Source organism: Haliotis rubra, unplaced genomic scaffold (genome assembly GCF_003918875.1).
Source record: "Haliotis rubra isolate DU_JTF1 unplaced genomic scaffold, ASM391887v1 Scf1815, whole genome shotgun sequence".
NCBI classification, from domain to species: domain Eukaryota; kingdom Metazoa; phylum Mollusca; class Gastropoda; order Lepetellida; family Haliotidae; genus Haliotis; species Haliotis rubra.
The window spans coordinates 35,673-107,761 of NW_025765798.1; the positions used below are offsets into that span (position 1 = coordinate 35,673).

The window sequence follows — 72,089 nt, forward strand, 5'->3', positions numbered from 1 at the left end:
GAAATATACTGTCAGTGAGTGAAACTATAATCAAAGACTCCTGGAGCGGAAAATTCTATATTCAATATTTTATACATGTCATCTTATTGGTGTTAATGTCAAGACACGAACTGGACGTTAATGGTATTGAAATCGTGTGGTTACTGGTCTTAATACACGACTTCGTCAGTTGATAATTTTGTGAGGCCTCCTCCTTGTTGAGAAGTAGAGACCTCACTTTAAGATGGGGAATTGTGTTGTTGGGGAACCTTGAAGAGAGAAGGAAACCGTGAGCACAGAATTGTGACGTGATCCGTTTATTTCTGGAGTGCAAGTGATCGTTACAGAACAATCAATAAGATTGTATAATAACATAATATTTATAAGAATTCATATACCGTGCAATATATAAAATAAATGAAACGGAAGTTCGATAATTCGAAGATATTCATAAACAGTAAGTAATATTAAACATTCCATATTTAGAATCATTGCGGTAATGGCTTAACAACCTTTTTACAGTAAGTATGGTGTCACATGTTTTCTTATTCACAATAAACTCATACAATGAAACACATGTGACATCAAGACAATTATACATGAGTACAAGTTAATGATACACAATGTAGACAAAAGGGGCTCCTGGTGGATAGAGATTACGAGTGTGGCCGGAGGCTACTAAAGCAATGATCCACGAAATATCTCAATTAACTCCAGGTTCACAAATGTAAAAGGTAGTTTGCGTGATACGCTGCACCTAGCCTATAGTTTAACATTGTCCATTAATGACTTGATAATTAAATCAAACAACACATTACACAATATACATTACAATATGAACTCTACAAATCTGACACATTACATTTATCGTGAAGGGTGGTAATCATTTAGATGCGTCGCTTGTAATGAAGGGAGACAACGTCATGTCTTAACATACAAGTCGCAAAGGGCGATACAATGATTGCTTTTATGAAATACTATTTGTCATAGAAATTCTATATTGCAGTTTACAATATAGTTTAACGTAATTGACCTAAACATTGCATACAAGTCTGGGAATACACCTTGTACACATTGTTTAAAGTAACGCTTATATTACATTATAATAAAATCACTAATTACAATAATACACCAGTATTGCATATAACAAAACAACATGTATACATCACTAAGAATTACTGAGCTGCTTACCTTGAAGAGAGAAGGAAACCGTGAGCACAGAATTGTGACGTGATCCGTTTATTTCTGGAGTGCAAGTGATGGTTAGGACCTACACCTGCCTTCCATACATACCCCTTAACCCGGAACACAGTGATTTGTCATCTCGTGCCACGCACACAGTTTCCATTCAAGATGACCAGCTCGCATGTCAAACATAAACCATCTTTGTTTTAACTGCCTGTGTCCATCGTACAGACAGCTATGACCGGAGGGAAGAGTTACCTGTGCACAATAGCCCCATTGACTTTTTACATTATATTGCACCGCAATGCAGGCATAGATTTTCTGTGCAGTGACATGTTTGCCTAAAGCGATCACTGCGTATAATAAACCAAATGTATTGAGGGAGCATATGTTTGTACCCAAAAGAATTTAATATTATATCTATACGATCGCAAACCAAATATTTACAATAAAGCTAAATTAATCAATTATATTTTATATATATTTGCTTAATGTTTAGCACGATAACAGTATGACCGTAAAATTGATGACGTCATTTGGCTGTGTGCCTGTTTGGTATTCCAGATGCAGCACTTGGCATTTGCAAAACAACACTAGCTGTTATGGTGAAAATGCTGCCCGTCGCCTTGAAGCAGGAAGTAGGTCCGTAGTAGGGTGTGATGAAGTGAATCCTATTTCTCATGTTCTGCTGGTTATCATGTCGCGAGGCCATACATCTGAAACATCATCTACGCCAACATGTGACGTAATCTGACACCAAGATGGCGCTGTATCGGACCGGCTATTCCATGTGGTATAATATCACATTTGATCATAATCACAACTGTCACCAGAAAGTGAGTGAGTGAGTGAATTTAGTTTTACGCCACACTCAGCAATATTCCTGCTATATGACGGCGGTCTGTAAATAGTCGAGCCTGGATTAGATAATCCAGTGATAAACAGCATGAGCATCTACACAATTGGGATACGATGGCATGTGTCAACCAAGTCAGTGAGCCTGACCAGTCAATCCCGTTAGTCGCTTCTTACGACATGCGTGGGTCACTGAAGACCAATTCCAACTCGGATCTTCATGGGTCTAAAGCGCAAGTAAACATAAACTAATGAGTGGGAGGAAATCACTACTTGATGATCTTCTTAGAAGTTTATACCATTGATTTAAACCCAAGCTACTGAGAAACCGGACATTCTCAAGGATTCGAACCCACGATAAATGGCTTTTGACACCTCACTTCGCGAATAATGATGAATGAGACCCCAGCCCCTCACCAATCTAAAATAGTATCAAATATATGATTTATTGTTGAGAACAAGTGAATTTCATGTGTATGTTTAGGGAAAACCCAAACCGACACAAACGGTTAAATTCACCTATTGGGGAACCCCACAAGAAACGATTTGGAGCGAACAAATCAATGGGTTCTTATCGGGATTTAGAATTAGAGACATGAGATAAGATTTTTGTAAGTTGAATAATCCGTGATTTTTTTTGTAAATATATACATGTGTTTGTACTTCCTAATCAATCTTGACCAACAAGCACTAACGAAAGTAGATATATACACTACTACTTCACGTTGTATAACTCTGGGTTGCATACTAACCAATCAAAGTAGCTGTCACAAATGGGCTTGACTCCCTGTATATACAGTGTGGTTTTCACTTCCTTGTGTACATGCTGTTTGTTGACGGACAATACAGCCGTGAGGTTCATTGCTGTCGCTGGGTAAGTAATGAAGATTACGTTGCTCTTTGTTTCCTCGATGTTTCAATATGCATCTGTGATGGTTGTCGACAACGTGTAACTTGGGGTTGGATGAAACAAACACACCAATATCAGATACACAGCAGTGTCTGTCGACATTGAACAAGTAAAATCATGGAAAAAATATCTTTGAACACGAACTAGCTAAACGACTTGTTCTTAAGATTTAACTACAGTGGACTCCCTCTAAACCGACATCCCTGTAAACCGGCATATTTATTTGTCCCGAATTTGTCCCTATATAATATAATATTAAAAACTCCCTCTAATCTGTCATCCCTCTATTCCGAATTCCGACACTCAAATCTGGTCCGAAAATATGTTTTAGTGCAAATTGACGCTCTCTAACCCGACATTGTAATTTCACATGATGTGTAATGAGCAGTCAACATGCTTAGGCGAGAGGTGGCAGTTAAATAAATATTACGGAAGTATTGGTAGGTTCGGTGATAAAAGTATCGTTTAATTACGCGACAGTTTTCCACTGGCACATGCTCGTGATATAGACGGAATCAAACATCTCACTCATATTTTAGCGGAGAATTCTTAAGAATATGTGAAGGTTTTTGTCGATATATTCGCTTGTATTCATGTTGTAGGTGGTAATACGGTATTAACGGTCATGTTTTTATATTTTATTAACTTCAGTGTACAAATTTTCATCTCATGTGTGACTCATTGACGTCCCAGTTAAAGATGCCTTTCTGTGGCTGTTGAAGCCATATTTCAGAGGCCTCTCATCTACTGTGTTTTGAGGTTTGATGTTGTCGAACTGTAGATGATGTAGGTTTTTAAGTTATGTTTGTTAGGTCTTTAACATTGTATTGAACATGATAATATGCCTAAATAAGAGGTATTTAATCTACTGCTCTCTTATATCACGTACAAGGGGCTATCAAAATGTTTTGAGCCTAAAATACTTCTGACATGTGCATGATAAAAATAAATGTATAATATTGAAGAATGGTTAATATCATTCACATAAACGTAATACTGACATGCACATATCGCTAGTTTCCGGTCTATTCTAGCTAGTTTCAAAATCTGGTAAATCCCCAGGTATTGATGGAACACCACCCGAATTCTTCAAACATGCTCGATGCATACTTCCCTGCCTAGAAATATTGTTTAATGCTATACTGGACAGCGGCATTTTTTCTGATATCTGGAATGTTGGCTTGATCATTCCACTCTATAAAAAAGGAAGCACTCATGAACCAAATAACTATCGTGGAATCTCTTTGTTGAATGTAATGGGGAAAATATTCACTTCAGAATCCGTATCTGGTTAGATTTAAACGATATATTACATGAATGCCAAGCAGGGTTTAGGCCCGATTACTCATCAGCTGATTATATTTTCGTTCTGCAAGCTCTATGCCAAAAGTATTTAAGAAAACGTAAACATCGGTTTTACGCAGCTTTCATTGACTTTCGGAAGGCCTTTGATTATATAGACAGAAACAAGCTTTTATATGCTCTTATCTCCAAAGGTATACATGGGAAAATAATACGAATCCTCAAAAACGTGTATGATAAGGTATCTGCTTGTGTGAAAATATCTACTGTACGAACAGAAGTATTCTCGACAACATCTGGACTACGACAAGGATGTATTCTCAGTCCTGTTCTGTTCATTTTCTTTATCAACGAATTAGTAGATGAAATGAATGCATGTGGCCTACGTGGAATATTTGTGAAAAATGGTATGAATGATATACTTTTATTGTTATTCGCAGATGACGTCACTCTCATTGATGACACAGTAATAGGTTTACAAAAACCTGGATACATTAAAATCATTTTGTATCAAATGGGGTCTAGAAGTTAACTTAGATAAATCCTGCATTATTATTTTCAGGAATGGTGGCTATCTTTGAAATAACGAAAAATGGCTTTATGATGGTACAAACATGAAGGTTTTATCTCATTATAAATATCTTGGCATTGTTTTCACATCAAAATTGTACTGGTCTAAAGCATGTGAAACATTAGTCTTACAAGACAGGAAGGCTTAATTTCCGATATTTTCTCTTTTCAGAACTTATCAAAATATCTCTTTGAATGTGGCATCTACTATATTTGATAGCAAAATTGCACCGATTCTGCTTTATGGTGCAGAAATATGGGGTTTTACCTATTGTGCAAACATTGAAAAAATACAAAGTTATTATTTCAAAAGATATCTTCGTGTTAGCAAAACTGTATCTTCAAATATTGTACTCGGTGAAACAGGTAGAAGCCATCTTTGTGTACAGTATTTCACCCGTTGTATAAAGTACTGGTGTAGACTCCTGAATATGGAAAGTTATCGTATTCCAAAGGCATGCTATGAAATGTTAAAAACATACGACGACAATGGTGGTCACAATTGGGTATCCCATGTACGTTCGCAAGATTGTGGCGATGTAACAAGTTTTATAAGCGTTTTTAAACAGAGATGTAAAGATATAGATATACAGAATTGGTATGCAAAAATCACTTCTTCGTCATTCTTCAATCATTACTCGTCATATAAATCTGTACTTGAACCGGAAAAATATATATCAGAGTTTTGCTATGATAAAGATCTCTTACGAGTTTTATTTAAATTCAGATGCATGAGACATAAACTTAAAATTCAACACAACCGTTTTAATAAGGTAAATGCTGATTCCATTAAATGTGATAAATGTAATTGTAATTTGATACAAGATGAGTATCATTTCTTACTCGTATGTCCATTTTATTCACAACAACGCTCTTTGTAGATTCCTGATTTTTATATTATATTTCCAACCAGATAAAGTTTACTCAGCTGCTTGCAACAAAGAATGTAAAACACCTAAAAATATTGCAATTTTTTATCTTAAACTATATTTATCTGTATAAATTGTAAATTGTTCGCCTGACCATGTACTATATTTTGCTTATTGAATTGTACTTTTGGTCATGTGGCCATAAATACTGAATAAAGCTCTTCTTCTTCTTCTTCTTCTTCTTAATCACATGTACCCCTATTGAAACGGCAGAAATAGATAAGCTTGAGTACAGAGCAGTTATAAAATGTTGGGTCCTCCAGTGCCACCCGGCGAGGCACATTGAAGAACGATTGACAGCAGTAAGAGTACCCCATGGGACTCGGTACTCGTACGACTGACAGCGCAGTTATAATGATAAGCAATTCATCAATGCAGTGGATATTCCTGAAAGGTTCTGGTAAACATTGAAAGCCTCACTGGTGTTATTTAATCGTTGACGAATATAAACTAATACTTTCACCTACCTTTAACCAAGACAAATCTAATCCTCAATCCCCACAGAGTACGAATCCTTGTAACGACTACAGGATTTGCACGGGTGTTTTGAAAAAGTGATTTTTGAACAAATACGTGATTTGTGTGTTTAGAAATTGCACATGCACAAACGGTATAAAAACTGTCCAGTTCACATGTTAGAGATGCAGTCTTATGAAAGACCACAGACGAAATGCCCAGGTTTACACAAGAACAGCGTGAGAGGGCCATATGAATGCTGCAAATAGGGGCACCACAAACCCATGTTGCAAGAACATTGAACTGCTCCCGTAATACAGTAGACAACTTGGTACAGTGATTCGGAATAACAGGTCGGGCAACAGACAGGCCAAGGACAGGCAGACCAAGGGTCACCGCACCCCTGAAGATCGCTACCTACGCAACTTGCATCTGCGTGACAGATTCTTGCCTTATAGAACAAACTTTATGGATAACAACTTCTTTTTATTCGTGAGTGCGACGTTTCGTTACAGATTCTTGTACCGTTGTCAAGCATAATGGAACATCAAACGCACATCCACATCAAACGGCAAAAGCCCACCATCAACCGAGACCAAGGATACTTCATTCCATCCGCTTATGATGCACTCATCCACCAAGCCCAATCTACTGTATAAACCCTGCTGTATAAACATCTCATTATTATTTGTACATGATTGGCTTCCACGCCTGTCCTTTGTCTACTCTCTGGCTTCATCAGCTTTTTGCCTAGCCAATTATGTTAATTATGTTGTTTTCTTTGTTACATTGTTACATCCAGTATATATACACTTCCCCCTTCTTCATGTTTCCTTATGCTTGACAAAGGTACAAGAATCTGTATCGAAACGTCGCACTCACGAATAAAAAGAAGTTGTTATCATAAAGTTTGTTCTATATTGTACTTCCCAACTTCTAAAATGCCACTCAAAGCAGTTAGATTCTTGCCTGTGACGTCATCGAATGCGTTGGGCCGTATGGTCAGCAGACAGAGTGTAGCAAGACGACTAAGGGCAGCCGGTATCAGAGCCTACAGACCCTTCCGAGGCCCGCTGTTGACCAATGAATATCGTCGTCGGAGACTGAGATGTGCTCGAGAACAGTGCTCGGTGTTGTCAACGCCATGATTGGCAGCGCGTCCTAGCACAGACGAGAGCAAGTTCTGCATTTTTACGTTCTGAAGAGGAGAACGTACTCCACGTTGTTGCCTACAAGAGGTCGTACCCTTTGGGGGTAGGAGCGCAATGGTGTGGGGTAGGCATTTGTGATGACGAGAGGACACCATTGGTCATTGATGGTAACTTGAATGCCGTACGCTTCAGAGATGAGGTCCTACGCCCTGTTGTGATTCCATTCCTTCATCAACAGGGTACCATGTGCCCGTAAATTTGACGGCGACAACAACCTCGAAACACAGGGGATGAACTCATTTCGGCCCTCCATGAAGAATGGCGACGCATCACACGTGACGTCATCAGGCAACTCGCGAATTCGGCGCGTAGCAGATTGTTTGCCTGCATTCAAGTCAATGGAGGTCACACACGCTACTAGGGTGACACATAATACCACCTATGGTCATGTTGTGCCGAGCTGACCATTTGGACACGTATTAAAAACCGTTTTGTACCACACATGGACATTAACAGCCATATCTAATTTATTGTCCATTGTATTGCTCTTGTTTGACAAGATTTAAGAGCATATCACGATACCGTTTATGTTGAACATTTATGTTTTGTTGTTTTTTCGCTATCGAGATTCAAATCGGCTGCCAAGTTTCTTTTGGACGTTCGTTTATCTACTGAAACTTGGCTTAGATATTCTAGATACCTGTTTGATAAAGCCTATTTGATCACATTATCGATCCAGCCTTTGGTGATATCGCGTCTAAGCAGTGTGACTTGTCAACGTTTGGAGATATATTTGCTGACCCAATAAGCAGGGGTACAGTACATGCTAGTATTAACAAGTTTAAGGCTAATAAGACCTGGGAATCATAGGGGCAGTTCCTTTTACCTTTTCTGGAAACTCAGTTCTCTGTATAGGAAAGGAAAGGAAAGTCCCCTATGTCTTGGGCAAAAGCTGTGATTATCCCGTTTTAAAAAATGGAGAAAACTTGAAATATCCAGGCAATATCTATCTTTCGTGTGTTTGTGGCATGTTACTTATATCTTAAACATGGGACAAAACCACAGAAGAAATAACATGCTTCAAAACATGCTATTCTACGATTGATAATAGTTTCAACTTGCAGGCACTTATATGGGCATTTTATCTCTGTATTGTTGATTTTTCCAAAGCCTTCGAACAGACAAAATCTTTTTATTTGTTCAGAAAGAATGGTCTTTCGTGAAACAATTGAGTAAATGTGTACAAAAATACAGACGTGTTTGAACGTCGACTAGGTTGTGTTCTTAGCCCTTTCCTGTGAATTGTTAACCGAAATCACATCAGCTGGTACAAATGATGTTCAGTTATCCCAAGAATAACACAAGAAGCTGTTCCTGTCTTCTTTTATATGCTGGTGGTGTTTGTTTTCCTTAATTATACTATAACTAATGCCAAGAGCCTTGTAAAACTATACTCACTTACCCAAAAGCAAATTAGGAGATAAACATACTGTGTTTGGAAATTAGATGAATGTTAGACCGAATTGATAGTCTCTAAATTTCATTCGAAGCCGAACGCGTAGCGTGAGGTTTCAAATGATTAATTTAGAGACTAAATTCACGCACGTGCCTCCACCCCGGCATGCGAGGAAGAGTGACAGTGCTGCTTTGTGTACATGCGACTAACTTGGGATTCCTTGGAACATTGTTCTCATCATTTGGGACTGGATTGTGGCCAAGCTTTTCAAAGTGTACGAACATAGCAGTGACAGCCTTCGGGGAAGGTGGCAGAGAACTGAATTCTCATGGTTCAGTTTTTGACATTTTGAACATGCAACGGGACATGATGGAGTATGAGTGGCAAATTTTGTGTTTCGCCTGACCGTTATCTTGCGAATTTCCCATTCTAAACGGAAACAAATATACCATTTACCAGGTAGGTAAATGTTTACGAACGTTTTGCCGCACAAATAGGGATATTTTTATAATAGAAAGTAATAATTATGATAGTGATGTCCCCTTAATTGTGGAGAAGAAATCGTATAATTGTATTTTTCGATTTTTAATAAATGTTTCATCAGCATTTCCATCACGTCTGTTGTGTTGATATTAGTCATGCTGGTGGCCAAGCTGAAGTAGTGCGGCAGTGTTGTATACGTGCGCCGTGAAGCGCCATGAAATCAGACGCATTTTCAATCCAAATTGATACCGTCTGATTTTATGGCTTGACCAATCAAATTCGAGCATTTCACGTAGCCATGGTAGAATCGATATTTGAGAGAATTGTGTCTTCAAGTACAAGGAGAATTTTTATACAAACAAAATGGAGTAACACTTTCTAAAACAGAAAGGTGGATTTACAAATTTGCAAAGTTTCATCTTTGTACAGTTATCTTGGTGTGCTGTTATCACGTGCAAACCATCCATAAACAACCTGACTCTGGCGCCAATGCGACATTAATGCATAAGATGTTTGTCGTCCACTTCTTTGTTTGTTCTAATGCTAGTAATTATAGAGTTCCTTCTTCAAGAGCATATATAGTTGCTGTGAGATAAGATATACACCAATGAATGGGTATTTGACAAATTCAGTTTAAAACCCCCAAAACGTTTGTATTTTGTTGCAGTTGCTTTTCATTAAGTAGTCAATGAACTAATCTGAGAGCTTGAGTGATATGTCTTGTGACATATTGCTGAGTGCGGCGTAAAACAAAACTCACTCAGTCACTACCCTCTCCAAAAGGTGTGCGATGATGAACCTACTGTGATGTAGTCTAACTGACGCCTACTTCTAGCAATGCCTTAAACATATATTGTAGTTTAAAAATGTAAAGCATACATCTTCTTAATTTGTGTTTTATCCAGAAAACTATATTTGAAATGCTGTATCTTCTCATTGATAACATTTGCATAAAGTTCGGGGATAAATCATTTAGACAAGAAGTAGGAATGCCCATTGGAACCATCTGTGCTACTCTCCTTGCGGATTTGCTTCTGTATGTGTATGAATCAGAATTTCTGCTCAGGTTGGCAAAAACAAAATTAGGCAATTTGACCAAAACGTTCAACTTAAGCTTCAGGTATTTCGACGATCTGATAACATTTAATAATGATAATAATAACATGGTCAGTTCCCTTCCACTGATTTATCAGGGGCGGTGGGGTAGCCTAGTGGTTAAAGTGTTAGCTCGTCACGCCGAAAACCCGGGTTCGATATGGGTACAATGTGTGAAGCCCATTTTTGGTGTCAACCGTCGTGATATTGCTGGAATATTGCTAAAAGCAATTACTCACTCACTCCACTGATTTATCACGTGATCTTGATATGCGGAAGACCACTGGGACCGTCATGTATTTCAAGGATTTGTGAGACAAAAGGGATCATTTCAACTTTCTAATTATCAACTGTTTCTTTATGTCGAGCAATATTCTAACGGCCCCAAGCTATTGGTGTTTACATGTCTCTACTTTTGATGTACAATTGAAGATGCGCTTTTTACCAAGACTCCAAAGAGCTCCATAATACTCTTGCTCAGAATTTGTTTGATCAAAGTTACAACATTCAACATTTCAGTAAAAATGCCGCATAAGTGACAAATTGTGTATATTGACTGGTGACCGTGTTTGTCTGGTGACATGTAACTAACCTTTCCACGTGTCTTTATGACAGGTGCCACACTCACTTGTCGCGAACACCTGGTGTCATCACTATTCAATCGTGTGAGTGAGTGAGTTTAGTTTATTGCAGTATTCAAGCAATATCACAGAAGGGGACACAAGAATGGACAGATGGTAAACATGTGGGGGAATCGAACCCGGGTCATCGGCATGACGAGCGAACGCGTTAACCACAAGGCTACTCCACCGTACCATATTCAATCGTATTCTTAAATATGATACTGTCGAAATATCACAATCCACTCTGCTTTTGGGAAAGACTTCTTGTGGATGTGCAAAAGCATTTGTCGCTGATATTTACAACTGTGCCACCCACAATCCCTCGCAATCTACAGGCCTTTGACATGTATGAGTATAATTATCAACTGTGTCACTGAAAGGTCCATTACAGTTTTCATGGCTACCCAGGACAATTTGTAAACATAATTTAGTCAGCTGACCAAGTAGATGAAAAAACATCCCATATTTCATACATATTTATAAGGCTTGCGGTAAGCTTAAAACTGAACTATGTCACATTCCCCTCTTCTTCTAAAAACACTACTAGTACCTTTTTCTATTTTTTTTATAGAACTACTGTTATGTTAACGCTGAATATATACGTGTTTGTGCACGTCTATGGTAAGTAAGCTGCACACAGAAAACATGGACTCGTTTGGAATCGCTCTTAAAGCTATTCTATGTATTGCTGTTGGTAAACTGTAAATAAACATTGGTTAGATAAAAGAGATTAACATTATTTGTTCTCGTGGGTACAGATCACCTGAGTCAAAAGTTGATGGACAATAGATACGTTGAATAAAACAACTATGTGAAGAGCTTATGACGTGAAGACTAGAAGTCCATAAATTCACCATATTTGCATTCGGAATATGAAGTGAACCCGTTGTAATGATAAGGATTTACTGGCCTAATTTTCAAACCTTTAATACGTGGTAAGCGATTTGTCCATTTATGTATTCTGTATGCTTACTCAGCATGAAAATCAAGTTGTGTAGTCTTTTCGTTTTCCCTTCATAATTAAGACACTTATTTCCGTTTGAGTGGCACAACGTTTGACATGCATAACGTTTGACATGCGATAAATTCTAATAGGTTCAGTTTCAACGTTGTAGCAAGTGTAGAATGGCGATGGTTCTGTTTATATAGTAATAAATCTTTATTAGCTGTTATTACTACTACTACTACTACTACTACTGCTGCTGCTGCTGTTGCTGCTGCTGCTGCTGCTACTACTGCTGCTGCTGCTACTACTGCTGCTGCTGCTTCCACTACTACAATTCCAAGGAAATAGATTAGTTTGATGTGATCTGTTGAATTAGGTATGTTACCAAGTATTTCGTCAAGATTTACTCCATTTATGTCTTTAATTTTGTATCAAATAGTAATTGCTAACATGTTGAATAATATCCTTATAATAATAAAAATAATTATTTATATCAATGAATTTTCTGTCCCTTTTGACAGCAACGTGATTGGCAAGATTCAGGAAAAGCATGCTTAATCTGCGGACTTCGCCTTTGAAATGTCTCGCTTGCATCTTAAGTACACTGTCGTCAGACTCCCCATTGTTCTCGGTGCCCTTGGTTTGGTACCTCCTGAACTCTTGGCGCAGATCAGGAGAGTGCCCTGGTTCTCCAGCGGGAGCACAGCCCTTCTGACTCTCTGGGTAATGCAGAAGGCTGCAGTGTTGGGGAGTCTACATATTCTCCCGAAAGTTCTTGGTGGGTTCGACTAGGCAGCGTTTCCTGGGAGATGCCCCATTCGCTGTCTGGGCTGCATGTAGAGGGGAACAACATGAAGTTAGAAACGGATTGGGGATTGGGGATTGGGGATTCGAATCCCGAATCTGAATATTTTTTTCCATATTCGGGATTATAATCCCGAATCTGAATCTAATATTTTCAGATTCGATATTTTTGCACAGTCGACACTCGGCATTCGGTATTTGAACTCTTATATTTCACCCCCTTCTAATGTACTAGGCGCTCGTTGTATACCTGGGTAACTACAGTTTCCGATATTTGAACCTCGAATCTGTGTTTTCTCAACATTCGGGTTTCGGGATTTGAATCCCGAATCTGAATATATTTTTCAGATTTGGGATTCGAATCAGATCAGATTCAGATCCCGAATCTGAATATTTTTCCATCTTCGGGATTCGAATCCCGAATCCTAATTCTTTTTACAGATTCGGTATTTTTGCACATTCGATACTCGGCATTCGGTATTTGAAATCTTATATTTCATCCCCCTTCTAATGTACTAGGTGCTCGTTGTGTACCTGGGTAACTATAAAAAACGTAAACAACCAAACTACAGTTTCCGATATTTTAACAGTTTTCTCAACATTCGGGTTTCCGAACTTGAATCCCGAATCTGAATTTTTTTTCATATTCGGGATTCGAATCACGAATTTACTGCTGCTGTCATTGAGGAGGTGTAACAGATGTGGCCTAGCACCAAGATCATACATGGTAAACCACGTCACCCCCAATCATAAGGTTCCATTGAGCCTGCCAACTGTGATGTGAAGGACATGTTTACAGCCTGGATGTCTGACCACAATGGCACCGCTTGGACCATGGGACCCAGGTTTGATCAGTTCCAGCTACCACAGCGGAATCAAGCAAACACGATTTGCTGGCAGTACTGGATCAGATGCACCAACTCGAATAATTCCTTTAAGCTCCCAGATGAGGTGATTGCAACACTGGAGACGGAAGACGATCTCATCAATGCCATAATCGCCATGGTACCTCCTTCAGACCAGCCAGCACCAGATGCGCCACCAGTTACTGTAGATGTTCCAGATCCCTCAGCAGAAGCAGCCATGCCACATCCAGATCCACCTGTTGTAGCAGATATGCCAGTACCAGATCTACCTGCTGAAGCAGTCGTTATAGATCCAACAGCTGCACCCGCCGTTCCAGATCCGCCATCATCAGCAGAACTCCCTGTTGCAAAGAGACGTCAGCAGATCAGTATCTTGAGGAAGAGGGCAGTAGACTCTCAGCTGCAAAAAGCCGAGAGAATGGTGGAAAGAAGTAAAGTTGTTCTGTCAGAAGTTCACGTTGGTGACAACGTAAAGTTCCAATCCCATCTGTGGACAGAGGTAGAGCGCAATAGTGCAGTGGTAAGGCGTCAGTCTATCATGCTGAAGGCCCCGGGTTCGATTCCCGGTGGAGGCACCTATGTTCGGGTCCCGAGGTGTGCACATTTGCGTAGTATCCTTGGACACGATATTTAGATCCACATCGCTCAGTTCACCCAGCTGTAAAATTGGTACCCGTGAGGGTGTGCTGGCAGTGTGAATGTTTAGTTCATTGCACCTAACAGACAGCATGGCTTTATGATCCAAAGGGAGTTGAAAGAGTATCGGAACGTACGATAGTGTCCTATTACCGGGGATAGTAATGTACGTAGCGCCGTGAGCAGGCAATGTGCCTGGATATGAGCGCCATATAAGCGGACTATTACTATTACTATTACTATTAGAGCTGATCCCATTAATGACAGTTGGATATACACAACTGCTGTCAAAGCTGGTGTTTTTTATCTGGAAAATACTCTCGCAATTTCAATTTGATGTGTGTGCCACAGCTCCGTACACCTTAGAGGATATGTCTACTGAAAAGCTCGCCTCCTTACGCTTAGCAGTCTAGTTTGGGTCAGCCTGTGGTGGACAAGGCTTTGTTAAGTGCAATTCTGCTGGAGTCAAGAGGTGCCAGACAAATAGATGCAAATGCTACAAGGCTGGTGTAAAATGTAATTCAAGGTGTCACTCATCACTGTCTTGTCAAAATCAAAACTAAATTGATGTTCTCCAAACATGTTCATCATGCTTTTCCTTATGCACATCATGTACATCTATTATGTTGAATAGAGATATCATTGTAGCAAAGAAACGTCTCTATCCTGCTTAATACAAAAGTCTAATTTCACATCTTTTTGGAAGAAATATACCTCAAACTATACAAGATGTGATTTCAGGGAATATGTCTAAACTTCTAGTATACATTTCAGTGATTATGTATACTCCCTGTAAAGTTCAGTGATTATGTATACAAAGCAGCAAAAGAAACGTCAGTTTGGAATTTTCCTTCATAGAAACGGATAACTGTGAACTAGGGAGGCGTAGTAGGGCCACGGTGAAATTTATTTTGTCTTACTATCTCCTACGTAGTACTTAGTATCTCCTACGTAGGACTTAATATCTCCTACGTAGGACTTAGTATCTCCTACGTAGGACTTAGTATCTCCTGTAGGACTTTATATCTCCTACTTAGGACTTAGTATCTCCTACTTAGGACTTAATATCTCCTACGTAGGACTTAGTATCTCCTACGTAGGACTTAGTATCTCCTACGTAGGAAATAGTATCTCCTACGTAGTACTTAATATTTCCTGTAGGAGATGATCGATATACGTTTATATAGATGAATCTGAAACGGTCGACTTAAATCCCCAGACACGCACACAATCTCATGTTTCACTGTCTCAGTCACTGTGAGAGTCTACAGTCATTCGTTTCATTCAATATTAGAGTCTACAGTTATGTGTTTCATTTACTGTTAGAGTCTACTATCATGTGTTTCAATTTACTATGAGAGTCTACTGTTTCCTTGACTGTTAGAGTCATGTGTTCAACTAATTGTTGCACATTACTGTGTTGGACCGACTGTTATACTTTACTGCCTTGCGTTCAGTTTACTATTACGCGTTGCAGTTAGTTCACTGTTATATGTTGCACTTTGTTACACTTTACTATTACGCGTTGGATATTTCAGAGGTCGTTGCACATGAATCTTAATCTGCGTGTACAGACGTGTCTTAGACTATCGGTGGCAATCTATGTGTACGTATCCCCTTATATTTTTACTAATAAATAAAATGACAATTCTTTGCCTTTTTGAATTTCGTATTGTTTAACGCCGTGTGTGTGTGTGTGTGTGTGTGTGTGTGTTTGTTTGTGTGTGTGAATATATGTAGATTTCAAATATATGAAGTATGTATGATAGATTAAACATAGCCATACCCAAACCTCCGTAACTGCAATTAGAACAGGGTCCACGTCACCCTAACGTAATACACACACAATAACACTGTATAGTAACACGGCGTTAGTGTCATGAATATTCACTGACTCACATTTCAACTATCTAACGTCCTGCAAAGCCAAACATTTCTCAACTTAATAACCTTCCTTAAAAAGGATATATTAAGTACTACGTAGGAGATAGTATGCCCTACGTAGGAGATACTAAGTCCTACGTAGGAGATAGTATGTCCTACGCAGGAGATACTTAGTCCTACGTAGGAGATACTAAGTCCTACGTAGGAGATATTAAGTACTACGTAGGAGATAGTATGTCATACGTAGGAGATAATATGTCTTACGTAGGTGATACTAAGTCCTACGTAGGAGTTACTTAGTCTTACGTAGGAGATATTAAGTCCTACGTAGGAGATAGTGACCCCAAAAGATTTTTCACTGTGGCCCTACTACGCTTCCGTAGTGAACTCATTTAAACATCTCCAACTTTACCTGAGCAAAGACATTCCTTCCCAAACTCAGAATGGAACCCAGGAAATCGTCTCAAAAACGAAACCTGATCTCGGAGATGGTACGGTGTTCTCCATGTTTTTCATGCAACTGCAATTGAAACATTCACGTTGCAACGTCAGCAGGATGCCGCGACTGACGACAGCTCAGAGGAACCAGGCGCTAGGAAGACTTGAAGCTGGCCACACTGAACAAGCCGTTTCCAATCACTTCCAGATCAACGTTCGGACCATCTACAGGCTGCAGCAACGTTTCCGGGCCACCAACACCACAAATGATCGCCTACGTACTGGCAGACCAAGGGTGACCACAAGACGACAAGACCGCCATGTTGTGCGACAGCATGTACAGAATCCCTTCATGCAGGCATCCGAAACAGCACGCCAGACAGGGGGAACACACGGAAGACCAATCAGTACTGATACAGTACACTGACGTCTTAACAGCTCAAACATCCATTGCCGTAGAACAGTTTGCCCAACAACACCAAAACTGGCGATACGGGCAGTGGAGAACTGTTCTGTTCACAGATGAGAGTCGGTACTGCGTATCAACTGCAGAAGGCAGAACAAGAATATGGCGACGACGTGGCCAGCGTTACTCAGACCAATGTGTTATGGAAAGAGACTCATGGGGAGGTGCAAGCATCATGGTATGGGGTGGAATAGGCCTGAACCAGAGAGTGGGTCCTGTGGTGTTCCAGAACCTTGGTCCAGGGAGAGGTGGCGGCATCACAGCGGTGGGCTACATCGACCAAGCTCTCAGACCCCACGTCATACCACATTTCGCACGTCACCGGAACAACATTTACCAGCATGATAACGCCCGGGCCTATAGGATACTGCCAGAGCTACACGGGACATCTTACAGCAGATCGGTGTCAACATTATGCAGTGGCCAGCCCTTAGTCCTGATTTAAACCCAATGCAACATCTTTGGGATGAAATTCAGAGGAGACTGAACAATGTCATACCAAGGCCGGACACAGCCGATTTATTGCGCCAGGCCTTTCTCAGAGTGTGGTTCAAGGTGCCAATGGCCTTCATCAATCGATTGGTGCATAGACGCTGTGCTGCAGTTATTGCCGCTCGTGGCGGTCACACTAGATACTGAAGTCAAGGGTCTGAATGGACTGCAAACGTTCACGTAATGTCTTGGCATTGTGCTGAGTGATTCATTGATGTGTCAAGATATTGTACACCAAAAGTGTTTTTGATCCGCTTATTATGTCCATTTCTGTAATGATCTGATTACAGTGCCTATCTAATTTTGAGACCGCCTCCGTGGTGTAGTGGTTAGAGCGTCCGCCCGGAGAGCGGAAGGTCGCGATTCGATCCCCGACCGCGTCATACCAAAAGACGTTAAAATATGGTACTTGTTGGTCCCTGCCGGGCACTCGGCATTAATGGGTACAGCAAAGACTGGTCGACTCGGAGTCAGTATAATGTGTCTGAGTAGGGTATTCATGCTTCACTGCGGCATGGTATCTCAGTGGGCTAGTACTATAAAACCAGCTTAAGTCTGGGCTAGTACAAACAGCCGCACACACACACACACGCATGCACGTCGTCATATGAGCGAAATATTCTTAAGCACGACGTTAAACCCACTTTCACCTCACCTCTAATTTTGAATTCGTACTGACGTCTTTTTTGCTGCTGAGTATATAATCACTGAGTGAGTCAGACATTATACAAAATCACTGAAAATGTCAGGTATTATACATAATCCCTGGTATTACACATTCACTGTAATATATAATTATTGTAATTATACATAATTCCTGAAATTTAAGATACAAAATTATACAAATTTTGCTGAAATCACTTGAATTACTGAAGCGTTGATATTACTACTAAAGTGAGTCATATGTTCATAGATATGTCTTCATTTTTAGGTACAGCACGTTGATTATCAAGAATTTGTATGTCATTGTGTTCATTAATTTTTATTTGAACTTTCTTAATTACTCGAAAGCTCACAGTTAGTTGGGACTGATGTTTGGAAACTGAATATTTGGTTGTGGCAAAATTACTAGCATTAAGAATAATCATACACTTTGCGGAGACGTTGACCATATTTACGCCCTTTATAACATGGCTGACTTTTCCCAAATCGGTTGTTTTCATTGATGTATTTGCACATGTCAGTGATATGTGATTGTTCACAGTGTGTGTGATTGTTCACAGTGATATATGATTGTTCACAGCTTGACATTCATATAATTAGAATAAAACATCCCTTAAAAATGAAATTTCTATAAATCTTAAGGTGTACACGTCATAAGCTGAGGGACATGTTTTACATAATAATTGCAATATAAGGTATTCATAGGTAGGTTGAGACAACAGATGCATTGTTCCTCGGACTGAATAGTGCCTCAGTATCAATTTTCGTTGTAGCTAACCATTCTTTGGATAGTGTACATTAAATTGGTTCGCAAGTACCAATCGTAGTTTGCAGGTTTAATTGCATCACACAACCTCACTTATGGTGCAGTCGCTTCACATGACTCCACCTCACTTTAGTGATAAAATGCAAGGTTTTTCAAGCAACATTAATATCCATTAAACCACAAACCCGCATTTAGAAAAATTATGGTTAGTCGGGAAATTCTCAAACTTCATCCCTTCGTGAATTCAATAATGCATTCATTCATTGGTTCCTGTCGCTGGTTCTATAATATAGGATGGGTGACTGGGGAAATGCTAGAAAAATGCTTTTTTGCCCATATATCTTTATAAAGGTGATAAATGTACTATGTTGTCAATATATCAACTCGGCTATAGTGCACCTAATTTTTATTTCAATTTAACATTCCCATGCATTTAAAGGGCAGTTTACAGGAGAGAATTTGGTACTAAAACAACAACTTAAGATTTTTTCAGAGTTCAACAACAGAAATCTGAAATTTTCTTTATAAATTTATGCTAATAATACAGGTGGTGTAAAAATATGAATTAACGTAATTCTGAAGCAAATAAATGTTGAATGTTTGCGTTACTTTACTTTATTATCGTTTCTTTATTGGAGAAATATTAATATAAATATTAAGTCTTGATAAATAAGTTTCCCGTCATGCATGCACATCTTTATCACAGCGTCCACTATGGCCAACTCACTGAGTCAAAAAAGAAACTTCACAAAATGTAATTTGAAAAAAAATGAATAATTTTTCTCTGATGATACATCTATGTATTCGAAATTGGATCCCTATATGTCGACTCTAGAAAACCGTTAGCAAAACCCACTCAAACCCATCCATTCGTCGTGCAAATGACGTTAGTGCCAAATCAGGTTTTGCACGTGCAGTCGATCACCTGATCTTCGCATCGAAGTTTTCTTCATATGCACGTGTTTGCATTGGCCTCAAGAATTGAAAAAAACACTTTTAAACCACAGTTCTAACGGTACTTGAAATGCCACGATTGTCAAATGTGCAACGTGAACGTGCCGTTGGCATGTTGCAAGCGGGAAGATCAGTTATTGACGTTGCAAGAGCAATGGGATGCATCCACTTTTGATCGCCCAAGGTCGGGTCGTCCACGTGTGACGTCACGAGCAGAAGACCGTCAAATCGTCCTACGTCACCTACGTGACAGATTTCTGCCGGCTACACGAACCAGGGCTGAGATGTTTAGAGGTCGACTGTCCTCACAGACCATTCGAAATCGGTTGCGGGCTGCCAATCTCCATTCTCGACGTCCATATCGTGGGCCAATATTGACGCCGTTTCATCAACGTCAACGTCTGCTGTGGGCCCAACGTCACTTTCGATGGACCCAGAGAGACAGGAATCGAGTCGTCTTTAGCGATGAATCCAGGTTTACCCTCAGATTCGCGGACGGCAGGCATAGAGTCTGGAGACGACGTCGTGAACGGTATGCCCAATGTTGTGTACAGGAAGTCGACAGATTCGGGGGCGGAAGTTGCAAGGTGTGGGGTGCTTTCTGTGGGAACAACGGTTCCCGACTTCGGGTCATCCGTGGAAACCTCACAGTTGCTGCTTACCGCGACCAGGTGCTCACCCCTGAACTCGTTCCTTTCATTGCGGCTCATGGCCCAGGTCTACAGTTCCAGCATGATAATGCTCGTCCGCATACCGCGATGTTAACACGAAATTTCCTTCCAAACGCTGGAATCAACGTCATGGACTGGCCATAAAGGACCCCTGACCTTAATCCAATAGAGCACGTTTGGGATGCACTTGGGAGAAGGCTTCGTGGTCTTAGGAACCAACCTCAGTATTTGCAGGAACTTGGCGCTGCCTTGCAAGAGCAATGACGCAGAATCCCCAACCACGTGTTGACAAGCATCAGGCAGTCGATGATGAGACGGTGTTTGGCAGTGGTGAATGCGCGGGGTGGCCATACACGATATTGAACTGAGAAATTTCGCATTTTTATTCTTGTGACTTGACATTCTGTATACCCATGTTTTGGAACGGCGGTGTAGCCTAATGGAACTGATTATGGCACTGTCAGTGTATCGAGTACATCACACAGATCTCAGCAATGAAATAATAACAATTTAACCATCCTACCATCTCTTGTTCTTTTATAGTGCCCTGAAGAAAGAATGTGAAGTTTCTTTTTTGACTCAGTATATTTGCAGTCGATTGTTGCAAAGGTTAATAAGTTTTTTTTGCGCTTGTATAAGACAGAGGTAAACCTTTCATTAGTTTAGAAAGGGTTTATTACAGAACTTGTAGAGCTGTTGGTATGTCTTACCAACAAGTTTACAATATTGTAAACAAATCAGAAAAGACAGGGACCGTCTCAAAAGCAAAACTGGGACGTACAACCATCCTTGACAACTTTGACAAGGGAGTACTTAGACGGGCGGTTTACAACCTTTAGAATAATAATAATATATATATTCAAAAGAAGCTACACTAGTGACTTCGTTAAATCTTTGGCCAATGTTCACAACTAGATTAAACTGACCGAATTACAACCATATTTTTGCAATGAAATATACTGTTGACATGCAAAACATTTAAAAAACGTTGAACATTTCTACAATCAATCGATAAGATAACACAAGTGATAGGATTCTTTCCAATGTACAGTAATTCGTATGTTTATTTCAAAACAAACACACATACAGAAATGATCCCTTACATAACCAATACGTATACTATTTCTGGTGTCCCCCGCCGTGATATTGCTGGAATATTGCTAAAAGGGCCGTAAAACTAAACTCAGTCAGTCAGTCAGTCAGACATATTCAACATTTTGAAGAAAACATCTATTGAGATGACCCCTGGCCCGAGCGTGTGCTCAGGTGTCAATTTCAACTGTCGATACCGTGCATGGTGATGACGTAACACAGGCAGTTAATGTTTGTATCAAATAACGTCCCACTACCCCTTATTTTTCTAATTTTTTTGGTATTTTCATCAGTAAAAACACATTTTAGGGCATGTCTCAAAATTTATTCCCTCTGTCTACATTAGGTAGATGTTTCTTAAAGTGATATTTGTTATTTGAGTAACTGTAATACCTCTGAAGTTTAAATATAAGTCAAAAAGCATTTTTCTAGCTTTTCCGACAGTACTTTAGTAAGGTTGAATACGGGGTTTTATCAGTCCCGAGTAAGGTTGAATACAACCTTACGATGGACTTATAAAACCCCGTATTTCTCGAGACACGATGTGATAAGGCATTTATCTAGCCGAATGTTTTTACTAAATCAAAGGAAAACAATACGCATCGAATCGACTTGCTGTCATGTTGAAATCAGCTGATCGATTGACCTCAATGCAGCGCACGTTACTAAAGGCTTGGCGATGCTCGCTTTTCTCACTTCGCGTGGTCACCGAGGCGTTGCGGGATAACATGACTTTTGTACTCCCTGCTCGCGGATCGTGACGGGTGTACTTGGTATTTTATCAGTCACGTGAACCAATTAAAACTCGACATTCTTACATGAGGCTGGATAATATTTTTTACGTCAGCTATCGTTTATAATGAAGCTACGTCTAATTTCAAATTGAGCATTAAAAAAGAGTCTTTTGTAATACAATATCGTCGCACACTAATTTGCATAAAACCATGGTCTGTTCCAAGTAAGTCGTTTTGGACTTACAAAAAAGACCTGCAATGCTCATTTCTGCACTAATCTCTCCTCAGTAAAGTCTTTTTTCTACGTTTCCTATCTCCCTACCACTGAGACTGTAGTTAGACCAAGCTTAGTTTAACAGATATTTCTCACTTTCACATATCAACTACATAAATTGCAGAGATAAATGAGAAAATACAGTTTTTTTTCCTATTTCCGACAGTTCTTTCTTTAGTGCTGTCGCCACGAATCTGTTCCGGAGATGAATCTGCCGGATGTAGCGATCTTCGGGCGGTGTCGTGACTCTTGGTCTTCCCGATCTTGTGCGGTCTCGAGTCTCGCCAATCATGCCACAATCATACACGCGCATTTGGACCAATGTTACACAATTACGTTTTTCACGTTTTGAAAAAAAAACACTTCGAAATTTGTTTTCGGACAGCAACGTTATTGTGACAAAGTTTCGTTTTGGTGAATGTTTGATGAAACTTGTACCAGTGTTTTTGTTTTTCATACAAGAACTTTAGAAGTGATAACTTTCTTTTTCCCGGTAGTTTAGTCGTCTTGATCGCATTTGGCTTAAGGAATTTATATTTTTCATTTTTAAGCGTTATCATTTGGATGAAAATAATTTTATGTTACAGTCAATATGCTACGTCCATATGTAGCGTCGGGTATGGACTGATGGGCCCATCTCGCTTATGTGAGAATAAAATACTGAACAATGATTCCATATGGGAATGAAGAAATGACGTTTGTTAAAACAAAAGAAGACACACTTCCGTCATGTGCTTGGAATGATATTATTATTCCCCAACCAACAGAAGAAACCATATACTATAAGTAATAACCTACGTTCAATGCTGATAATCCGTCTAAAATAAATAAATATTCATAAAGCTAATTTATATATTTCATAAATGAGTGAGTGAGTTTAGTTTTACGCCGCTTTTAGCAATACATTTAATAAATGCCCCTAATAAAGAACAAAGAGGTATAACGCCAATGGAATTTTTTCCCCCGCATTTTCTTGTCTCAACAGGGATTCATGTCACTAGTTCATTATTGAAATCCACCAAAAAATACTGGAAAATACATAACACATTATGTAATCGCATTTTAGTAATGGCAATCTTCCATAGAGGACCAGTAGTCTGTCAGTTTTTTCACTCAGGTAAAATGGTCGACACATGAGGTGGCAGAAAGCGGGATGCACTTGCTCCGTGTGATACATCTAAAAAGACTACTTATACTACCCCAAAAAAAAAGAAACGCATAGGCGCTTTGTATTTTTAAAAATCTATTAATTACCTATTGTGTTCAAACAATCGTCAAAATATGTAACAAAAGTGTTGATAACATGATTTTACACAATTGGACAAGTAAAAAATCGACTATACCTGAAAATGTTGATTTTGATGAGATTTCTTACAAGGATTCAAAACGCATCGCCACAACACAGCAAAAATCACCTTCCAGTTGAAATTGTGCAGCAGAAAGAGCATGTACTGTCTGGCTATAAAAATCCAGACTACTTTCGAAAATCGGCATTCGTTTTGAAGCAGCTTCAAGGTCAAATCACTACGCCACGTCTTGACGCTGCGACACGGAACAACACCATTGAAAGAATACACGCTGGCAATTACCTAGCTAAGATACATAGCGTTCACTGACATGAACGCTATGCACCTCCATAGGCCGCAATGGTGGAAATCCTTTGTCGCACTTTCGCGCACTCGTTACGACTTTTGCACACGAAAAACATATATGAATTACTTCTTTGTACTTATATCTGGGCGGTGGGGTAGCCTAATGGTTAAAGCGTTGGCTCGTCACGCCGAAGACCCGGGTTCGAATCCCCACATGGGTACAATGTGTGAAGCCCATTTCTGGTGTTCCCCGCCGTGATGTTGCTGGAATATTGCTAAAAGCGGCGTAAAACCAAACTCAGTCAGTCAGTCAGTACTTATACCTACACGTGCGCCCTATTTTCGTTATCAAAATATTCAAAAATATATATTTACAAGCCATCAAACATCTCAGTCGATAGCTCACATATGAGCGGGGCCATTTTGAATCACGTGACCTGTGACGCGAAGGGGATATCCCTCCCAAAAATAGTAACACACGTGTTCCATACCTCGTTGCTTGTTTACAACATATTTTCATACATTTTAGGCAATTAAAACGATTGTATGGAGATTTTCGTTTCCAATCTAGACTGACTGACCACCCCTGCTTTTTTCAACAGCTGTTTTCAAAGGAATTGCTGGTGAGTTTTCAGTGCTTCATATAATATAAGATTATTGCTGTCACCTTCACAGTTCCATGGGTGTCTCTGTACTACTCCTGAATATTTGCCTACAAAACACAGTTTACTAATTGAATTTAGGACTTAAATATTTAATGAGTTCACGAATTAATTATCTATAAATTTCATGTATACCCAAAAACCTTAAATATTTCTCAGTTCACAACTCTCCTACCTTGAATAATATTTTAAATATTTCCATGTTGTATTAGGTCTCAAGCACCAGCTACAAACCTTGACAAAATCATCTTTTCATGTCCATATTAGCAACCAAATGGCCAAAAAAGTATTATTTATCATCATGAATTATAAACAAATACTAAAATAAGGGGATACATCAATAAATCAATTGTTGAATGAGGGGATCATTCAAATTACAGCACACTGCCAAATATCATACTTAAACTCTTGTGCATACATCATTGGACAGAAGGCTTTGATTTGTTAGGTCGACTGAAGAAAATTCATTTGCAAACATTACAGTACCTCTTATCTTTTGACAGCAAAAATAGCAGGCTTTCCAAATTATCAATGAAGTGTTAGTTTAGAAAGTCTGCATTTCAAGGTGCAATAATTAGATGTTTATTGAGAACATTAACAATGATAAAGATATGAAATTGTGCATGAAGTTTAATCTTTTTGAAGGTATAAGTTTAAACTCATGTTAAATTAAAGTGATAATTAATAATTAACATTGATATGCACTTTATTTACTGGTATTCAAGGTTGAAAGTTGAGAGAAGAAACCATGGATGACACTGTCTGTGCCCATTGCAAGGGCAATGTCAAGAGAAAAACAAAGGGATGGAAGAGATATAGTTACAGCTTAGTGTTTGACGACATGTCTATTTTTTGGTGAAACTCACTGTTATAACTTATCAAAACAAGAGTCATCAAAAGATGACAAATCCCCCCCGGCTCCAGAAATTTGAAAGAACATCTGACGGTTACTGATAGTCCAACTTGATCTTTTTTACTTAGTCCAAATTGTTTCCATGGAAATCATGAAAATATAAATACTAAAACTTTGCAAATAACAAAAGGCACCACTTCAAGATTTGTCTCATATATCTGCTACGTTTTGTTGAAAGATAATGAAAGGTTTTCGATGGTTGCTCCGGAAAAGAAGTCCAAATCGTTTCCATGGAACCGAGAAATATGAAAATGTCAAAAATCTGCAAATAGCCAAGGCACCACTTAAGGTTCTGATTGATATTTATACCAATTTGTGGTGAAAAATATTGAACGGTTTTACAGTTCTGCTCCGGAAAAGAACACTACCACCAATTTCGGTCAAAGTCGAAATTGTTGCCATGGAAACACACACAAAAATATTTTATACAGAAATCCCAAACTACCAAAAGGCACCAGTACACCACCAGATCTATCTCTGTGCCAAGTTTGGTGAAGAAATAGAAAACGGTTTTGAAGTTCTGCTCCGGAAAAGACGAACGTGCACGGACGGACGGGCGGAGCGCATTTTAAGAATTTGACATTTGGCTTTGTGCTGTAATTTGAATGATCCTTCCCCTTTTAACAATTGCTTTCTAGATGTATCCCCTTGTTTTAGTATTTGTTCATAATTCATGATGAAAAACACATTCCCTTGATGTAATCAACATCTAATTTCCTATCCAAGGAGGAAATAAATATGATGATGAAGGTAGGAGAAATGTGAAATGAGAAATATTTAAGGTTATATGGGACAAATGAAATTTATAGATAATTGATTCGTGAACTCGTTAATTATTTAATTCCTAAATTCTAATAGGTCTTATTAGTAAACTGTGTTTTGTAGGCAAATATTCAGGAGTAGTACAGAGACACCCATGGAACTGTGAAGGTGACAACAATAATCTAATATTTTATGAAGCATTGAAAACTCATCAGCATTTCCTTTGAAAACAGCTGTTGAAAAAAGCAGGGGTGGTCAGTCAGTCTAGATTGGAAACGAAAATCTCCATACAATCGTTTTAATTGCCTAAAATGTATGAAAATATGTTGTTAACAAGCAACGAGGTATGGAACACGTGTGTTACTATTTTTGGGAGGGATATCCCCTTCGCGTCACAGGTCACGTGATTCAAAATGGCCCCGCTCATATGTGAGCGATCGACTGAGATGTTTGATGGCTTGTAAATATATATTTTTGAATATTTTGATAACGAAAATAGGGCGCACGTGTAGGTATAAGTACAAAGAAGTAATTCATATATGTTTTTTCGAGCGCAAACATCGTAACGAGTGCGCGAAAGTGCGACAAGGGATTTCCACCATTGCGGCCTATGGAGGTGCTGCATAGCGTTCATGTCAGTGAACGCTATGTATCTTAGCTATGTCAGTGAACGCTATGTATCTTAGCTAGAGATTACCAATCTTCTGTTGCCAGGCGTCTGAATGTTAGTCTGAGTACGATATCACGGCTTGCAGCTCGTTACAACCAAACAGGAATAACAAATGACCGTCCCCGTACAGGCAGACCTCGAGTCACCACTGCAGCCAAAGATCGGTACATCCGGGTACTTCGTTTGAGTGATCGTACTGCCACGGGTGACAGCACAGCAACCAGGGTGCCTGGACTTCGGAGGATATCCGGAGGAGAGCCAGGAGATGCGACGTCGGGACCGTGCTACGTCGTCACCCTCGCGATCAACATCTCAGTTATCTTAAGTTATCCACTTGGTTGTATAGACATTTCCTTCTTCTAAACTGATGTAAACAGTCATGCACTAAAGTCTATTTGTGGACGAGTTATACATGTTTGAAAATACAACATTTTCGCAACAGATTTCTGGGTTATGCGTTTCTTTTTGGGGATAGTATATTATCAATGTGACTCTAGAGACAAAATTCAATAATAAAATCTCTATTGTTTGCAGACTATTTTTGGAAAATATACAGATTTTGTCTCTGCCAAGCTTTTCGTGTCACATTGTCAATGCAAAATAACCAAATGTGGAAAGTAATGTCAAACAGGATTTGAGGATGGAATTTGAGGTTCTCTCATATCTAATAATATGTAATGTACTGATGGCTTATTGATCACTGCATATTTCATCTCATACATACATTTATCTTGTTGACCCATACAAAATCATGTTCACGTTTACTTGTAGTCTTTGGAATGGCGCCCCACTGGAGTACGATTTGGCTGGTGTGTTTTGGACTGACGACTGTCATAATAGAGGCAAGACGCACACGGCAACATGTACAAGGTCAGTTACTTTGTTGTTGTTCTGGTTAGAATCTTTCCTGCTCTTCACTTGCACCAAATGACACAGTATAAGGAAGGATAACAATATATGGATGAACAGCTTCTTTATGGCTTGTATAACTTGTTTAAGCTCCTTTATACTTTTGCTGTTCATCACTTGCTTGATAACAGTGTTAGAACATACACGGAAACGTCGCTCTCCCAGCAATAATAAAGTTGTTCATCCATATATTGTTACTCTTCCTTACTGCCCCAACTCCTACATGCCTCTGAAAGAAGTTGCCACAGTATATAAAGAATGTCCTACTTAGCATCATGTGCCTACTTTTGTCTCAATACAGGCCGTGATTTCGACTGTCACTGTCAGGACAAACCCTGTCACTCCCCGATGGACTGTACAGGAAATTGTGACCCAGGCTGGTATGGAAGCTACTGTCAAAAACGTAAGTGAGAAGGAATATGTGTGTGTGTGTGTGTGTGTGTGTGTGTGTGAGAGAGAGAGAGGAGGTGGGTTTTACGCCGCACTCAGCAATATTCCAGCTATATGGCGTTGGTCTGTTAAATAATCAAACCGGGACCAGACAAGCCAATGATCAACAGCATGAGCATCGATCTACCAACTGGGAACCGATGACATGTGTCAAACAAGTCAACAAGACTGCCAACCCGATCAAGGTAGTCTCCTCTTACGACAAGCTTAAGCCTCGGTTACTGAAGATCAATTTAACCCGGATCTTCACGGTTGAGAGAAAGAGAGGGTATACAATAGGGTCATACGTAACGTGGTACTGGCCATTCTCTAATAGACAGAGATGGTTTCCAGTGTTATTTTCGTGCTTAATATTGCATCTTTAGTTCTGACATGTATCAGCGATACATCAATGTTGGCGCATCACTACATGTTCTACATTAAGAACCACTGAGTACATCATTAGCTATGATCTCTGTTGTGGTATCTCAACATTAAGAACCACTGAGTACATCATTACCTATGATCTCTGTTGTGGTATCTCTACATTAAGAACCACTGAGTACATCATTAGCTATGATCTCTGTTGTGGTATCTCTACATTAAGAACCACTGAGTACATCATTAGTTCTGACATGTATCAGCGGTGATCTCTGTTGACATTTCTCTACACTAAGGACCATTTCTTTCTTTCATCTCAGAAAATGTGGCGCTAAATCGCACTGCGACACAAAAAGGTATTTACCAGACTTACCATGCTTATAAGGCTGTGGACGGCAACACCACTACAGACTTCAACTCCGGGACATGCTCACATGCTGCAGAAGGGGAACAAAACAGGAACTCTTGGTGGAATGTAGCACTGTCAACAGACCACCAGATAAAATATATCACAATCTACAATCGGAAAGACGGTAAGTGGCCTTTCATAGCAGGCAAAATGAATGAATTTGGAGAGTTATGTTACAATCCATAATCAGGTGAACACCAACATCTGTTTTGGCGTATTTACATACCTGCAATACGATGGCGCTTTATTAACGTATGGTATAAATATCATACCAAAGACACCTGAAGCTCGCTGTGCTCTTTGCTGTGGAGCATTCTGTAAGGTGTAAATTGTAAATCTATGTCTGAAGCACACACCGAGCCTTTTAGAAAGTGGTCTAATGTGACATCTGTTATATTTGGGATTACACTTTGACAGTAAAGTATATATTCTTGTACTTTTTGTGGTTGAGTCCCATGCGGGCAACTTGTTTACTATGAAATGTCAATGACCACTTGTAACATTTTACTGATATCACACTGTTATAGAGCGAACACGTTCGAGTATGATATGAGGATACAATTTGTTGAGAAGTACTGATGCTGTTTTACATCTATTTCATGAAGATGTCAACAAGGACAGAAGGAAGGGAATGGAAGTTCTGGTAGACGGGACGCTATGTTTCCAATGGCCTAAGGACAGTTTCCCTCGTACCATCTGGCATGTTACCTGTAACAAAACTCTGACAGGAAGAAATGTCACCATTACAATCCTTGCAGACTCCCTCAGCCTCTGTGAAGTGCAGGTGTTTGGTGGGTATAATCTAGCACCCATCTCGACTACTTACAGGAAGATCGATTTTAGAGCCTGATCAAAATGAAACAGAAAAGGATGTAAATATATGGCATTGTTATGCATGGAGGTGTTTAGGAACAATGGACCGTATGAGATGGTAGTTATTTTTTTAAGAAACAATGTAAATGTACTTTAATCGTTTTGAAACCCTGACATTGGGATCTCATGGATAAAATAGCGTCGAGGCAACAACAGGCGTCATAGAGTGGGACAAACGAGGGTTTGGTAGATAGTCTGACAAGACCAACAACAGGCGTCATAGCGTCAGAGAGTGGGACAGACGAGGCGTTTGGTGGGACAGAGACTCTAGAGACAAGACAAACAACAACAGGCGTCATAGAGTGGGACAGACGAGGGTTTGGTAGAGAGTCTGACAAGAGCAACAACAAGCGTCATAGAGTGGGACAGACGAGGGTTTGGTAGAGAGTCTGACAAGAGCAACAACAGGCGTCATAGAGTGGGACAGAAGAGGGTTTGGTAGAGAGTCTGACAAGAGCAACAACAGGCGTCATAGAGTGGGATAGAAGAGGGTTTGGTAGAGAGTCTGACAAGGGTGTCTTCGACTGGAACATTGTTCCCAGGTTTGGTTTGGTTGTTGTTTAACGCCGCACTCAGCAATATTCCAGCTATATGGCGGCGGTCCAAAATCCGTGATCAACAGCATGAGTATCTATCTACGCAATGGGGATACGATCCAGTTAGTCGCCTCTTACGATGGGTTACTGAAGACCAATTCTAACTCGGATCTCCACAGGTCATTCCAAGGTTTGGGGCCAATAGGGATATCCACATGGAACGCACTATGAAACCCACATTAGTCAAAACAAACAAAGTAAACTAGATTCTTTATGAACACTACTTGTGATACACATTGTGTGTTCACACAACTGCCCGGGTCTCGTTTCTGTCTCTGTTCATGTTAAAATACTGTGAAAAACAACAACCGAATATCAAAAGGAATAACACGGAATTGTTTTTTTCAGTCTGTAGTGACTTCTGGTTCGGAAAAGACTGCGAAAAGCAGTGCAACTGTTTAAACGAGTCTGAGATTTGTGACAAAGGGGTAGGTCAGTGTGGAAGTGGATGTCCAAAAGGATTTAATGGAACAGACTGTCTTCAAGGTGAGGAACAAAGCACGTCAATGTAACCTAATACTTTAGTAATATCAAGAAAGCAGATCGGAGTGTCCTGGTAAGAACATAGACTAATAAGGTCTTTTGCGACATGGAATATATCAGTGTACCACATGTACCGCATGTACCACATGTACCATGTTAAGATAGTGAGTCTCAGTAACGATCAAATATCAAAAGACACACATACATACAATATATGTCATTACAGAGTGTGTGAATGGAACCTATGGCCTCAACTGCTCTCACAAGTGTGGACATTGCCTGAACAACACCTTCTGTGACAGAACTAACGGCACATGTCTCCAAGGCTGTGACGATGGGTGGACCGAACCTGCTTGTGACAAGGGTAGGTTAGAAAGCCTGTATTTAATATACTGGGTTTTCGAATAATACGGAGTCTTAGATCAATGACTTAAAACGTGTTTTTTCACACAAACATACTCTGCCATCGTATCGCATGGTGACAATCACTGGATTGCCTGGTCCAGACTCGATGCGTTTGCAAACAACATCGTACAGCTGTAACACCACTAAAACAAATATATACTCATGATATAGTCACAACTGTACAATCGACTCTGCTTTTGGCAGAGATTTCTTATGGATGTGAAAAAAGGGTTCTTTCAATATGTCCAACAACACATCAGTGTCAGATTGACCAGTGATTCCAATATACTTCACAGCATCAGTAATGTAAAGCAGTTTCCGATGTGTTTCTCAAAGTCTTCCTTCACAGCTTGCGATGGCCAATATGGTAAGAACTGTGCATCGAAATGTGGACACTGTAACGGAACTAACTGCAACCACGTGGACGGCAGCTGCCCAATGGGCTGTCAACCAGGTTGGAATGGAACGACGTGTGAAATGCGGCTTCAAGGTTAGAACCATTATGCTGTAAATGTATTATACTCCATTGGAGAGAGAGAGAGAGAGAGAGAGAGAGAGAGAGAGAGAGAGAGAGAGAGAGAGAGAGAGAGAGAGAGAGAGAGAGAGAGAGAGAGAGAGAGAGAGAGAGAGAGAGAGAGAGAGAGAGAGAGTATAGGAGGTGAAGACACTTAAATAGAGTGGACCAACATATAGCCTACGATTTTCTTCTATTGAACAATACATTTTATCTTTCATGTTTTGTTTGCAGTAGACGGAAGCTCTCTGTTTGGGAGGACCAATCTAGCAGTTGGGTTGGTCTTGCCTTTAGTCATCATCTTCGTTGTTGTTGCTGTTGGTGTTGCTGTTGCTGTGATATGGCTGAAAAGGTATGTTACAAGGCGCGTGTATTGTAATCTACTAAACTCTAAGGTAAACACAGTGACATATGCCAGAACAACTTCCTAGCTCAATGCTATAAGTGTTAAACGTATATTGCGAATCCATGCAACATTATCCTTGTGTTACAGGAGATCTGACAAGTCACCAAAGGCATCGCACACACCCAAATATGTTCCCGGTCAGTTGTTCAGTAAGTGGTTCTACATAGTAGGCTGTGTGACAAATATTTATCTGAAAACGTTTATTGCACACTCAAAGGTTCTATATTCAAATTAACTGGCTGTAGTGCAACCTGTTATATCTGGGTGTTGAACTCCCCCGATATACATTCCAAGTATATGGATACAACAGTGTATAACATGTGATGTTAATACAACAGTAACACAACTATACCATGAGAGCCTCCGGTTTGAAAGTCACATGCACAGTTGTTAAAGGTATAAACGCGTGCGTCTTTCAGATGTTGAGGATGAGGACGAGGCGTTCTCTGTCGAGGTAGAATGTGACGTCCCTGAAGATGATGATGCAACCTACTGCAACTGGATCTCCCCCTATGTCGTGCTGGAGAAACTGGCCCAGTACATACAAAGGAAACAGGAAGACAAAACTGCCTTTGAGAATGAATACAAGGTACCACTGACCATTTCATATTCGCGGGTGCGGATGGGGCCTTGTATTGCGACAAGATATTCTTTCACATAATTTACGTTTTAAGAATACATACAAGGTAAAACACTGATCATCTGATGTTGGGGCTGCAGCTTGGACCTGGTGTGAAGACCATCTGCAGCAGCAAAACCAGATAAAAAACTCTTATCGTGCCAATTTTTCTATTTTCGACAAAATCTCTGTCCCCCTTCCTAGAAATATTAAATTCACAGTCCCCAAACTAGTATATTATTATGCGCTTGACTGATCGTTGTGGTGACCTGATATGTGTTGAGCTAGACCTTAAAAAACCCATTATGCTGAATTTATGAATTAAATAATTAAGTACCCGACTTTTTTATTGTGCACACTGGTGCTGTATACTTTGCAATGTAATGGTTTTTATTTTTATTTGATCACCTAGATGCTTCCATACGGGATCAGAGGGAAAGTTGAAGAAGGAAAAAGCCCGAAAACAAACCGAAAAATAGATTTGCTGCTTTATACCCATGTACGTCTACGGTTAAGTGTACCCAAAGTGTCATAATGTATCAATGAAAATTTGATTTATTAAAGTAGACAATTAACGTGACTGTCTCCACGACACACTGAAACGCATATGGAAGAATACAATAAATAATTTGGTCACAATTTCAAACTAATCACAAAGACTTCTAGGTATTGTACTTGTCTCATTATGTCAGATGATGACTCGAGAGTGATTCTTGAAAGAAGTGGAAATGCTACATCCGCGTATATCAACGCCAGCTATATACCGGTTCGTTTGTTTCCTATCGGAGCCTTGTGTTGTAAAACAAAACGATTCTATCCAACTTCTAAACCTGTTAAAAAAGAATCAGATCATTTTGCACCATCAATTGAAGACATAAAAAAGCATTCTGAATTTGCGGAATTTATTGGTCATGTTTCTAAATGCAGTAAAGGTAATCCCATGATGTATAGAGGGAATCAATCTAAGGTACAAATAATACTGAAGTACTGTATTGAAGTTTAGGATAATACTGTTTGCGTTTTCTCGTTTGTTGAAGGGTTTCCCTGATGGTTCTAAATACATCGCCACACAAGGTAATTCTCCTGTCTGTTTCAGTCTATGTAAGTCGTGTGTAATTCATGCAAATATCAAAGTTGCACATTTACTAAGTCGTTATGTCGTCAGTTGATGATTATGCTCTAATTGGATACTCCAACGCTCTCACACACACATACACACGTACACACGCACGCACACACCACGTCACCCTCTCACGCAATTCTTTACATGTTGTTAATCCCTGTTTCATTAACAATAACGTTAACTTAACATAATTATCACAGGTCCCACACCAGCAACAGTGGGCGACTTCTGGACAATGGTTTGGCAGCAGCGGGTTAGCAAAATAGTCATGGTGACACAGCTGAAGGAGATGCAGAAGGTAGGTAGATGCATTCTGTAGCAGTCCCGTAAAGATTCGGGTTAGAATTCATCTTCAGCCACCCATACTTGTCGTAGGCGGCGACTTACAGGATAGGAGGGTCAGGCTCGCTGACTGGGTTGTCGCAATTTCGTAGATCGATGCACATGTTGTTAATCAGTGGATTGTCTGGTCCAGACTCGATAGTTCGTTTAGCATCAAACGCATACTATCACTTTTCTACAACGGTGGTTTTGTTTAAAGTATAAAGTAAAACTATATCCAATGTCCTTGAGGTACGCATCACTTTCTTAGTTAAGCTTTCATAGTGGACATGATGTGTCACATCAGTGCAGCCCTCTTGCACGGCCATAGCTATCCTACTAAATACCGAAGGGTTGGATGGATGTTCAAAACAGTGACTCTCGTGTATGAGACTTATTTATTTCATCTGTGAGTCTCGATCCCTGAATGTTCGATGGAAGTAAAACTGGCTATGGGTTATGTCTGTTTGGGCAGGTGAAGTGCGAGCAGTACTGGCCTGAGAAGAACAAAAGCAAAAAATGCGGTGACCTTACTATCGGACTTGAAACCGAGGTGACAAGAACTGACTACACGATCAGGAAACTGACCGTAAACAATGCCAAGGTATTCACTTTTCCAAAGAGGTAAGGTACAGTACGGTACGGTACGGTGAGCATTAACGCAGGTCGGACATTCTAATGTAACGACTAATTTACCGTTCAGTAAAAGCGTTCGTAGTATTGCATCGTTCATAAGCCAATGATATTATATAGAGTTACGATAGGTCGCAAAGTTACGAACGCTTTGTGGATCGGGACCCTTACTTATTATTCGTGTCGTATGTTCTTCTGTGTTTAGATTGTGAATTCTGTGAACTAATGAAGTTGTAACTGTGTGACTTATGGATAAAAGTTCTTTACGTCTTTCAATACAACGTTTCGATTCTGGTATCAGAACGTTTCTCTACCAAGTGGTTTTCAGCATTACAGGCGTGATGAAATGACTATTGCAAAATAATATCAATTCTGTGTGTCTCCCCGTATTCATATTGAGATGTTCCTTATCTATGGACATCCATATAGATTTCTTTCAGTAGTCATTGATGTATTTTTCTAACGGCAATGTTCCTGTAAGCAGGGATCAGAGACGAGAAGGGTCTCCCACTTCCAGTTCCTCACCTGGCCAGACCATGGTGTCCCATCAGCTCCTGCTCTGGTCAGCTTTGGAAGAGAGTCAAACAACTGGACGGTGCAGAGGCGGATCCGTTGGTGATCCACTGCAGGTGAGAAGTGACCATCATGGATTTGGTGGAGCGTGTAAGCATGGTTAATGGTGCATTAAAGCATAATGTCTCCTGAAATGTAAAGTGTAAATGATGCTGATCATGAAGGAGAAGTGGTGAGGATATGGCGAGACAGGTTGATGTGGGGACAAATATCCAATATTGCTGACAATGGAAGATGGTCGTGTTTGATGGTGGATGAACACGTGCCTCCTGAAATGTAACCTGTCTAAATACAATCGGTAATGGTGGGATACGTACCTAGACGAGGTTGTCGAGTTAGTGGTACACAAAAATGGAAATGTCCACTCAAATGTAAGATGTTTGAATTCAGTCAGGACCGTGACAAGATACCTGACTTGTTTTTGTCAGCGCTGGAGTGGGGCGGACTGGGACGTTCATCGCTCTGGACTATCTGATGGTCCAGGCTGAGGCAGAGCACAGGGTCAACGTGTTCCAGTGTGTGTCTAGGATGAGGCAGGCCAGGATGAACATGGTCCAGACAGTGGTGAGTATGAACAGTGTCAACTACAAGCACAATCACACACACTATTCTTTGTAGCAGTGTAAATCATGGTTACCATGTTGCATTCCTAGGAAGACGTTTTACAGGTCGCGCGTTTTTGAATGTCATGCTTGTGTTTCCCTCTGTTTTTCAGGATCAATTCGAGTTCGTCCATATCGTGGTCCTTGAGGCCCTGGAGAGTAGAGGCACATTCTACACAATGACTGAATTCAACCGCATTTTCGGACGGGAGAGAAACTACAGCAAACAGCAAGACACTACCTTGAAGAAGGAATTTAAAGTAACGCTAAACATTACGATAGTCCTATAAAAAGAACCCCAGAATAAAACGATGGAAGAAAGTCCAATAATTAATTCAATTGAGTAAAATTACTTTAAAAGTGAATAGGTTTAGAAAATAGAAACAAAATATAACAATCCAATACTCTAAAAGTGCCAGTTTTAAGAAAAATGAATAAACATTCAGCTTTAAATTTGTTCCATTTTTGTGTTTTTCTTTTAAGTCAATTCAAGTACAAAGACCACGACAGACAGAAAAATCCATTTCCGACGCGATGCTTGAAGAGAATGTGTCCAAAAACAAGAACAAAGCCATACTTCCAGGTGCCTTTTTTACTTGATATTCTTTTAGGACCCTGTTCAGCTAACGTTTAATTTGCCACATAACGGTTAAGCTGTGACTGCATTTTATGTACCCCTAAGTTGACGCCCTTTCATCATATCTTCTATAATTAGATAAATATATGTAAATTGTTTCAGGTAACAAGTCACGGCCGTATCTATCCACCCCAGCTGAAGGCTACAACAATTACATCAATGCTGTTACTCTACCAGTATGTCCTTATTTAAATTAACGCCGGACTATTCCAGTTGTATGTGACGACGCTCTGTCAATGATCGAGTCTGCACCAGACAGCCCAGTGCCTGACAGCATGAGCATTGATTCGCAAGTAGCGATCAGATGACATACATCATTCAAGTCACTGTATCGATCACCCGACCCCAGAAGGGGCCTCCTACGACGAGAATGGGTTGTATCCTAACCCGGTTTTTCACGACGAACGTCTATATCAGCACATAAAGATATTGGTTAAGATAATACTCCTATGAAGAGTGAGTGAGTATAGTTTTCCGCCGCAGTCAGCAATATTCCAGCTATATGGCGGCGGTCTGTAAATAATCGAGTCTGGACCAGACAAGGGGTCTTACGACAAGAATCGGTTACTGAAGCTCAATTCTAACCCGATCTTCGCGGTTTACTCCTATGAAGAACTATATTACAGATCATTCCCGTATTCGGTTTGTCTTTAAGCTAATGCTATTTATTTCATTTGTCGGGATAAACTATAGCGGCTGGCCGGTGAGATGTAGACATTGATATATATTTCCTCTCCAGTCAGTGATGAGGTCCTGCATGGTGATCGCTACTCAGACGCCCATGGAGAACACCGTGGTAGACTTCTGGAGACTTGTACACGACCATGACTGCTTCACCATTGTGTGTCTGGACGATTCCCAGGTAATACAACCAGTGTCTGCTCCAACAGATTGGCTGGAAGAGTAGCTACTGCCTATCGTTAAATCCGCCAGGATGGTTACAGTAGGTAATCTGGTTAATCGTTGGTGTCGTACTCCGATGTCTTGCATTGTGGTTACTGATATCAGTCATTGGTTTGTACAAGGCCAAGGCCACGGTATTGTAGCTGGAAAGTTGCTGAACAACCAACCATCCAATGGACTAATACACCCATACACTATGACAGCATCGTTAACACAATAAACTTAACTTTTCAAATCCTTATTCTGGGAACGGCAAAGTTCTGAATTAACGATCAATGTTAAATATAATCAACGATAATATTTTCTCCAGGATGTTCAGCGTCTTTACCCTGGCACCAAGGGGAGCCTCCAGACTGGTCCGTTCAACATTCGGCAATCTCAAAAGAGAAATATGGGAAGTTTTACTGAGAAGACACTCGTGCTGACCCATAATAAACAGGTTTGGTAGTCTTAAAACCTTCCGGTTTCAGTTCCACCAACGAGTAACCTATACGAGGCCTATGTTTGGTGTCCTCTGTTAAGATATGGCTTGAATGTTGCTGAAGGGGCTTATTGATCAACATATGTGTTGGTGAGATTAGGACTTAGGGAAACAACTCTTAGTGTTGTACAAATAACCACTAAGTATAAGGCTGTAGGACATTAATTGAAACAAAGATATCCACCAGGAGTGTTAACAATGCTATTCCAGGCCAGCGATTGCCTCACACTTCCGTCACGGACGTTTCTACTTGCATTCAAACTGCCGACACTAATTCCGTACGGATAAGTGTTTGCATCACTGTGTGTGAAGTTTGAATGTGTATTGTAACATATTTCAGCAAGGAAGTCCTCAGACCGTCAGTTTCCTGAGCCCCAACTCTCTAGGGGGATCAATGTCACGTGACACTGCTGGGTTGCTGGAGTTGGTCAACAGAGTGGACACAACACTTCGCCAAGACCAGCACAAAGTTCTCGTCCACTGTGCGTGAGTGTCTGTTGTTGAATCTATTCCTGCAATTTGATAAAGAGAGACATACAAGTGATAATTACGGTCCCGTGCACCACTGCACTTGAGTTCTCGGTTACACGGTCTCACGAGGTCTAGATATATGTCAAGCTTTCAGTGTGAACTGTGTGTTTATGAATATACAAGTGCATCCTGTTAAATATGAGAGTATTCTATGCGTGAATTCTACTCTAACACGTGTTGATGGTATATGAGTAACTTGGTTGCAACATTCACCTAAAGCGCACATCCCAACTGTGGTTACCTCCCTTTACTCCGTTATACAGTACGTGTGGTCGGTTATCTTATTCTTCACCAGGAACGTCACGACAGACTTATGACCGTCATCTCGCATGCTTGAACATAGTCGTACTTCAATACAGACTTATGGAGGTCACAACTCGCATGCTTGAACATAGACGTACTTCAATACAAACTTATGGAGGTCACAACTCGCATGCTTGAACATAGTCGTACTTCAATACAGACTTATGGAGGTCACAACTCGCATGCTTGAACATAGTCGTACTTCAATACAGACTTATGGAGTTCACAACTCGCATGCTTGAACATAGACGTACTTCAATACAGACTTATGACTGTCATAACCCGCATGCTTGAACATAAATCAGTCGTTTAGGTCAATATATACTTTGCCACAACGTGATGTTCTCATAGGCAACAACTGTAGTGCCTCCCAGCAGTTCCTCAGCAGTTTGACATGTTCACTGGCTGAAGACTGTCATATACCTAGTAATTGCTGTCTTGTACATTTATGATTCCGATGACCAAAGGTAGATACGATATTGAACTTTTTGGGGTCATATTGTATTATCGGAATTGGTAATTTGATTTGCACATAGAAGTAGAGCTACATGCATGATCGAAACCGAAAACATCCCGATCGACGAATGTCTGAAATAATAAGAACGCTTTACAGAATACATAGTGCTACATCTCGTATGGTACTAATTATCGCTATTTAACCCTGGGAATTCGTTAGGAAAGATGTTTGAGGATGTTGTTGAGGATGACGAAGGTATTTGCTGTTCCAGTGACGGTGCCCGGATGTGTGGGGTGTTCTGCAGCGTCCTGAACACCATCAGTAGACTTAAGCTGGACTCAGTGGTGGACATCTATCTGACCATCAGAGAGCTGCAGTTTGCCAGGCCACAGTTTATACAGTCTTTCGTAAGTGTAACATGAATAGAGACCCATCGGTGTGTCCGTTACGGTCACCTGTTACAGTCATGTGAGGTCACCCCTCAAAACAAAGCTAGGACACTGACGAAATCAAACACCTTCAAAGTAGAAATAAACTTAAGCCATCATCGAAAGACAAAAGACATCATCGAAAGACATCACTACTAATAGGGCCGCCTCCGTGGTGTAGTGGTTAGTGCGTCCGCCCGGAGAGCGGAAGGTCGCGGGTTCGATCCCCGACCACGTCATACCAAAAGACGTTAAAATATGGTACTTGTTGGTCCCTGCTTGGCGCTCGGCATTAATGGGTACAACAAGGACTGGTCGGCTCGGAGTCAGTATAATGTGTCTGAGTGGGGTATTCATGCTTCACTGCGGCATGGTATCTCAGTGTTCTAGCACTATAAAACCAACTTAAGCCTGGGCTAGTACAAGCAGCCGCACTTACACACGCATGCACGTCGTCATATGAGCGAAATATTCTCAAGCAAGACGTTAAACCCAATTTCACCTCACCTCACCTTACTACTAATGGACGAAACATGATTTCTTAGGGCGTACACTGCAAAAGGTGAAAATGATAGGAATGGATCTCTGACGAATTCTGACACCCGGTGTTCGTAATTATTGCAAACATCTTCAAGCCTACTGGTAACAACGACACTCACACAAATTTCAAGAAATGTAATCGTTTTCCTGCTAATATCAAAGAAAATGGTGCACTATTAATTAAAACTGTGACTAACATGTGCACCTATACTTCAATAAAAACATGTAATAGTAATATATGGATGTAACGAATATATAGAGACATATACTTAATGTTCATTAATCATTATTCATATAGGAGTAGATGTAAGATATGCAAGTAATTGAAAAAGCTACATGTTATATAGTGTAAAATTCATTATGTGTGAGATCTACGAAACAGTGTAACCTCTGATTGAGGCTTTCAGAAATCAGTATGTATAAATGTATGCAGTATATACTTTGTGGCCTAAAATCAAAGAAAACGATAAAGGTAGAACGCATGAAATGCTAGTAGCAATGTGGCCATATTAATATTTGGAGCCGGTATCATCCCGTAAGCAAGTAAAGTACTACAGGGCCTAGATTTTCGAAGCTCTCTTAGCGCTAAGATAGTCATAAGTTAATGTTAATTTATGGCACTTACGACTATCTTAGCGCTAAGAGAGCTTCGAAAATCTAGGCCCAGGTAAATAGGAAAAACTATGGATCCGTAACAGGCCATATGCCAATTTACGTTACGTAATTTAAACCAAAGTTATCGTGTGGAGTTGGTCGAGGATTGAATTGTACAGAGGCACGACCATGAAACCAAAGGGTCCAACGTAAGCTGATGTCGGCGCATGTCGGCCTTGGGACTGGTATCCACAGGAAGTATGTTAATACAAGCAACGGCGTTACCTCAGCAGCGCAACCGAGCAACCAGAGCTTTTGTTGTCATAGAATAGGTAGAGCAAACTGTACGTGACTCTTCGTTTGTAATATAAATTGGTTCATGGACGATCAGAAGTTAACACGTATTAGTTTTTAATATCGGTCATTTGAAGACACTGGACTCGTGATGCCAGGAAGGATTCACATAGCTCTGTACTTGGATAGCTTAACGGAAAGATGCGGCTATGAGCTTACATTAATATACGCCCATACAGGAGATGTAATTTAATCTAGTAAACTGAAGAGCAGGATTACGTTGGGCACCTGTCACGATATTCTGGTTGTAAGAATCTGTCCCTTCGCGAATGATGGCGTAAATGTCTGTTTGAAGGGCTTCCTTGATAATACCATAATCCATATAGCAGCACTTTCTATGTTTCATAGGGCGGTGGGGTAGCCCAGTGGTTAAAGCGTTGGCTCGTCACGCCGAAGATCCGGGTTCGAATCCCCATAGGGGTACAATGTGTGAAGCCCATTTCTGGTGTCCCCCGCCATGATGTTGCTGGAATATTGCTAAAAGCGGGGTAAAACTAAACTCAGTCAGTCAGTCTATGTTTCATAGCCGCCATATAGCTGGAATATTGCTGAGTGCGGCGTAAAACTAAACTCACTCACTCACTCATTCTATGTTTCATAAATGATGAGTGTGCTGATATAAAACATTGCTTCTCTGTCACAAAACCTTCGTGTACATCCATCATATATATATACTTTATTATGTAGTGTAACATATTAAATTATGCGTAACTTGAACGAGATAGAAAAACAGGAATGACTGACGTATATAAATTGCGGTCATTCACGTAAGTATAAGCATCAGTACCTTACCGTCAAGTAACCGATTATATAGTACATTAAGAAGACCATCCATGTTTACCAGACTATGGTCATATATATCTCCATTTTTCATCTATGAGATCATAAACAGACTTAAGTAATCTTTGGTTGACAATAATATTATGTTGTACTATACGTTTCCATGCTTATCGGCAATACGTAAACAGTATCGTCAGGTTCTGTAGAGGCCCTTTCACAAACAATATACCTGCGAGAGCGTAAACGTTCAATTCGCCTATTTAGCTTTATTCATCCCTGTAAGAGCCGATGCTTAGTGTTACGTAGGCCCCAACACACTCTGCTTGTCTCAATAGGCGACACAAGGAGGATGTGGTTGTACCTGTCGTTGGCTGGCTGAATGTCATCGCGCCCCGGACAGCTTGAGTAGAGATCCAGAAAGCGTTCCTAGCGCTGCGACATTCATAAGCCTGTGATAAACTACATGGTCGTAACTTTACGAACGCTTTGTTGATCGGGACCTTGGACCGTCACTTGTGGTATAAACCACTGGTTTGTCTGGTCCAGATTCGAATATTATAGACCGCGTTCATCTGCCTGGAGAATAGAGCGGTTTTCAATACATAGAGTTAATAGGCTGAAACGTTCGTAAAATATTCACAAACGCATTCCAGAAAGCGCGGGTAATTTGCGAATACGAACTCCTGCCCGTCGAGCAGTACCTACACTGACTCAATAATGAAACACGCTCGGGTTCGGATAACGGTCTGGTAAAAATACAGCCTGGAATAAATGCATATTGTCTTTACACTCAATCTAATTCACGTGAAATGTCCCAAAGGGACATGGACGCAATCAATCTTACTGCGTGAAGCATTGAGAAGTGTAACATTGTGAATTGTCTAATATGTGAAATGGAGAAGTGCATCAAACTACTACAGTCATTGTCGAAGCATATGAAACTATGACAACGAGGCCATAGGTAATTGATAGGAGTTACAAACGGGTATAAAGCCAGTAGATGCGAAATGTCAACGCCAGAGATTACCCAGTCTCGACGAAATAGATTCCTTTGCGCATCAGCAGGAACGTGTGGTGAAGCTTACATGAAAGGAAATCAGTTATGACACCGGGTGTTCTCAGAAAGGTTCTACACTACCGATAGCACAATTTGTTACACAATTTGTATGAACATATATACTACAGATATACTACTATATGTCTTTTGAAAAAACAACAGATGTCAAGCTAAGGATCAGAAATCCAGTCACAAAAGACTACTTTACAGAATTTGATTAAAGATGATATGCACATTTTCACTTAGGTCTGTTGTGCGCACATGCACGTATTTATGACATCAAGTAGCACTTATAGAGTGTTTTCTATGTTTAATATGCAACAGTCATAGATCAGCCTTTTACACTGCAGGTTGAATACCAGTACTGCTACGACATGGCAAAGGAATACATCCGGTCTGAGAACGTTTAGTGCCAACTAGGAACAAGTGTTCAGCGCCTGTGACAATTAGGAATCTGTGTATGATGACTGAATAAAAAACACACACACACGCACGCACACACGCACGTATTTACAAACACTACTTTGTCACTATCTATTTCTTATGTGTTTCCTCTGTTGACCTTCGTTATTCGTTATTTTACAATGTTATTATGATATTCTCTCATTGACACATACAATTTATATTGATACATACAACTCTGTTGACCTTCGTTATTTGTTATTTTACAATGTTATTATGATATTTTCTCATTGACACATACAATTTATATTGACACATACAACTCTGTTGACCTTCGTTATTTGTTATTTTACAATGTTATTATGATATTCTCTCATTGACACAACAATTTATATGCTTCTGTTATATATATATATATATATATATATATATATATATATATATAAATTGTATGTGTGACTTGTGTGTCTTGTGACGATATATATATATATATATATATATATATATATATATATATATATATATATCGTCACAAGACGATTAAGAACAAATATTATTTTTACAATATTTTTATTGAATGTTTCTAATGTTAGCAGCATGGTTAATATAGCAATAATTATTTGTTACAATTTATCTTATACCTGTTTTGTCCTGTTTTTACTTTTATTTAAACAGATTATTCATGTGTTTGCTTGATTGTGTTTTCCAGTTTATTCTCATCTGAAGCAGATGTTCATTCTTTCTTTCGTAATCATAGACCAGTACTTAAACGATATTCAGATTCCTAAATTGGTGAGGACTTTTCAAAAAGAACATTACACTACATTGCAAAGCATATGTACCTACAAAACATATACACAAATGTTTCGTAGACGATATTAAACATTATGTGAAACAACGAACCTATTGTTGATATACATGTACAGGATACCGCGAAAGTGGAGGCATCTTATGTGTCTTCGGGTTTCATCGTGTATGTTCATGTCCCGAGTAATTAGTTTATGGACTTAAAATTGCATTGTTCCTTATCAACGTATAGATGTATGCTAGATGTGCTTCTCAACGAAGGGAAGAACTAGGTCAGAGGAGTTATGTCTCTTTTGTTCCACGACGTTGCATGAAGGAGATTGCTGGATGCTGTAGGTTGCTCTCGCAATCAGTTTTCTTTGTCAGGGTTCTAAGTCTGTGAGGGGCGGTGGGGTAAAGCGTGCGCTCGTCACGCCGAAGACCCGGGTTCGATTCCCCACAATGATACAATGTGTGAAGCCCATTTCTGGTGTACCCCGCCGTGATATTGATAGGAATATTGCCACAAGTGGCGTAAAATCATACTCACTCGCTCACTCACTCTAAGTATGCGAGTCCTGATGACAGCCCGGCAGTTTATATTGCAAACATTGCTTCTATTGTAAAAGTCAATGACGTGCAATGGCGCCCTGGGGCCACCAATTTACCATGTAGGTAGATACAGGTAGGTCTGTAGGTAGATTGTAATTCATGACATATATCCCTCTGACCACTGTAGCTATTGAAATGTACGAGAACACAGTCTATTGTTGATAACTGACATGCCTCAAGGAAGTACATACTTTACAGAAATATATAGATATAATATATGATAATAACAGGTGTCATCTTTCAGTTTATTATGCATTGTTACTTTACGTTTTGTTGTTTTCTAATTTCATTTTACTTAACTGATTTATCTTTGATATCGCCAATGCTGAGGCAATTTGTATTTCAAACTATTTTTATATAGATATTCATTTTACATTTTTTCTATTTGATGAAATATTTAATGACAATAAAACAGTACGCTTATCTTTATGTGTATAGTGATGATGTTTGTAATACTTTGGAGTGAATGTTTGTAATTATATGGCACAAAACCATTTCTGTAGTGAGGTGAGGTGAGGTGAAATTGGGTTTAACGTCTTGCTTGAGAATATTTCGCTCATATGACGACGTGCATGCGTGTGTATGTGTAGGTGGGGCGGCTTGTATTAGCCTAGACTGAAGCTGGTTTTATAGTGCTAGAACACTGAGATACCATGCCGCAGTGAAGCATGAATACCCCACTCAGACACATTATACTGACTCCGAGCCGACCAGTCCTTGTTGTACCCATTAATGCCGAGCACCAAGCAGGGACCAACAAGTACCATATTTTAACGTCTTTTGGTATGACGCGGTCGGGGATCGACCCGCGACCTTAAAAAAAGCAGTGACCATTGCCTGATTCTGACTAATAGTCATGAGAGTCAACGTGTTCACGAGAGGCGGTGGGTTAGCCTAGTGGTTAAAGCGCTCGCTTGTCATGAGGAAGACAAGGGTTTGATTCCCCACATGGGTACAATGTGCATGTCCCTCGCCGTGATACTGGTGCAGTATTGCTAAAAGCGACGTAAAACTAAACTCACTCAATCAAGGTTTTCACGAACCTGAGCGTATCCAGTTGACACCCATCAGAGGCACATGTAACGGCAAGTCGAATTATCATACAAAATATGAAAAATATGTAGTGTTTACATGTCTACCATAATAGGACTGTTGGGGTGTATACATATATATAGTGAGACATATTGTAGGTGTGATGTATGAATGTGTATCATGTGATGTGTCGTTAGTGTGATGTATGAATGTGTATCATGTGATGTGTCGTTGGTGTGATGTATGAATGTGTATCATGTGATGTGTCGTTGGTGTGATATACGAATGTGTATCATGTGATGTGTCGTTGGTGTGATATACGAATGTGTATCATGTGATGTGTCGATGGTGTGATGTATGAATGTCTATCATGTGATGTGTCGTTGGAGTGATGTATGAATGTGTATCATGTGATGTGTCGTTGGTGTGATGTATGAATGTGTATCATGTGGTGTGTCGTTGGTGTGATGTATAAATGTGTATCATGTGGTGTGTCGTTGGTGTGATATATGAATGTGTATCATGTGGTGTGTCGTTGGTGTGATGTATAAATGTGTATCATGTGATGTGCCGTTGGTGTGATGTATGAATGTGTATCATGTGATGTGTCGTTGGTGTGATGTATGAATGTGTATCATGTGATGTGTCGTTGGTGTGATATATGAATGTGTATCATGTGATGTGTCGTTGGTGTGATGTATGAATGTGTATCATGTGGTGTGTCGTTGGTGTGATATATGAATGTATCATGTGATGTGTCGTTGGAGTGATGTATGAATGTGTATCATCAGATGTGACCTTTGTATGATATATGAATGTATCATGTGGTGTGTCGTTGGTGTGATGTATGAATGTGTATCATGTGATGTGTCGTTGGTGTGATATATGAATGTGTATCATGTGATGTGTCGTTGGTGTGATGTATGAATGTATCATGTGGTGTGTCGTTGGTGTGATATATGAATGTGTATCATGTGATGTGTCGTTGGAGTGATGTATGAATCTGTATCATTAGATGTGACCTTTGTATGATATATGAATGTATCATGTGGTGTGTCGTTGGTGTGATGTATGAATGTGTATCATGTGATGTGTCGTTGATGTGATATATGAATGTGTATCATGTGATGTGTCGTTGGTGTGATGTATGAATGTATCATGTGATGTGTCGTTGGTGTGATATATGAATGTTTATCATGTGATGTGTCTTTGTTGTGATATATGAATGCTTATAATGTGATGTGTCGGTGTGATATATGAATGCTTATCATGTGATATGTCGGTGTGATATATGAATTCTTATCGTGTGATGTGTCGGTGTGATATATGAATGTTTATCATGTGATGTGTCTTTGTTGTGATATATGAATGCTTATCATGTGATGTGTCGGTGTGATATATGAGTTCTTATAATATGATGTGTCGTTGGTGTGATATATGAATGCTTATCATGTGATGTGTTGGTGTTGGTGTTGTGATGTATGAATATGTGTTGTTTATCATACAAAATTACAGCTAATTATTTGTAAATAATCAAGTCTGGACCAGACAACCGAGTGATTGACTGCATGAGCATCGATCTAAGCACTTGGGATACGATGACAGCGAGCCTGACCGCCCGATGCCGTTAATCGTCTCTTAGGAGTAACAGTAAAAGTTGCCCTGTATTGATAGAAGTCACAGCCCGGTTTTGAAAGATTCCGTTGTCTCTGTTCTGGCTTCTTAGCATGATCTTAATTAGTGAACAATAGACAAACTCAGCAAGGACACATAGGCTCGCGTTAGTCCAGAACATATTGGATTTGTCAACACAAAAATAAAGGAAATGAGAGTACGACATATCACAAGCTCAACAGCGGAGCAACGAGGTCAGCTGAGGAGAAGAAGATGCGGAAGATGTGTGGATGGGATAGGAAGAGGAGGAGGGCGTTGGGGGAGATTTGACTATGACACATGGTCATAATAAGTGAGAGATATCGGAAACACTGCTGGTCTCAGCAGCTGGAGGGAGAGAGAGAGACTGTCACTGGTGTCTAGCCATGGCGTGTTTGGATGGTGTCATCTTGATTTTTCTGTTCTGCGGATTTCTCCAAGCAGAGGGTGAGTGATATGCTAACATGGGTTTTCTCCAAACACAAGATCTGTACATATACCTACATGTTGTGTTTTCAAATCTCAGTGTTGCGCATCAAGCCGAGTAAAGTAAAATATAACAGAAAGTGAAGTACACTTTACAGCATCATACGAAATCTCTGCTAAAACACATCCGTTGCTTGGGTTTCGGGTTTAGGAAGCACTAACAATTATTGATGGTACCAGGTGTTTTCAAAAGGCCAATCAGTAACTGTCACAAACACACGCACAGGCTGGTTAATCACCTGAAAGAACACGGAGATGTCTGGCTCACGTCACACCAAGGACAAGTTCACTGATCAGTAACATCAGGACAGGGAAATAAACAAGTTCATTATTAAAATAGTTAAATAAGAAATAACTAAATTTGAATTGGAAGCGTGTGTATATATCCTTGTAGGTAAATTTCCGCCAGGTCCTGTATGAGACCCAAACTTTCATATAGACGGCCCCGATATCTGTGTGTAAAAGGTACGTTTTGAAGGACAGTGGGACTGCCAAAGTTCGAATCCCCATTTCTAAGGCTACATATATGATTGGTTGGAATATGCTCCAATGAACCGTATTCGGGCAGGTCTAATGCTGCAGCTGAATCACTCGTTGAGATTTTTCATTACTTTAGGTTGTGATTTGTCGCAAAGTAGCATACCATGAATGCATTAATTGTGATACATATTAGAATGTGATATCTCACTGTGATTTGGAACTTACTAACATGTCAGGTTTAGCTTACACGGAATTAATAATCAACTAAAGCTTACTACCTCAAATGTATGGCTATTAGTTAACTTTTGATTCAGTACCCGTGAAGATCCGGGTTAGATCTGGTTTTCAGTAACCCATGCTTGTCGTGAGAGACGACTAACGGGATCGGGTGGTCAGGCTCGCTGCCTTGGTTGACACATGTCAACATCCCAGTTGTGCAGATCGATGCTCATGCTGTTGATATTCACTGGATTGTTTTCACTGGGAAACATGACATTTAAAATGAGAAACATGATATGCATATATAAAATTTGTTTATTTGCCCTGCTTAAAGTGTGCGCCAGTAAGATGTGATTTTGTTTTTACCGCCAGTATGTTTGCTTTAACTGGGAGTAGCATGTTTTCGTTCAGAGTAAGAGCAGTAGTTTTACATCGGATGTGGGTACACAGAGGAAATGGCTGCTCGACTTTGCAGGCAGATCACAGTGTCATTTGTCAACATGTCATATTAACTGTGTGTACAGTACAGTTAGTCATCAGATAACCATAGAGGCCACCATCCTTTCCACTATATTAGAATGAAACAGTGATAGAAACATTTGGTTGGTATTTAGTTACAGCATCCATGTTGGCTTAAACAATTGTGAATTGGTATTAAGAAAGATATTCAAATTATTTTAAGTCTGTCAATTGTTTTCATGAAATTCACACATTTTAAACTTACCAGTATAAGCAGATTTTCCTTTTTAGTTTCTGAAAAATACATTTGTATTGGACTAAAAAACAACCTTACAGCATTTGTTACGGCGAGATATTTAAAGGAAAAGTATACACCTTTCAGTCAATCTTGTTCCACCATAATAAGAAGTAGTACTTAAACCTGACGAGGACACATTTTCCGTAAACGATACAGATGAAATATTCGCTTATGTAATATAGACGACCAACACGCAAATTATAAGTGAGTGAGTTTAGTTTTACGCCGCACGCCGCTATATGACGGCGCAAATTATGAGCAAAGCACAGATTCTTGCAAGAGTCTAAATATGTTTGATAGGAGAACTTATCTGTGAGGACAGACACATTCGCAGTACTGAAGAAAAATGTTCGCTGAGGGGATTATCAGAGTTCCGAAACATATGCTTGTTGGTTCGAATCTCATTTCATCCTCATTCTATTACTCAGTTTTCCAACACCAAACAACATCATGCCTGGATGTTTTTCAAGGTGCTAAACGCAATTCCAACCAACACGCTGAAGACAAAATAGATTATATATCAGTGAAAAAAGATTTTCACATGTAACTCATTCTACAAATATATAAATCATTGTCAAATAGTAATGCGGTAACATAAAAACTCACTCACCCACTCACTCACTCACTCTTGTATTGACTTTCAGCCAAGTACACATGTCACTGTAAGACACAGTGTCCTGCGGTGCCGAACAACCGCCCGTCAGCAGTTTGCCAGGAAGGATGCGCGCGTGGGTTCTACGGAATGCACTGTCAGAACCGTGAGTAGTGGGAAGAGGGTTGTGTCCATATTGTACTGCTACAAGCTTCTAGTAATATCCAATATGTGTAACCTCTGACGCATGTTTGTGTCAGATTACTATCTGCTTCGTCACCCAAATGTTTGACCATGCAGACCCTGTCACTTGTGACGTTTTGTTCAGCGTAACTGTAGTTGCTGTGTCAGGGTGCTGTGATATTCGCTGTCGCTGTCACCGCCAACCACGCTGTCGCTGTCATCACCACCACGTTGTTAATATGCGTACAGTCACAATCATGTCCGATCTTACCGTCAACAAACACAGTTAACACACATCCCCTTGACTGCCATCGCCCCATCACACACCCATCAGGTTCCTCACCACACCGCATGGTGCCATCATCACCAATTTCACTATTACCCACCACACGTATACAGTAAATGCCTCAAACTTGACTGTCATTGCCCCATCACACACCCATCAGATTCCTCACCACACTGCATGGTGCCATCATCACCACCTTCACTATTACCCACCACACGTACACAGTAAATGCCTCAAACTTGACTGTCATTGCCCCATCACACACCCATCAGATTCCTCACCACACCGCATGGTGCCATCATCACCAACTTCACTATTACCCACCCACGTACACAGTAAATGCCTCAAACTTGACTGGCATCATCTCCCTCGATTACCACCACATCCACAGTTAAAAATGAAGCATACAGCTATCTGGATGACAACGTCTCCTTTATTGCAAATAAGAAGTTGTCATCCATAAAGTTGTATAATATCACTTTTGACTCAACAACTTCAGAATGCCGATCAAACAATAACATCCACAGTTACAGTCACAAACGCGACTTCCACCCTATACCCACGTTGACATCCTCAAATATACAACCTAGTGGTTAAAGCGTTGGCCCGTCACGCCGAAGACCTGGGTTCGATTCCCCACATGGGTACATTGTGTAAAGCCCATTTCTGGTGTCCCCCGCCGTGATGTTGCTGGAATATTGCTAAAAGCGGCGTAAAAACAAACTCAGTCAGTCAGTCAGTCAAATATACAACTCACTAATTTGGTGTTTTCAGAAAATGTTGCTCTGGAAAGGAGAGCTTCGCAAATTAGTACGTATACAGATTTCCTGAGGCGATTCGGGAAACTGGGTAAAACTATCCCAAACACACCGGAGAGGGCCGTCGACGGAAACGCTAATACATTCTACTCACGACGTTCGTGTACACACACAGGCTTAAACGAGACAGCTCCATACTGGACTGTGGATCTTGGTCAAGCGTATGATTTGTACAGAATGGTCATATACCACAGGAGTACACGTGAGTGGAATAACAGTCATAACGTCGCCATTTATGTTTCATTTCACGTCAATAAAAGGCCAAGTAAATATGTTTCAGAACATAAGAAATTAATTTGATTAATTTGGATTAAAATGAATAAAATGTATAGTATGACGGAAAAAGTGACGACTATATGTTCACATAACACTCTAAAGCATGAGTACCTTCTCAGACGCTCTGGGTCGAAGATTCAAGTTGAGGTGCATTTGCTCCACAGCGACATTTCATGTTACCCCTCTACTCTGTTGCAATCGTTTTATTCACATTCCACAACTTCCATATTCTAAAGAACGTTTGTTATTAATAAACAATTGTTTGTTTTGAAGTAACCGAACGCTTGAGTGGCTTCGAGGTGAAGGTTGATGGCAGAATGTGCTATCGATGGGAAAGCAAAGAGGCCCCCCACCCATTCGGATAGCCCTTAACTGCTTGCAACCAATGAGAGGTCAAAACGTCACAATAGACTTGCCAAAGAGGGAAGACGGCGCCTTACAGATTCTCACGTTATGTGAAGTTCTTGTGCTCGGTATGTTGAGTTGTAACGGTTGGATTACTAAGGTCTAGCTTCAACCTTCTTGCGAAGACGTGCATCAGTGTGGCGGAACAATATTTTCGCTGGTTAGGAAGAAAACATATGTTCAATTGGGAGATACATTTTGTTATTTAACATTTTAAAAGTGACTATAAATAGTGTTGGGTCAACTCTGCTGGGGCTGCCACTGGAGTCCCCTTAACATGACACATACGATTGCATATAGTTCTTTGCCTTCCAAACACAAAGTGCAAGCAAATTCAAAATCATTACATGAAACCGTAACAAGGGTCACACCGTGATGATTCGGGTCACAACTGGTCTTGAGCACCCCACGTTTGACCCCAGTGAAGATCACATTTAGAATTGGTCTTCGGCAAACAAGGGGAATACCAACCCCTTAGTGATCGGCTCGTAGTCTTGGTGTACCAATTCGACTGTTGAAGCGTTGCACAACTAACAAAGTTGGGTTTGTCTGTTTCAGTGTGCAATGACTACTGGTTCGGGGTTCAGTGTGAGGAGACCTGCCGCTGTCGAGACCCCCCTGGAAATATGCAACAAGGTCACGGGTCACTGTGACAGCGGATGCGCTAGCGGCTATGTGGGTGACGACTGTCAACAAGGTAGTTGTCATAAGTACATGTAACTGTGCCCATAATAATTGGTTATAAACTAATTACACGCATCAGTATAAACATCAGCATTTGTTGTATTGGTGTATGTGTTGCTTATTGCAACAATCAGTACACTGAAAGCTCTAACCATCGGAATAATAGAGTAGTTGTAGCTCTAACTAGTGGAATAGTAAGTGTAGCTGTGGCTCTAACCAGAGGAATAGTAAGTACGGCTGCAGCTCTATCCTATCTCGTGCAGATTAGACCACGACTTAGTACTTTGGTTTGTTGTAAATAAGAAACCAGATTTGCTTGTAAATCGACTACGGACATAGTAGGTTTCGTTTTGCTAATTGTGAATTGGCAGTTAGTTCGGCAGAAAACAACATTTTCAGTTTCAGGAACCAACCAGGGCTCATCGATAGGTCCAGATCCAGGTAGTGAGTACATTACCATTTGTTATGGTCCTCTCATTAATCAGCTGTTAAGTCAAAGTACAGCGACCTTACAGCAACGTGTTAACATACACAGTCATGAATAATGCGTTAGAAATCTAAAAACCAATCATGGGTTGTGTACTACACTTGAAAACACAGTTTCACTTGCTTAAGAATCTCGGAATATGTTATAATCAGATTAGATTAAATGTTTACAACTTCTATTTTTACAGAATTAACGGTATAGTTTTATATCTCTGATGTTACAATATTTCACCAACCAGTACTGTCTTACTCTTCCTAAAATAGTCACATTACTACAGAACACAATAGAACAATGAAGTCCTTTGCAGATTGTTTGTAATATATCTTACGTTTAAATATATATCGTATGATACTGATAGATTGTGTTTGCAGGAACGAGCCAGGCCACGGCTACAGAGTTAATGGGAGGAGCTACTCCAAACCCGGGGTCGAACAACGATGGTGGGGATATAACGAATATACCGACAGGTGGTGAGTGCATTAAGCGTTATAATGTGATGATACGTTATGAGTGATAGGACTAATAGACTTTATCAGTAGTAATGAATTGATGACAAGGTGTTGGTTTTTTGTGTGTTTTATTGTGATAGCAAGTGATACAATATTCATACAGCGGGATAATACACACAACACATATATTCAAGCTGCGGGATAAATGGGCGACGACATGATTAGTGGGTGTATGAATAAGGTACAAAGAAAAAGGTATAGGGATATAGGAGAGTAAGAAAATAGAGGAGAGAAAGGATGGTATGATCAAACATTGGTTTGCGTCCATCTATATTAGTAAAGGGGGCCATTGTTCGGCAAATTTAGTCTTGTCTCCAGAAATGAATTTCTCTATGTTGTGATTATATTTTGTTAGCTGTAATAATTGGGTAAATATGGGAATAGTCTTATTGTTATGACAAGTTTTAATATAACGTTTGGTTATTATAAAAAGGTGGTTTTCAAGGATAGTCAACTTTGAATCGCCAAGAAGGAAATTATTCATATTTAAGACTAATTTTAAATTGGTTCTACTTTCATACCAAAGTTTGAACTCATTTATCATAGTTTGAACTTTTCGACAGGAAAAACATAAATGTTCTAGTGTTTCACTTTCTGATTGGCAAAATGTACAAAGGTTATCCTCTATCGGTCCTATTGTGTAAAGAAATGATTTTAATGGTATGATACGATGGATGAGTTTATATTGGAAATTCCGTATCTTGTTATCCTCAACACAATTTCGAATTTTATTAAAACATTGGGACAGGTAATTTGCTTATATATGTGCATCCAACCTTTGAGTTCCATTTAGAAGTAAGATCTTGAAGAGAAAAAATACCATCATCATTACGAATCAGTTTATAGATAAATTTACAATCTAGTGATGAGATAATGTCCCTGAGAATCTTACAATTAATATTTAAATTTGTTCTATTAACCGGGTTATCTTTTGATAATTTAATCCATGTGTTGGGTATGAAACTTATCAGTCTGAAATAAGAAATGAAATTATCATTTAATCTGAAGTCGTATTTCAATACATTAAATTCTTTTAAATGTCCTGAATCAGTCATTAGGCCCCGAATATGTCTAATTCCACACTGATACCATTTGATATATAGTTTAAAATCTTTATAAGGAACAAAACTCATGAAAAGGAGATTTCTGAATTCGTCAATATTCCTAATCTCAGAAGTTTACAACTCAAATATAAATAGTTAAAATATCTTTCCAAAAATCGTTCTTAATGTCTTTAATTAGCTTTTTTAATTGTGCTTTGGGAAATTCAGGATATCGATATTTTATAAGTTTACCATCGAACATCGTGCCAAGTGTTGCCTGGTTATTTTTGTGTTTATAATTACAAGTATCATTGTAATAATCTTGCACCACGTTCCAGTCTCCACCCCAAACTATTGATCCTGAAAGTTTACTCAATTCATTAGCAAGATCCTCGTAAAATTCTGGTGAATCGATATTTGGTCCATAAATATCTATAAGCGAAAAACGAATGTTTTCTATAGTAATGTCAAGAATTATGAAACGGCCATTATCATCTACAATTATTTCATGCATATGATACTCGAAGATATTATTTATTAGAACCATACCTCCTGAGGTTTTACTTGTACCGTGTGAATAGTGACATCTATAACCCCATGCTGCCGCCCACATTAGTTCATCATCTACTGTGCTATGAGTTTCTTGAAGGAATATAATTGACGCTTTTTTTACTGCGGACAAAGTTGAATATATCTCTGCGTTTGAAAATTGATGACAAGGTATTCTGTATGAACTACACTTTCTCCAACAGAAACTGTTGTTACGAACGTTTCATCTATAATTCGAAACTTTACAGTTTTTCTTACATCCTACTTGTAAAATAACAGACGTGGAAGTCAATGTTATCTTACAGAACAAGATACGCTTCAGGTCCTTTACCAACGTTTGTTGTGTTATTGTTTTTCAGGGCAAATAACAGCTATAACCTTTGCCGTTATCGTCGCCATGGTAGCTGCTGTTTCATCTCTCCTCTACTTTCTGAGGTAAAGATGCTGTTGATCACTGGATTGTCTGGTCCAGACTCGATTATTTACAGACCGCCGCCATATAGCTGGAATATTGCTGAGTGTGGCGTAAAACTACACTCACTCACTGTGAGGTAACTTATATAAACAGAACAAGGGGGATTCCCCCCCCGGTGGATTGACAATGTGATCATTTATATACTGATTTCTAAAAGAAACGCAAATATTACTAATGTTAGAAATTACATGAATTAAGTCAAGGCGAAGTAGAGAGTTTTCGATGCTCAGATTGTCAGTCCTTGTTGGAACTGATGATACCCAAGTGTCTGCTGATGGAGGCGATACTCGACAATGAAATGCCATTTTCCTATGACGCTACGAAAAGTATATGATTAACATCATCACAAAACACGTCTCGTTGTGCAGATAAACCATTTGTCTGTTCATTTTAAGGACTCGCGTTGTTTTCTTTGCATATTTACATAAGCAAGCATCAAATTGTTTATTTACAACGGTATCACAGTTTTATATGACTTGCGTAACTTTTGGAACTGAGTATATTTATCCTGAACATTATAACAAATGAAATTGCAATTGAAAGATAAGATTTTATTTATCTTTAACTCAGGAAAATGTTCCGTATAAAGTTGTTTGACAAATGGTAATGAAACTGAACAAATCTGGTTACTGTGCTCCGTAAGACAGTCAAGATATAGATTGGTATATTGGTTTCAAAACATCACAGGACGTTGGTTAGGAACAGTTTTCCAGACCAGTGTGCGAAATAGTTTCCAAATTTTGCTAGCCAGTCGGGTTAGCTATGTCTGAAAGTTACTAGCCCACAAAATAATTCACTTGCCCGACACTTGAATGCAGAAACTAAGCCAGAGATATGGTCGGCATGACACGGCTTTCATCATTAAACTGCTAATATGATAAACATTTTTATCAGGTCATAATCTTGCATGATTTAAAAGTGTACTATAACTTAAGAGTGATCTATTTTACAAAATGACCTCAAGAAAATTCACTAGCCAGCAGGGTCAGTGACTGTGGAGATATCCTGGATTTTTACTAGCCATGGGCTAGCGGGCAAGTGGCTATTTCGCACACTGTTCCTGACAATAATTTCGAAAGATATTTCGGCGGGTAAGCGAGACTGGTTAATCTCTGGCATTGACATTTCGCATTAAGCTGCTTCCCCGACAGTCACATGCTTCCTGGTTTGTGTTTCAGATGGAGGGAATCCAAGAGAGCCATGACCCCCGACAGTAACTATGATGACCTCAGCAGACCGGATATTCCCGAACACAGATATGTGACAATGTCAGATGTCGTGCGGAAGCACAGTACAAACTCGGGGGTCAAGGTCAAGACTGATAGCGAGGCTAAATGCAGAGACAGCGAGAATCATTATGACCATGTGATTGACAGCGAGGCCTTTCCAGATGAAAATGGGTATTTGGTTCCTATTGGAGAGACCAGGGCGTCCAGTGTCAATCAGTATGACCATGTGATTGACAGCGAGGCCTTTCCAGATGAAAATGGGTATTTGGTTCCTATTGGAGAGACCAGGGCGTCCAGTGTCAATCAGTATGACTATGTGATTGACAGCGAGGCGTTTCCGGAAGACCAGGGGTATTTGGAGATCAAGGCTCCCAGCGTCAAGAAATAGGGACGCGAGGAGAAGCGGCAGACTTTTCAACGTTGTCACAAGATACATTAACACTGGAGTGATTGAGTGCGTGAGTGAGTGAGTGAGTGAGTGCGTGCGTGCGTGCGTGAGTGCGTGAGTGCGTGTTTGGGAGAATTGTGTTTTACGCCGTTTTTAGCAATATGCCTGCAATATCATCACGTCGGGAGACACCAGAAATGGGCTTCACTCATTGTACCCATGTTGGGTGATCGAACCCGGAGCTTAGGCGTGACGAGCAAACGCTTTAACCGCTAAGCTACCCCACCGCCCCCATGAACACTGGAAGTCTAAATGTACAATTACTGTGAACTGGTTGGTTTATCACGTGGTGTCAGGTTATGGTCACAGAAAAGCCCGAGATGATGCAGGCTTTATCGCCTTGGTCAAACTGACGGTCACGGGTATTGTGCGGAAATCCAAGACTCATAAGAAGGGCGATTCCAGGATTCAACTCTGCGATCAGGATTGTGCAAGCTAAGGGGCCGTAACTCTGTACATCAAACTACGCCGTGGTGGAGCACTTGGACTCCAAGGCCCATGTGTTTATTTTACAGCTTTGGATTGTGATCTAAGATCGCTATGTTTATTTCAGCCGCTCAAAATAATTGTATACAACTACATTGTGTAAATGAAGCTATGTATCATAACTAGCCTTGATGGTATTTCCTAGACAATTTTGTTAATTTGAATGAAGTCACAGCTATATGCAGCTGCGTTATTGTGTTTAATAAGAAAGGTTTTCGTAGAGTAAATTACTTTAACCAGGAACGTGGGTATCATAGGATAACATTGTGTTGTTGTTCAACGCCGCACTCAACAAAACTTTAGCTATATGACGGCGATCTGTAAATAATCGAGTCTGATCAGCAGCATGAGCATCGATCTACGCAATTGGGATACGATGACATGTGTCAACCAAGTCAGCGAGCCTGACCACCCCGATCCAGTTAGTAGCCTTTTACGACAAGCATGGGTTACTGAAGACCAATTCTAACCCGGATGTTTGTGATCATTGCGATTACTCATCAGTAACAAATATGTGTCAGATGAAATTCCCTTTATTCAGTTACAAATGTTCGCGTATTGTTTTCATTGTGACAAATTGAGTTATTATCTTTACATGTGTTTGTGAGCAGGATAAGCTGATCTTTTGGGGAAAACAGTATCAACACTATTGAATAGTTGTTCATAAACACACGCTTCGGATACCGGTGGAATGGTACAATGGACCTTTATAATATTGTCGCTTTTATTTCTTTTAAGGGTGCTTTTATTTGCATTGTGTCACATGATAAGGCACGCCAGGGATCTATAGTCAATATCATAAGCGAGGCTATGTAAACAATCCTGAAATACAGATTTGAATGTTCGTGGAAAATACGAATTCATCTTGAATTAATTTCCCACGGCCTCAGTCTTACAAATACGTATTTTCTCAATGGCGCCTATGGTTGTTTGTCCTTACAGTGGCTGTGTAGGTCGATTCTCATGTTGTCAACCACTTGATTGTCTGGTGCAAACTCGATTATTTTCAGACTGCTGCCATAGAACTATTGCTGTGTACTCCATAATAGTGAAGCTAATTCACGGAGAACTGTAGCCTTAAGCTTGCTCCAACCAGCGACTGGTGTATTGAGCAAAGTCTAACGCTGATGGGGGCCAAGCTGTCGGGGGTCCCGATTCGTGTAGCTTCCTGGTAAATGTGTCCACCCAAACGTTTAAAACTTTGACGAATCCCACAAGTAATAGTACCCTGCAAACGGACTAATCATAAACTGGAAGACAAAGGGGTTCAAAACAGTCTCGAGCAGTTCCTGCTATGATCGAGGTGAGAAACTCTGCAGCGCATTCGGCAAAACGGAAGTGTTATTAGTGTCGACCCGGTAAAGCGAAATTTCAATATTCCCCATTCCCGGTAAAGCGAAAACAAAAGTTGTGCTAGAAGTGCCGCGAAAGCGAATTGCTATGAAAACATCGGATTACCGTACTTCAGATTAGCGCACGACCCCAATACTCGATCTGTTAGCCTCTTAACTGAGATGAAGTTTCAGTTGTTTCACTGACTGACTGACTGAATTTGGTTTTACGCCGCTTTTAGCAATATTCCAGAGCAACATCACGGCGGGGGACACCAGAAACGGGCTTCACAAATTGTACCCATGTGGGAATTCGAACCCGGGTCTTCGGTGTGGCGAGCCAACGCTTTAACCACTAGGCTACCCCACCGCCCTTTCAGTTGTTTCAAGTTTCAGCACTTGATCTATGACAAGTTTCAGCATCGGTTTCGCGAAACGTTTGTGTTTTCTTGTCTGGCATTGCCGACATATCAAATGTGAATCAAACTTTGACAAGTGAAAGTAGTTTTAGGTTGTTATCGCCCTATATATATAACTAACGTAAATTACATTGCGGTAACGTAAATAACGTCAATGAATGCTTAACGATGTAAGTTGTCTATGCACGATATTTTCAATTCCACCTCACCACGATCCATCCATGTGGCTTATCGGTGAACAGTCTGTGGCTCCAACATTTATTGTTATTTATATATTAATTTTTTCTTGTGTATTGAGAGTCCCGGGAACGCGAAATTCAGTGTTAGCTGTAGCTTGACCGTTCCCGTGAAAGCGAAACCTAAATTAAGGAGGTTTAGTCCAGATTTCGCTTTCCCGGGCCATAACCGGGGTATTAGCACCTCTCAACTGCTCTGACATCAGACAAACGGTAAAGTTGGAACTCTCGTTATTAAAACAAATAAAACCGTACATTTCAAAGATATTGTTTATTTCAACAAATAATACAGAGTGAGTGAGTTTAGTTTTACGCCACACTCAGCAATATTGTCGCCATATGGCGGCGTCAACAAATAATACAATATGAAGCACCAAGTCTTTAGCTGTTTGAAGGCCACACTAACCAGCTTAAATATTCATAAAATCATTCTACAAAGTCGACCACAGTTTTCTTATTAACCAAAACTTTCAAGTCATGGCCTATTTACACATCTGTGTCTTTGATGCACTGTGTGCACAATCTATATTCCGAAAGGAATTATCAAAGACTAACCAAGCTGGAAGGTATCACGGATAATCTTACAAGTGAAAAATTGGGGTCCACAACTTATGTGTACATCAATCATGCGTAAGACTTCTTAGCTTATTCATTGTCACTGTAAGCATCAAAACGTAATTGACATTACCGAGACCCCCCCTCCAAATGTTCTGACGACGGAATGTTATCAATGTCACGTCTTTAACGATGGATGATGTCTTACGCTTTTCTGAATTACTATGTGTGAAAACAGCCTTAATGGCTCAATCAGCATTGAGATTCTCCATAAAAAAACACATGCTAATGTTGGATTTTGCTAAAGTCATGTTTGTAGCCACATGCATATTAACATGTGACTGGTAAAATTTTGAGTATATAAACTTTTCATTTCAAAGTCTCACCAATTGGATCATCGAATGTTTCCGAGGGTTGTACGAAATACGCATTATGTCGAAAAGCGCACGTAAAATCTCCAGATCATCAGCATGTTTCCGAGTGTAAAGCGAGGTGTAATAAGTAACGCCTGTAAACAACTTACTGTACATCAGTACAGATGGACGAATGGTATGGCTGAGTGAGTGAGTGAGTGAGTTTACGCAGCTTTTATCAATATTCCAGCAATATCACTGCGGGGACACCAGAAATGGGCTTCACACATTGTGCCCATGTGGGGAATCGAACTCAGGTCCTCGGGGTGATGAGCAAATGCCGTAACCACTAGTCTACCCCACCACCCCGTATGTATGGTGAATATGAGCTACACTGCACACAGCAAATAAACTGATATGATCATTAACAGGTTATTGATAAATGTCCTATGATCTAGGCCGAGGTAGCTGAATGTCAAAGGCACTGTAAATCCATGTACACTGTCAATTAGGCTCAACAGACTCCATTCTTGAACCAGAATTTTCCTGATTATCATTTTTGACAAACAATGGTGCTTGTGTGTTTCAACAAAAGTGATTAACAACAGACATCTCTCACTTGAAGGCACAATGTCACACATTTTCTACAATATTTTGTCCTATATTACATGTATATATATAGGGGCATATGCACATACTGACATATAGCCTTTAGGGGTTTTCTCTAGTATGAAACTAACACACCGTGTAATAACTGTATCAGTGTTGAAAGTGGTCACCATGATCATAGGAAAGGTTACTGAAGACAAGGTAAACTGTATCTCCGAGGTTCCACCTTACAGTATATTTAATGAGCTGTATTCATTATCATAATACCCCACCCCGTATTTGACACTGGGATAACCTGTTCCAAATACCCCTGGTGATTGCACATGTACAATGATAAATACACCACCACTCAACATTAAATAGGATATATACACTACATGAGCATTTGCAGATAACTGGATTAATGGTTATGATCTGCTAGTGTATATCGAAAAAGGCTAGATAAATCTAATTTCTTCATTGATTGTAGAGTAATATATTTCATAACATCACACTTTTTAATAATATGACCATAGGAATGAACAATGATTATCACAGACACAGTATACATTAAAACCAATTCAAGTTAGGTCACAGCAGCTCATACTAATATCCAACCATTGGATAAAAATAATAAAAGTACATGTATAAAAATACCTATTAGGCATCGGGCATTGTACGATAGATCAAGACATCAATCACTACATCCCATATTATAAGACATGAATATAAGTTATGTCATATTGTTTACTTTTAATCATAACTTCATATGGTTTTCTAATATACTGTTTTATTGAAAGACACAAGTCTTGAAACTTCTGTATTCCTCAGGCTAGTTTCCTGACCCTGAAATCCATACATTGTCTATGACACATGATGTAAGTCATGTCTTGAACTACCAATGTCAAACTACCAACCAAAGACTTGCTGTACATTCTTTATGACACATGATATAAGTCATGTCTTTAACTACCAACCAAAGACTTGCTTTACATTGTTTATGACACATGATGTAAGTCATGTCTTGAACTACCAATGTCAAACTACCAACCGAAGACTTGCTTTACATTGTCTATGACACATGATGGAAGTCATGTCTTGAACTACCAATGTCAAACAACCAACCAAAGACTTGCTTTACATTGTCTCTGACACATGATGTAAGTCATGTCTTGAATTACCAATGTCAAACTACCAACCAAAGACTTGCTTTACATTGTTTATGACACATGATGTAAGTCATGTCTTGAACTACCAACGTCAAACTACCAACCAAAGACTAGCTTTACATTGTTTATGTTTATGACACATGATGTAAGTCATATCATGAAGATTGCTATATATAATAACTTGATGCTATTTACAATGAAACACTACTTTATATTGCTTTATCATTCATCTTGCACATTTGGCAAATCTCTGCTTCTCCACAGGCAGGTAGAAGGAGACTTCAAATGCAGTGGCAAGGCAATGTAACTGATGTAAGTCCAATACTTCAGGCTCCCAGGGTCGTGTTGTGATCATGTCTGAAACAAGAAATCAACCATCAGCCCTTTTTTTGTTGCAGTTTGTTTACATTACATGAAATAGATTTATAACTCACATTTAATGGAACCAGATGGTTCATGACTACTACAACATTTAGTCATGAAAGAAGTACTTATAAATTTACAAATGTCAATGAAAAATGAAATTATACGTGTTTCAAATGTTGAGAGAATATTTTGGAAAAGAGAAAGCGTACCTCTACCAGGGCAGAACCTACAGCATTCAAAAAGCAATCAGTTAGAGCAGTCAAGGTTGTATTACAACAAGCAGCAAAATAACATACCATTCCAGAGAGTGGAGTATACCACATCGCCTAATTTTCCCAAATTACAGGAAAAAAATTCCAAACTACAGATCCTATCAGCCATTTGACATAGAACCCAGATTGCCTGGTATGTGTGATCACTGGTCCATTTTGCCTTACCTGTGCAGCCACAATAATCAGACTGACAGGCTTTCACATTTCTCGACATCCTCTCTTACCTTACTCAACTGATAATCATTCTTGAAAAAATACATAACCCTTTACACAGAAATAACAAGGTACCTTTTAAATTCAAAGAGAGAGTATTATAAGGGTAATCATAGGTGAAAAAAGGCGAAGTGGGTGACTCCAACAAGCAGCATTAAAGCAGAGTACTCTCAAAAGTAGCAATAGAAATTTGAGGAGAGTAGATCAGAGCAGAAGTACATACAAGTCAAAATATTTGACATATCATGCCAGTGTTCTTCAGTAAGTGCCCTATAAGATACCCATAAATATGTTTGGAAACTAAAGAGGTACTGACGCATCATCAAAATGAATATACACTGTCACAACACCAAGACTAATTAACAGGTGATGCAAGTTTGAAACTTTATCATAGCCTTACTTTATTTGTTAAGGCCAGACCAATTATATTTCGGATCCACCTGTCGTATTTTTTCAAGAATAAGAAAAAAAATAAAAATTAATTTCCCCCGCTCAACAAATTAAATCCTAATGTTTTTTTTAGCCAAATATGTAAACTTACAAAAAAATATTATTTTGTTATTGTCCTTTGCCCAATATACACTTAAAAAATTGCCAAAAGTAAAATACTTTGAGTAGTTAGAAGGAATATTACTTTGACGGGTGATTTAAAAAAAAATAAATTCCCTCCTGCCTTTAGGTTTTCTGAGGACAAAAATCTGTAAAACAAGAAATAAAATTGGTCTGGCCTAATACCAAATTTTCTTTGCAAATCATAGTGTACATTAAGTATGTTCACAAGTTCATAATTTTTTATTTGTCACATGTATTTGTGGTTTCATACACAATACTAAACATAAACGCCAGAACATGACCAGTTTTTAATATCTGTGGAAATAGACAAATAGAGACATATTGATGATAACGCTGTCACTTGGTATTACTGTTAATGAAATAGGATATCTAAGGGTTCACTTTAGGCAACATAATGCTTTGGTTGTTGTTTAATGCTTCACTCAGCAATATTCCAGCTATATGGTGGTGGTCCATAAATAATTGAGTCTGGACCAGACAATCCGGACAATCTAGATTATCATGATGAGCATCGATCTACACAGTTGGGATGCGATGACATGTGACGACAAGCATGGGTTGCTGAAGACCAATTGTAACCCAGATCTTCAGGGATTTTAGGCAACAGGATCTTATACTTAGCATGCAATAGTCACTGAATTTTTTTTTTTAAATAATTGGCCCCTGGAAACCCAAGACATGTCGTCTATGTATAGAACCGACTGCTGGGCATACATATTTCATAACTTGAAAAACAACAAAAAATGTCACTCTCAGAGATAAAGAACCCACAAATGTCAGACTCTGTGTTGTCATATCCTTAAAATAAACTCTTAGTCAATTGATAAGCAGTGTTTCCACTGACTAAATTATTTATCGGACACTGTGTCTGGCAACCTAAAATTTTACCGGTCATAAATGAAATTTGACGGTCATATATTATCATTCTGTAAGTTCTTATGTTAAAGTTATTTTTAGCCTGGGTATTTCCAAAACATAACAATTTTTGCGACCATGAAAGCACAGCCAAGACTGTCATTTCGCTTACCCATGATTTTTAATTTTAATACATGATTATTTACCGGACAGAAGGTCCGTCTTGCTTTCAATTTACCGGTCCCCAATGAATTTTACCAGCGATTTTCAGGTATATCCCAGAGAACGGAAACACTGATAAGACTTCACATTGTAAACACAGTATAATTTTACAAAAGGATGCAAAAGAAAAAAAGACGCTTCATGTTCATTTGGCATCACAGCACAAATCATGTAATCTAAATAGTAATAGAATAAATACATAAATATAATACATAGATGGACAGTTAATCAGATGTGAATATCATCATTACCATACAGAGATAGCTATGGGTTAATTCAGCATAACACAGGGGCTTGTAACGAAAAAGAAAATAGCATCCAGGTAAAGACTGTCACTGCCGGACTGGAGTTTTAGCATTATACACCTTTATACAGGGCCAAGACCTAGGCAGTAGCAATATTTACCTGAAAACTAGTTTTGAAACAAGTCGCTGTGCAGCAAAATACAGCAAACATCATCATAAAACAAGCATATTCATGTATATTCTTACATGCGTTGCATCACAAGAGTAGAATTTATACTTATATATATATGCATACTTTCAGCAAGATCAAGAAATATTACAGCGGAGACACCAAGATAAACCATGTCAATAGAGTGATGACCATATAAACTAACCATTTTGCAAGTATGATACTATATATAATTAGTCATCATAAATAGAATACATAATTGGAAATTTCAAACAAAAGTGAGTACGTCCTTAAAGTCACACTGATGTACTTGGTTGATTAAATGTGGTTTCCTTGGCACTTGACACCACTACAGAAGCATTCAATCAGGGACACCAGATATGAGCTACACACATCCTGGTGTTACACATGAAGAATGAAACCCACACACTGATAGTGACATGTAAAGCAGTCAATCCACTGTACCACCTGACTCACAGTAACAGATGGATATATATTATCTTACCTTCATGTAAAATACTTGATTTCATTGGTTAATGACACTTTAAAAGGTTTCCGTGTCACCCCTCCCAGGAGGGTGACAACTGGAAAAAATATTATCTGCTGCCATGGTAACTGCCAAGCTCTCCGCCGAGAAGCTGAAGCGCTAACAATCGTATGACGTCATAACATGACGCATGCCGTGCCCGGAGTTCGAAAACCGTTCGATCAGCTGTTTTTGTGTTCACTTTGAACAGATTTATTTTACCCACTTTCACTGCTTTATTTAAGTTATTTTATACATTGAGTGGTTTGCACACTCAACTCAAACATAATCAACCATTTTTATAGCAGTTTTAAGCTTGTCAGAATATGTTTCACTGATTTGAAAAATCCAGTCGACAGGCAGACGCCATTTTGTTAACATGTCATTTAGTCGGTCGCAATCTTTAACAAAAATAATATGATATTTTGTACATTTAACATGGCGGTAAGATAAATACGTTGTATGCTTCTCCCTCAGGTCCCTCGCCTCAGGTGAATACGGTCTGATGTACGCCTCTTTGTAGCAGTGTCATCCCTCGCCTACCAGCTCGGGTGACACGTCTACAAAGAGGCGTACATCAGACCGTATTACCCTCGACAGAAGCATACAACTTATATGATCATATAGATAATATTAACTGCAACAAAGAATAATTTGCCATTATCTGCAAAAAATGATTCCATTATATTTGCCTTAAAAGCAAAATATAGTAATGAAATTATTTACAGTTAACTTAAGTTCATAGCAAACAGATGTATATAATGAAGTGTTTTCTGGTCCAGTTCACTTGCTGAAAATGTTTTTGTGTCAAAATGTTATAACAAACTAATATCAGTGGTCCTATTGACGGTCCTTTTTCGTTATAACCACACTTTTCTGTAAATGGTAGGTATGGATGATCAACTTCTTAATTGTACAATAGCAACGTTTCAGTATAGATACTTATACTGCAATATTGCACAATAGCGGCTTTTGGTATTGATACTTATACTGCATTATTGCACAATAGCAACGTTTCAGTATAGATACTTATACTGCATTATTGCACAATAGCGACGTTTCGGTATGGATACTTACACCGCATTATTGCACAATAGCAATGTATCAGTATAGATACTTATACTGCATTATTGCACAATAGCAACATTTCGGTATGGATACTTACACCGCATTATTGCACAATAGCGATGTTTCAGTATAGATACTTATACTGCATTATTGCACAATAGCGACGTTTTGGTATGGATACTTATACTGCATTATTGCACAATAGCGATGTTTCAGTATAGATACTTATACTGCAATATTGCACAATAGCGACGTTTTGGTATGGATACTTATACTGCATTATTGCACAATAGCGATGTTTCAGTATACATACTTATACTGCATTATTGCACAATAGCGACGTTTTGGTATGGATACTTATACTGCATTATTGCACAATAGCGATGTTTCAGTATACATACTTATACTGCATTATTGCACAATAGCGACGTTTTGGTATGGATACTTATACTGCATTATTGCACAATAGCGACGTTTCAGTATAGATACTTATACTGCATTATTGCACAATAGCGACGTTTTGGTATGGATACTTATACCGTTTACCTAAGCATCTATACTTGAACTTGTTTGCCGGGAAACGTGTGCACAGCTGATTGTTATTTCCGGCTCAAATACACACGGTAATCTTAATCTTAATTAATTTATAGAGCAAAAATTGTAACTAAAATTACACAATGCTAGGATATATTTCTTTGGGTTAAATAATAGTGTTCTGAATTATATTTTACTGATGACTGCGTAAGAATTCGTCCCGTTATATTATTGTGCATCTTTGAACTAGTTCGCCGGGAAACGTGTGCACAGCTGATTGCTATTTCCGGCTCAAATACACACGGTAATCTTAATTCCTGCAAATAATACAATGCCCAGCAAAAACAACTTATAACTTAAAAGGTAAATAATCTTGTCTAGTGATGTTTAATTGCAAATTTGACGTCTCTACTGACAAAGTCGTCTTCTGTTGTTTGTTCACGCGAAGTGATACGATGTTGTTTTCTTACCCCTGGAAAAAAGTTTGACGAAAGCATAACCCATGGATAAGATGACCCCCTTCTACAGACTGCTTTTTTGTCCTCAAAATTCGGCTTATAGACGGTCATATACGGTAAGCATCTATACCGAAACGTCGTTATTGTACAATAGAGAAGTTGATCATCCATAAAGACTTGTCACCCTATTGCTTACAACTTCTAGAATGCCTCTTAAACAGTTTACTGTAAATGGATAAAACAAATTGAGATAACCCCCAGGTGTTTGTGAAAAGGCAAAGCCCGTTAAATAATATTCTATGCTCGTGTGCATACTATCAGAATATAATTATGCTGGCTAGCGAACAGTTATTGCCGCGTAACAGTTATCGCCAATACATCAGTATCACACATAAGCAGTTCCGGTCAATTACAATTCCGGTATTTTTCCTATGGTATTTGACAACAATACAGGACAGCAAAAGAAATTTCTTCACGGCAAGTAACATAAGAAAAAGTTAAAGATAAAGTTATGAACCCTATAATTTTTTTTTACTTAGTCAGGGGAGGGCGGAATGTCAGCGACCTGTATAATAGCAAGTTCAGGTTCACAAGTAATTAATTGTTTCATTCCCTATCAATTTACTGTAAAAAACTAACTGTTACAGTTGCTGTTGCTGTTACAGTTAGTTGTGAAAACATCTATTTAAACCGCCATGATTCCCTTCCGCGCGCGTTATATAAAAACATGATCGGCGGCAGTGAACGGGCTGGACACATCGGTGAATAGCTAATTAAGTATCATAATTAATTCTGTTTCATTAATTTAACGAATGACGGAGTAATTTTGTAAATACTGCTAAAATATGGCGATAACTGTTCGCTAGCCAGTACAGGCCAAAGAAAGACAAAGACAAGATGCAACAGATGTACAACAGGCAAACTATGACAGTGTCAACCAAAGAGTCTATCCTACAGACATACTGAGTGAATAACAGACATGGATCAGTCCAGTGAAAAGATAGGGTACATCATATATGCTATCTAGGTAAAATGGGGATTGAAAACATTCTTTGAGTTTCCATTAGTAATTGCTTTTGAGCATTCAAGTACTTGCCTGCAAAGTCGTTATAAACAGGCCAATTTATTGGAGCAAATGAGCCCTTGTATTGGGGCATGCGAGAAATCAGGTATAAATAATTGCATTTTCAAGAAATATCAATATTATGAGGACACTTTACCCTCATACTTTTGACTTGAAAATTAGTTATTTTGATTTCAGAAAATTAACAAAATATACATGCATAAAAATCTTAAATACTTTCACATATTTCACAATTTATGCTTTTCAGAAAAATATATGAGAGGGAAACCCCTTTACACCTGTCCGATATGTTCTTGTCTAACATGTACAGATTACTGTGCTCCAGTATTTGACATATTAACCCTGAATGAATATATATTTGAGTATATCGGCTGCTCCAATTTGTATTGGAAAATGAGTCTTCTGAAAGTAATGAAACCAAACTAGTCCAAAATTGTCCATGCAAGTGTCAAGAGAAAGTTAGAAAGCATCCAGCACCATTGGCATTGCAGGAGGAGTGTTGTGATAGACATCGAGATTTGTTGGAAGTGACGTTGGATATGGTTACCCAAAGTGAAGGCACGTGTTGTTCCGTTTATAACTGGTTTAGCAGTGGACAGCCCAGACATATTTTTCAGGCTCGGGTCGGAACACGTAGATGTCTGTTGTAATGGTCTGTATGAGGGATGACCACGCCCACCAAGACAATGTACCAGTACTTCTCCACCCCTGAAACACGTAGTATATTAAGGTATTGACAACAAGTTATTACATATATGGTTAATATTTGGGACCGAGGTGCTGTTGTACAAAACAACCTTAGCACTATAACTGTCATCAGCTGATGTTACGGCAGTTAAGACCACATTGGTAGGCAGACCGCTTCGCACAACAGCATGCTGTGAACAGGAAGCACTTACTTCCATCCATTTTGTCAATAGAGATTTACCTTGGTCCATCTGAAAACTAAGGATGTGAGGTGAGGTGAAATGGGGTTTAACGTCGCACGCTAAGAATATTTCGCTCATATGACAACGATGCAAGCGTGTGTATGTGTGGCTTGGTGTACTAGCCCAGACTTAAGCTGGTTTTAATGGTACTAGCTCACTGAGATACCATGCCACAGTTAAGCATGAATACCCCACTCACACATTATACTCACTCCGAGCCGACCAGTCCCTCGTTGTACCCTTTTAATGCCGAGCACCAGGCAGGGGACCAACAAGTACCATATTTTAACACATTTTAGTATGACGCGGTCGAGGGGACTGAACCTGCCGCTCTTCAGTTTCTCTCCAAGTGGACGCTCTAACCACTACACCACTGGAGGCGGTCCGCAAAGCTTAGTAACTAGTATGAACACCTGAAAGAGGTATTTAGAATGTTTCAGTATCTGAAATGTCAGCTTAATACAACAGGCATGCTACAACCGAATTTAGAATCAAACATCCACAGATATTATTTGTGTATAGACTCTCACATGTACAGGATCTGTCCAATAGAACCTGGTTGACTTGTCTGACTTCCAACACACAGCTTGAGTGAGTGAGTTACTCCACACCACCTTTAGCAATATTCCACCAATATCACGACAGGGGGGACACCAGAAATGGGCTTCACACACTGTCTCTATGTAGGGGAATTGAACCTTGGCCTTCGGTGTGACGAGCCAATGCTTTAACCGTTAGGGCTGCCCCACCGGCCCATGTAAGCTTAGAAACACAGAAGGATGCAAAGGATGACTTAGTACTTCCTCCTTATCCATGGCTATTATTCTGAAGTTAATACATGCTACAATTTGAAACTCTAAAAACACAAAACGTTGAAGACAAAAATGCATACCAAGTCTCCACTTCGATAACACCAATTCTAAAAAGAAGTAAGAACATTGATAATACATCCCATAAATTTGAAATTGATAAAAAAAATCATAAACCCACAAAACATAGAGCCTCTGCTAAAGGATGCATTATAGATGAAAATATCATAATAACGCCCGGTTTTCAATCTTATGTTACATCGTTTGGAGGCATCTATGTTGTCTTGTAAACTATTAGACAGATGATACTGCCGCAAACCATTGAATGTCAGATTTGAAACACAGCCCAGTGTATATAATGGCACTCAAACCATGGAGGTTAAAACACGCATAACACTATCACACAATAGGAACAAAAAGTATCTTTCCAGATCATCTTTTGAGAAAATCACATTACAATTTTAAATGAGAAGACATGCAAGCTTGACGCTGAATAAGCATAACTCAATGCCAAATCAGTTTTCTTTCTGTACCATGCACTAGTATACAAATCATCTTTCTAAATATGGTATATCTTGTCTTAAACTGATATGACTTG

General features: G+C 39.4%; 3 protein-coding genes across 5 annotated transcripts; all 3 read left to right on the forward strand.

The window, feature by feature from the left end:
- Positions 1-2,825: 2,825 nt before the first annotated feature.
- LOC124273544 (multiple epidermal growth factor-like domains protein 10) lies at positions 2,826-35,974 on the forward strand. The gene is made up of 17 exons (XM_046708823.1): positions 2,826-2,893; positions 28,051-28,149; positions 28,490-28,591; positions 29,319-29,531; positions 30,013-30,198; positions 31,225-31,362; positions 31,586-31,723; positions 32,114-32,254; positions 32,513-32,630; positions 32,772-32,833; positions 33,104-33,273; positions 33,716-33,802; positions 33,996-34,069; positions 34,341-34,377; positions 34,627-34,724; positions 35,223-35,351; positions 35,865-35,974. The coding sequence occupies exons 2-13, from the start codon at positions 28,059-28,061 to the stop codon at positions 34,011-34,013; spliced, it is 1,464 nt and encodes a 487-aa protein (XP_046564779.1). The 5' UTR covers positions 2,826-2,893; positions 28,051-28,058; the 3' UTR covers positions 34,014-34,069; positions 34,341-34,377; positions 34,627-34,724; positions 35,223-35,351; positions 35,865-35,974.
- On the forward strand, positions 34,662-44,249 carry LOC124273545 (receptor-type tyrosine-protein phosphatase alpha-like). Its single transcript, XM_046708824.1, has 12 exons — positions 34,662-34,724; positions 35,223-35,271; positions 35,865-36,009; positions 36,382-36,517; positions 36,669-36,815; positions 37,039-37,138; positions 37,295-37,368; positions 37,932-38,054; positions 38,406-38,534; positions 38,917-39,062; positions 40,139-40,274; positions 43,971-44,249. Exons 1-12 carry the CDS (start codon positions 34,662-34,664, stop codon positions 44,028-44,030), a joined length of 1,308 nt encoding a protein of 435 aa, XP_046564780.1. The 3' UTR covers positions 44,031-44,249.
- Positions 44,250-48,437: 4,188 nt separating this feature from the next.
- LOC124273547 lies at positions 48,438-58,136 on the forward strand. Of its 3 annotated transcripts, XR_006897682.1 has the most exons (10): positions 48,438-48,552; positions 50,692-50,805; positions 51,883-52,128; positions 52,476-52,675; positions 53,166-53,304; positions 53,691-53,735; positions 54,150-54,248; positions 56,239-56,314; positions 57,533-58,037; positions 58,074-58,136. XR_006897682.1 is itself a non-coding variant. In XM_046708827.1 (9 exons), the coding sequence occupies exons 5-9, from the start codon at positions 53,172-53,174 to the stop codon at positions 57,969-57,971; spliced, it is 792 nt and encodes a 263-aa protein (XP_046564783.1). In that variant the 5' UTR covers positions 48,438-48,552; positions 50,692-50,805; positions 51,883-52,128; positions 52,476-52,675; positions 53,166-53,171; the 3' UTR covers positions 57,972-58,058. The 3 variants fall into 3 exon arrangements, 2 of the variants coding, with proteins under 2 accessions (XP_046564783.1, XP_046564784.1); XM_046708827.1 differs by lacking the exon at positions 58,074-58,136 and having other exon boundaries at positions 57,533-58,058; XM_046708828.1 differs by lacking the exon at positions 58,074-58,136 and having other exon boundaries at positions 53,691-53,732; positions 57,533-58,058.
- The last annotated feature ends 13,953 nt before the right edge of the window (positions 58,137-72,089 follow it).

Excerpts from the sequence above, each read along its gene's own strand:
- LOC124273544 (XM_046708823.1), top strand. The coding sequence starts at position 28,059 with ATGGCGCCCCACTGGAGTACGATTTGGCTGGTGTGTTTTGGACTGACG. Across the intron at positions 32,834-33,103 it reads TGTTCCCGGTCAGTTGTTCA|ATGTTGAGGATGAGGACGAG; the intron begins GTAAGTGGTTCT and ends TGCGTCTTTCAG. Across the intron at positions 33,274-33,715 it reads CCTTTGAGAATGAATACAAG|ATGCTTCCATACGGGATCAG; the intron begins GTACCACTGACC and ends TTGATCACCTAG.
- LOC124273547 (XM_046708827.1), top strand. The coding sequence starts at position 53,172 with ATGACTACTGGTTCGGGGTTCAGTGTGAGGAGACCTGCCGCTGTCGAG. Across the intron at positions 53,305-53,690 it reads GGGTGACGACTGTCAACAAG|TTTCAGGAACCAACCAGGGC; the intron begins GTAGTTGTCATA and ends CAACATTTTCAG. Across the intron at positions 53,736-54,149 it reads GATAGGTCCAGATCCAGGTA|GAACGAGCCAGGCCACGGCT; the intron begins GTGAGTACATTA and ends TTGTGTTTGCAG.
- LOC124273545 (XM_046708824.1), top strand. The coding sequence starts at position 34,662 with ATGGTTTGGCAGCAGCGGGTTAGCAAAATAGTCATGGTGACACAGCTG. Across the intron at positions 37,139-37,294 it reads GAACAAAGCCATACTTCCAG|GTAACAAGTCACGGCCGTAT; the intron begins GTGCCTTTTTTA and ends AAATTGTTTCAG. Across the intron at positions 38,055-38,405 it reads TGTGTCTGGACGATTCCCAG|GATGTTCAGCGTCTTTACCC; the intron begins GTAATACAACCA and ends TATTTTCTCCAG.